Consider the following 72,089-nt stretch of genomic DNA (forward strand, 5'->3'; position numbering starts at 1 on the left):
TTATTTGGTGATTTTTTTCTTAATTTTCATAAATTATAGGTATAATTATTTTTATCAATTGAGAATGCATTTTTTTACATGTGTGACATTATGCAATTAAAACACTACGAGGCTATGTGGTGTAATGGCCACAAATTCCACATCAAAATGTTGTATTAAAAGATGAAAATTTCTAATATTAGGATTTTCAAAGTATTTCAGGTTAATAATGTTTCCTCTAGAAGTGATAGAAATCCAGAAGTCTCTAAAATTAGATACTACTATTTGCAAGATATATTTTAGTGTGAATTTAAATCATTCAAAACATATTTTTTTTTACTTCAAACGGTAAAATTTACAAATGAATGAATGCGATCTTGAAAAAATTTTTGTTAAACGTGATAATGGATTTACCATGCTTAATAAAATGAATATTAAGTTTCCATGTGATGTTGGAATCTCATATGGCTTCTTCACCCCAACCCTGCCTCACATCACTCTTAGTTTCCAATTACCTAATTTGTATACTATAAATTAGAAATTAGGTGTAATCCTTAGGAATACAGCACACAATTTTAGACAACAAGGGTACACTTCACATTACAACATAAATTAGGATACAATACAATGTCTTATATATTCTAACTTATTACAACATTTCTTTCTAGTGCACCCTAGCAAAAATGATGTATCTCCTTCCAAATCCTAGCTAGAGAATTTACCATGCACAATGTCTCGCCAACAATATTGTATGATGTCAAGGAATCTGTCTTAGCTATCCTAGGTGCATCAAACGATCCATTACAACCTAGAATCGTTGAAATGAATGCATGGTTGGAACATTTTTTCATAAAAGAAGTCCTAAAGGATATTTATCGAAACTTACATGACACAATCTCCATTAGCATTAAATATTGTGGTTGTTTTCTAAGGATTTATCTCCCAAACCTTAGGTCTTGCAACATGTCAATGGTAGTGCTGCAATACTTCTCTTAATTTTATCTCACACAAACCTGAATGCCTATAGTCTAAACAATTTTTAACCCTCGCATCACAAAATAAAAGGACTACAATATGATTATAAAAAGAAGGCATGGATTATCTATTGACTAAGTTTCAAGAATGAGGAAACTCTCCTCATTTTATAACATACGTGAGTTATGCCAAAAATAATATAAAATGTACCAAGTGCACAAAAAAGTAATATAATCTATTAGGGTTTATCTACATCAATGGTAATTTGTTAAATATGTATAAGAATCATGTGGCGGTTGGAAACCAACTCCAAAGTGGTGGGGACTCCAAGCTAGGGATCGCATTTCAATTACCCCTCATTAGATGGTTTTGTGCTCTCTAAAAAAAGTTGCAATCTTTAATGCTCCTTAACATGTTTTAATTTAAAACAAACTTCATTTATTACACTCTCCAAGAAAGAATCCCTTAATATAGCCACTCAACATCTTGGAATCTAACATGTGCTTGTGCAATCCTAGGGTAAGTGTCTTTATTACTAGTGCGTGTTAAGATCCCATCATCGACATAATGCACGTAGTGTAGATGATAATTCAACACATGATATATTCCCAAATATAGATTATTTTAGTGCCAAAAGACACCTCTACACATATACCAAGAAAAATCATCCATCTTTGGTAAGATATCTAAATTTTGAGCAACCAAAATTGTCTAGGCTATAACAAAGGGATTAAGGTTTCATGATTTGCTTGACATAACATGAATTTTACCACTAAAATTCTGAGAATGAGAGAGAGGGAGAGTCACAGACAAAGGGAGAGAGTAGAAGAGAGAGGGAGAGTGAGTGAGGAGGAGGGGACAAGAGAGTTTGTTTGAGAAAAAAGATACTCTTTGTAGATATACATGTTATTATATTTTTTTTGTATACTTAGGTTCAATGTCATTTGATTTAGTTTATGTAAATTTATATAGTTCAATAAGTCTAAGTATTTGGTAGAGGAATAACGTAACTTAGTTAATGAATATCTAGGCAATTGATATACCTATACACCATGAAATTCCTATAGTGTGTATCTTTTCTTAGAAATTTGTTTCTTTTAAATCAGGATTTTATTTCATTTACTTTCTAAAAATTTATCTGGTTCAACACTTGTGAGTCTATGGAGGAATATGTGGAGGAATTATTTTCTTGTTATTTATTTCACGCTTAGTGATATTTGAGCAAACATATTTAGGCCTTTTTTTGTAAATAATTATTGAAGATTTCATTTTGAATTATATTTATTTAAATATTTTAAAATGAATATATTACAAATATTGTTTAATGATATTGATTTGTTTTCAACGAGTACATTTTTCACATTTAACATTTGTTTTGGAAAATGTTTTTTTTGGACTTTATTTCCACCAAAAAGTTAGGGAACATACAAGGTAATTTATTGTGCACTTTAACCAACCTATATCTATCTTAATTCCATATCTAGCAAGTGGTGAGAGGGATCAAATATTTTGAGACCCAAACTGCTTTTGTGAGTGCAAAACTTGAGGAAAGGTTTACAACTTCGTAGATTTGATCCCTCTCTTCACTTGATAGATTTGGATTTATGATGTATCTATGGTAGTTTTTATAGAAGATGTATTATAAGTGAAGTATGAATGTTTATAAAAAATGAATTTGTGTCTCCTAACATTTAAAATTAACTTATATAACATTGAATATAATTGTAAATCACATATTATCATATAAATAATATCAATAATACTAATAAACTAGAACAAATATTCCTCCTATTTCTATTTCCTAGGGCATTAAATGGTGAGAAAAATGTGAAAGCTTTTAAGAAATTTTAGATAAAATTGTCTACTTTTAAATAACCATTATATTTATTGTTTCAAATTATATTTTCTACAATATTCAAGACTTTTGAATAGAAAGTAAATGATAAAAATTATAACTCAAATAACAACTTAATTAACCAAAAATATTTTCTTTACCTAACCTTAATCAAGGCATTGAAAATGTGAGAATTCAATTGTTTTAGAGAAGAGACATAAAATAAAATGTTATCCTTGGTATTATATTATTATGTACTAATATAAATACATTTGAACACAAAATTAATCCGCTAAGGAGATAGTACCAATTAAATTATGGCCATATTTTGATTAAACTAGATTTATGACCAGTTTGAAGGGAGTGAGGAATGTGTTTCATTACATAAAATATTCTCTACTTTGCATAATCTAGACAAATATGCATGGTTTCCTATTGTCATTAATCTAGAATTTTATGTAGGGCACATACATATATATGGTATACTTCAACCTTCTACAAGTTTTACTATTGGCAGATAGATATCTTATGTTGACACATAGTTCATTGACACTTAGTTCAAATATCCCGAGTTTTCAAAAGTTTTACACCCCTCATTTAATTGTTTTTTGTATTATTCTTTGTGCTATCAACCATGGTAGTATCCATCTAGGTACTAGTTAACTAGTTACTAGCTTTCCATACAATAATTAACAACTTTTCTATATCTTAACAAGGATATTCTACCTTTTTAGTCATAGTGTATATTATTTATGTCCATGGATATATTAATATGAAACTATACACATCAATGTTACAATTCATTGATTGAAACCATCACATATGTAGCTAAAGGCTACACAAAATATGTTTCACACAGGGACAAAAAAGGCCCTCTTGAGAGAATACTTATATCTAACATCTAATAGCTTATGATATCCCTTATACTGGGATGTAGATCACCACTCAATACAATATGTATAGTTTAATATCTAATTTTATTTATTGATATTACCTTTTGGCATGTTTTGTAAAGAACAATTGAAAGGTTGTTGATCTCCTCTGCTCTTATTGTTGCATTTATCCGTAGTTCAGCGATTAACGACCACATAAATGAAACTAAAAATTAGTCTATTCTTATTTATGATACATATTTATTAGTTTATATCTTGGTTTAATAAGAGTTTAAGCGTGATTTTTTCCTTGTGTCATATTGGCCTAACCTTCCAAAAAAATATGTTTACTCTCCAACATTTTTTAAATAATTTTTTATTAAAAACATATTTCATTTATGAATTTATTAAAACTTTGCTATAATATAATTATCGAAATTATGTTTAAATTATCATGTTTCCATTATAATTTATTTAACATTGAATCCAAATTTATAAATTACCTTTAAGAGAATTATATATGAAGCCAAAATTTGTTTGCAAATATAAATTATATATTGAGTATGAAACCTTTTCTAAAGTTCTTATACCAATCTAAGTCTTATTTATATTCAATCAATCAATCCATATATCTATATCTATATATATATATATATATATATATATATATATAATTTTAAATACTTGTAAAAAACTTATTATACTACTCAAAATTCCAAGTAAAATATAATATAAAACATGTCATCATTTATTTTCCTATCATTCTCTAATCTGATGAATTTTTGTAACAAATTTAGCACCCTTCTTTCTGTTTCTCTATTCAATTCTTTGGGTATTAAAATTTACCACATGTATAATTCTTTGCATAACAATTAAACTCTATTGCATGAATATATATGTTTTTTTTTATTTATCTAAGAATTTCAATTATATAAAAACATTAAATTGTTTTATACATTTTTAGAAAATCCTACCATCCTTTCTCATACCATATTTGTTGGCCAATAGGTAATTACCAAAAGAAACATTATAAAATAGGACCTTCAAGATCGATATGTAGTTAGTTATTATTACACATCATATGAATTTAATCTGATAGGGTAGTCTAGTCTAGAGCCTGGTGACAGAGGAGGCATAATTTCATAGTGAGTGCACTTCTCCATATAGGTCACCCTTCCTTAAAAGTGATACAATTTATGTTGTAGGAACCATTTTCCCCTCTGCATGCTTGCCAAAAAGGCAAGCATTGACCATAGGTTTCTTTCCAAATCATTCACAAAAATAATAATTTTGTCCATGTCATCATGTGGGTCTTTGTTAAGTTTCTCTACAAGTTGGGTAATATGTATCAATTAACTAATAATGTTCTATTTGGAGGAATTGACTCCTCGATGCCAACATATTTGGGTCCACGACCTCAGCATGACCTAAATCTCCCACAAATTATCTTTCCTTATGACTCCTCTCTCTAAATCCTCTTCTTTATCTACCTCATTGATGATACATTACACTCCAATCTACATGAAAATACTTCCTACAAACTAAACAACCACATCCTCAACAACAAAAATAAATACATTCAGGCAAATACCCATAGAACACAAAACTGCACCCTGTAGACATAAACAGGGGGTCAAGGTTAACATTCACAAGATGAGGGGTTAAACATGACCTCTATAACTCTAGAGACACATCCAAAACTCCATCAAACAATCAGAAATTTGAGGTCCTTCCTGAATGAGGACAATCCAATGTTAATAGACCAACAGTTGTATTCTAGTCCACCCACTAATATAGTTGGCTCCAACACTAGAAAACAAACCAAGGGATAAACCAAAACCCCATAAACCACTAGAATTTAGAGAAATAAAATTAAAGAACCATAGAGCATGTTTAATTAAGAAGAAAAATAATACTTATAAACTATGATAGTTCCTAGTCTCCAGGAGACTAACACAAATTTGATGACAACAATTCATATATAGTGAACTCCTAATAATGATGTATAAAGAAGTGACATACACCATTGTTTGAACCTCTTAAACCATAGACATAATATTTAACCACTAGTCCTCTAAACCAAACAAAAATTGAAAACATCATCAAGTATACATAAAGATCCATAGGCTCCCAAATACAGAAGTTGAATTTGGAGACAACATTAGATTCACAGTGACAACATGTACATAATCCAATTTTAAATAGCTCCATTTAGTGTGGAAGATGTTGTAGCACATCTAGTTGTTTCTCTAGTGTTCAACAAGCCACCAAGATTATTATTTGTTCTACCACCTGGCATTGTAAAACCACAAGGTAATTTCTTGTAAAAATGATAAATAAATGATTTTATTGGACAAGCTTGGAATTATCCTAGACTGGCCTTGTACCAAGATAATTTGGTTTCCATAAAACCTCCTTGAAGTTGTATGATAATTACTTATTTAAATATCCTAAAGGGGAGAACATATTGGGGAAGGGTAGAATGAGGAAGGTGACATTTAGTTTTTATCTACATCATACTTATTCAATTTTTAGTCTTTCTACATAATCCACTATTACAAAGATATACTCTGGTAACTAATTATATGTGAATATTTTTATTTTAATATAGAAGAGAGTGGTATACAATACATTTATACACTTAAAAAAACATTAATTCGATGAAGGTATGGATTGAACAATGGAAAAAATCTATTGATGGTAAATTATGATGGTATGATGTGGTTACATTGGTCAATGAAGTTGAACATGAGAGAGATACCAATATTACAAATAGGGAAATTGTTTTATAAATTGGTTTAAAAGATAAACATGTAAGCATATCCACCCATACTATCTAGTTTTTTTAAATATTATATTGATTTATATGGCATTTGTTTTACTAATTTGCATAATTTTTAGGTATGAATAATTTTATCCACTTAGAATCCATTTTTTACATCCATGACATAACAGAGTTGAAACCCTATGAGGCTTTGTGGTGTAATGTCCTAAAATTTCACTTAAAAAGTTTAGATCAACATATGAAACATTCTAATGGGGGGGTTATCATAGTATGTTAGGCTATCTTGTTTTCTCTAAATTTGAAAGTCGTCCAAAGTATCTAAAAATTGATACTATGGGTATTTGCATGATATACTTTAGTGTGACTTTAAATCATTCAAAATACTTTTTTTGGATGTCAAATGGTAAAATATACAAATGAATGAATGTCATCTTAATAAAATTGATGTTGACCATGCTAATGGATTTACCATGGTTGATACATGGAATATTTAGCTTCCATGTGAAGGTGGAAGTTCATATGGCAACTTGCCCCCCTCTAGCTCACATCACTCTCAATTACCCAATACCTAATTTGTATACTATTAATCAAAACATAGATTCAATTCTTAGAAATAAAACACACAATTTTGAAGAGCAAGGGTACACTTCATATAACAACATAAATGAAGATACAATACAATTCCTTATACATTCTAACTTATTACAAAATTTATTTCTAGTTCGCCCTAGCATGGAAAATATAGTTTCTTCCAAATCCTAATTAGAGAATTTACTATCTACAATTTATGGTTTAAATTGTTGTAGCCTATCGAGGCACCTCACTAACCTCTACTAGGTGAATCAAAATGCACCACCTCAAGCTAGCATCATACCAATTATTTAATAGTTTGAATAGTTTCTTTCATGAGGGAAGGCCTCAGGGTTATTGATCTAAACATTAGTGACACAAAATCCATTAGCATCAAGTTCTCTAGGTGTCTTCTAGGGATTCCTGTCATGGACCTTACTTATTGCAACACATTAATTTTAGTAGTGTAATACTTTTGTAAATTTTATCTCACATAAACCCTAATTCCCATAGTCCACCAAAGATTTAACACTTGCATCACAAAACATAAGGAATACAATATGATTACATCAATAAGATATGGATAATCTAGTGACTAAGTTGTGAGAATGAGGGTGTTCTCCTACCTTTATAGGATAGGTGACACAAGAGAGCAAAAGAAAATGCACGAAGTGCAAAACAACCTAATATGTATATCTATATCAAGGCTAGATTAATGAAAATGTACAAGTTTCATGTGGTGGTATGAATACACCTCCATAGTGGTGTGGTCTCTAAGATAGGGCTCCACATTTAAAGCACTGATGGCATGGTTTTGTGTGCTCTAAGAGAGGGTCCAATATTTAATTCTACTCACTAAGCCACAATTCAAAACAAACTCCAAGTTTTGTACTCTCCGAGTGACAACCCCTAAATACAACGAATTAGCCTCTTATGATGTGCCATGTGTTGGTGGTGGTCCTAAGTGGAAGTTCCTTTACTCCTAGTGCATGTTAATATCTCATCATAGAAATCATGCACGTAATGTTAGATGATAATGCAATATCTAATATCTTCCCAAATATACATGATTTTAAGGCTAATGAGACCAACTCTACAAATACCTCAAGGACGCTCTTCCACCTATAGTAATATTTATAAATAATGATAAACCAAAATAGTCTATGATAGGAAAATTTGATTAAGGTTTCATCATTTGCTCCACATAACATGAAGTGCAGCACTAACATGGTGCAAACACTTTCATAAAGACACAAAATCTAACACTTCTTCTCGATGAGGAAAATATTTTCATCAAAAAGAGTATTCTCCCTCTAAATATCCACTGCACTTGATTTTGAAACTTTTTAGCCACCATATTTTTGAATTAAATCCATAATTTCTAAAAGGAACCATATCCCAAACACCACTACGCATTAAGGCATCAAAATATACCAACTTTTAATAATTTTAACTCTCATTGATGGAATACTTCAATGCAATATTGTTATCATATATCGTAAGAGGAATATTTAGAATCATTGCTAATTTGGGTGGTATTACATGCTCATTCACATCTTCAATGTTTATATCTACCATAGTTTCTTCTTGTAGGATGAAAACAAAGGGTCGAGATGTAATCTTAACTCAAATTTGCTTCTATGTGCCAAGAACTCACCCATATTTTACATCTAGATACAATTTTTGGGCAAAAACCTTGTCACTCCCTTAAGTAACTAAATGACATTCTTGTGATTTTGTGGATTATGCATCATCATCAAAATTCACACATTGGTTTACTACAATCCTTTATTTTTCTTGAACATAGGTCTTGTAAGTTTTAGAATTCACACTATATGCATCAAAAATATTATTGATACTCAAGTATTTCTACTTATCCTCTTTTCTATTGCAAGATGAATATAAATTGGACATTGAAATACATAGAAATGTGATACATTTGGTTTCATACCAATGAATTTCTCCTTTAATGTATTTTATTTCCAGATTTTCCATGGACATCTATTAGAAATATAAACTATGATGTTATACACTTATGCCAAAGACACTTGGGAAAACCCATGTCATCGATCCTTGACTTAGTAGCCTCATAAATAGACTTGGTCTTCGTTTATACGACTCAATTTTGTAGTGTATTGAAAGCTATTATTAACTTTCTCTTCATCCTTAGATCCATAAAAAAGGAGGCAAAGTTCATGTGGTTTATTTTCCTCCTTTTTCTAAAATTACACAATATTCTACGCTATCTAATCTTCAACAATGGATATAAAACTATGTGACCTTATGTAATGATTCATCCATTATCTTCAGAAAGATAAATCTATGTTATTTTTTGTCAAATTATCAATGAGAGTACCATAATACATGTTACCGTTCAAATAAAGAAAGAGACATAAATCCATACATATTATAATAGATTAAATTACATATATCCCTTGATATTTCTTATTTTCTCATTGATTTCAAATGTAGTTTTGACATGCCTGATAAGTAGACTTGGATTGCATACATTTTGCATTCTGTGAAGGAGCTTCATTACTCCTAATTTTTTTTGAGATGGAATTTGACTAATATGAAATCTTTGATGATAATATGTTATTTAAAATATAAAAATAGAACAAGTTTGGAAATTCTTCCAACACTACCATGAACCATAAATATAATACGTCCAGGAAAATCCTCTGTAACACAAATCCCTAATGTAACAAATCAAATTAGTGTGTGATGGCCGTTAGATTTAGCTAAAATGGCATAGGTGTAAGGAAATGTGGATTGATGCAAGGTTATATTTTGTAGATAATTGAAATATGATTTATTTTTGTATTCTAATTATGGATTTAGAATATTTTTATTTTTTTATAATTTGTTAAATTTTATAAATACATACATAAAAAATTGGAAAAATTCAACACTTAGAGGAAAACTTTTTTCAATTGTTAATCTCTAGTTATAATACTTGTTGGATCCAACTTATTGCAAACTCAGAGACAATGGTTGAGAGGATATTTCAATAATATCAAACAAATCCCAGCCAACTCTAAAGTAAGCCTTAATTCTAAGACATGTGCCATTGCAATGGAGGATGTCCTTTTTGAAAAGGAATGAATAAATGTTAATGCTCACCAATGTAACTAAAATTTTTAAAGTAATGTTGTTGTTTCCATTGAATATCTAAGAAAATTTCCATTATTTATATACTAAAGGCATAGATACAAGTAGAATTGCTTTCTTACATGTGAATTTTTTGGAACACAACAAACCATTCACTTTACACAGATTAACTTACTGTGTTTGATAATAATCAAGATTAACAATAATCAATCACAAACAACCATATATAAAATTTTCTTAAATAATACACATGTGTGATATGGATCCTCTCATAATTGCACTTTCATTTTACATTTTTATAGCCATACTGGGTACATGTTGCTACCTATAATGGCAAGATTCCCATAAGTATTACTGGTCCAATTTCAAGTTTTCCTAACTTATCCATTAAGAATTAATATGAAAATTGTAAGGGAAATTAAATTAAAGATAAAAATAAATAAAATTATCATATTCTTAAAATAAATTCTTCTCAATTACGTTAGAATAAAAAAATACAGTAGGAAATTCAAAGCTATAAATACTTTAAGCTTCAATCAAATCTACTAAATAATCATGAAATGTTACGTGCATAAAAGATATCTATGAGTAAGGAAAAATAACAAAATAAAATATTCCATACAAAATCAGAAAAATAATTGTAAAATTATCAGGTTGATGGATTGTTTAGCTCCACTTTAGTGAGTACATAGAGGCCAACCATTATTTCAACTCTAAAAGTATCAATTATTTATTAAAATATAAAAAGAATGAAGTTTTTCCTATATACTTAAAAACAAAATTAATGTTTTTTTCAATTTAAAGTCAATCTTGGGGTAGCTCAATTGGCAATGACCGTGGAAATGAATTCTCCGTGAACTAGAAGTTTGGGTTCAAATATTGTGTTATCACCCCAATGAGGGTGAGAAGTTGGACATGATGAATATTTAGTCCTACCAAGCTTGAAAAAAAAATCAATTGCATACCCATGTCAAATTAAAAAAAAAAAGAGTAAAGAGGAATGAACATATCATATTAGTATAAATTGCTTATATTCATCTTTCCATGTGCTAGCTTGCACAAAAAATGGAGACAAATTATCACGCCATTTTGTTCCATAATTAATTTCCTTAGCTATCATTTGTAAATTGGTGTTTGAATCTCACATGTAAGAACCCTCCTTAATGGTAATTGTTTTATTATTATTATTTTTATTTATAATTATCCCTTATACTTTTTAGGTGTTAGTTTTTTATTTAAGAGAAATGGAAAAAAACATGTGTTGAATTATTGTTTTATTTAGTTAATGAGAAGTTATGTCAGAATAATTATTTCTCTCATAAATATGTTGGAGGCTAAAATGAGATATTAACCTCTAATTGTTACGGAAAATTAATTGAGTAGTTATGCCCAAGGAGACACAAAAGGAAAATACAATAAGAAAAGAACTCCATGTTGTATTTTTGGATAAGAATGAAATACCTAAAGTTATATATGAAAATGAAAGAGAAGATACACCTTGATAATATAGGGTGAGAGATAAATACCTTGTCGTGGAATATGAATAAGATAATTTGGGAGATAAATATAGTATTTGGTTAACCCTTTCTAGTGGGAGAGGAACACTAGTAAACCTAGGAAATGGTTTCTAGGATGCTGCATAGGGTGTGTAGCCTAGAACTCCAGATATATTCTTTTATTTACCTTACAATTAGAGGAACAACTCAAGAGTATTTCCTATACAAGACAATTCAAGACGAACATGGAAGCTTCTAGTCTATTTCTAAATATTAAATAAATATTCAACACATCATACTAGAAAAAAACATTATTATACTAGCATTATTGATGGAGGTTGTAAAGTAATAGGAAACAAGTATTTGAGGTTTTAACTTACAACTCCATTGGAAACACTTAAATATTCCTTCCCTTAGGAATGGTTGTAGTAACTATCGAAAAATATTGAATCATGCAAGCCTCCTCCCATAAAGAGAACTTGATAGTTATATCAATGCATAGAAAAGTGATTAGAAATGCAATCAAAGTACCCATTAAAAAAAATGAAGAAAGAAATTAAATAATAAAAAAAGTAATTACTAGAAACCAAATTTTAATACTATGAATACTCAATTAGGGAAAAAGGGTGTCAAAATCTTAATGAAAACCCAATTGAAAGAACTCCTCAATAATTTAATGGTAGAATGATGGACATCTTCTGAGTTGAAACAAGAATTACAAAGGAGTGGAGGTGATGGAGCGTAGCTCTAGGTCACCGTCAGAGCAAACTAAAAATGAGATAGACACGGTAGGGTTGGCTAGGGTAGTTACACTAATCTCCTCACCATAAAATATATACTATCCAATATGAAGAAATAATGTTGATATCCAAATCGTACAAGATCCTTAAAGGAGGTAGATTCACTATCTCAATAACCCTCCTCCAAATTGAAAGCCTCACATAGCTAGACTGAACATGATATTAGTCATTAATCAATAAAGCCAACAAGTGGGATGTAAGTATGAAGGCCTCAAAACTCGTGACATATATACTTATATGTCTTGAGCGATAGATAGACCACATGCAACAAGAAAAATTCTAGAACAACGTGTTATATAAATAAACTTTATACTATGTATTCTCTCATCGAGATGCTATGTCATATATTCACTCTAAATTTGATTAGGTTCTTGGCAAATTTCTCAAGTGTTTAAAGTTCAAAGGTTGCAATGTATTGACTTAGTTGTGTAATTGGATAAGACCAATATAGACAACACTTTTTGTAAGTGAGACATGTGAATACTTTCAAGTGGGGTATTGTTAAAGAAAAACAAGTAATAATATATAATTATATTCATGTGAATAAGGAACATCTTAGGACTAAATAGGGTAAATGATATGAAAACTAAGGGTGAGATGTACCTATGTTAGTATTTATAATGTTAATTAGTTGAAGTATGATTTAAATGAGTTAACTAAAATCTTGAATGATAACCATGATGTGAGAGGACATTTAAAAGAAAAGATTAAATAAAATTAAAAAATGACCAATGTGTAATATTTCAATCTCTTTATTTTTTATATTTATTCTATGAGGAAAGTTAAGATGTGGAAATTTTTATTGGGTGTTATTTATTTTTAAATAAAATAACAAAATCTATTTTACATTTTATTAATAAAGATATTCCTAAATATGTTTTATGTTAAATAAAATAAAAAATTAAGATATACAATATATCAATATTAATATTATTAATATAGTAATAATATAAATAAGCAATTAATTATTATTATTATATTACTAAAAAGTAATAAATTATTGTTTTATTACTAAAATATAATGTTTAATATGTTTTGATGTGTAGTTTTTTAAATTTTTATAATATACATTTTAGTATCTTAATTTTTATTTTATTCAATAAATTTAAATTTAAATTAATTTTATATTTTTGGAAAAAAATCACTGAAATATAAATCCAAAACACTAAATATACGAATGTCAATAAATAAATTTAATATTAATTAAATAAACATTTAAATAATTATATATTTAATTTTATTAAGAACTCAAAACTACATCCAAACTTTTTTTTATGAAGATAGAACAAAAATAAAAAATAAAAGCAACAAAAAAACAAAAAAATGAGAAACCGAAGAATTCCCAAAATTAAAAATAAAAGCACAAAATGAGAAAATGAAGAATTGCCAAAATCCAATGGACAAGCTGTTATAAAACCACTTTAAAAATTTCAGAAAAAAAAAAAAAGAAGAGAGGATTTTGAAAACCTTCTAAAAACCATAAATACAAATATTTTTCAAACATATATTTTGTTTATTTTCTTGATATTTAATAAATTGAAATTCAAATTAATTTTAAAATTTATGAGAAAAAACATAAAAGACAAAATAAAGAAATATTTAATTAATAAATACAATTTTTATTTCCCATATCTAATTTAAAACAAATATATATTTAATTAAAGAAAAATAAAAATAAAATAAAATACTTAAACAAAAAAAATCCCGAAAAACAAAAAATCGACTTGCCAATGAAAACAACAACACTACTAAAAAATAAACAAAGCCTGAAAGTTGATAATCTTACCGTTATAATAAAGCAAAAAAGGCTGAAAGCTGATAATCTTACCGTTATAATAAAGCAAAAAGCTCAGAAAAAACAAGGTGAAAGGATTCTAGAAACCAAAACGGTAAGCATAAAATCAAGAAAGCAGAAAAGATGATCAGCTTTATCTTATAACAAAGCTAAAAGGATTTTAGAAACCGAAACGATAAGCACAAAATCAGGAAAGCACAAAAGCTGAGGAGCTCGCCGTTATAACAAATAGGGAAAGGATTCCGAAAACCCGAAAAGCTCGAGAGCCATTACATTAGAACGTGCAGAGCTCATACAGCCAGATCGCGACTACAATGGGTTCAACAAATTTATGAAGGCCTTAAACCATATGCATCTGTTTGCTCAGGATGCTCTTTGTCCATTATGTGCGGCGGTGTTTATTTCGCAAATCAATCCAAGACTTAGAGTTAATTTCATTGATGTGTTTCGATGATATGTTTCGATCATAGGTTGCTCAAGAAATCCACCATTTCAAAAACACGGTTAAGCGAATTTCGATGGATTTCAACTCGTACTCTCGAAATAAACACCGCTGGAATTGCGAAATAAACACTGCTGGACAAAATGGACAAAGAGCATCCTCAACACACAGATGCATATGCTTTTTATGTCAAATAAACATCGCCGCACAAAATGGACAAAGAGCATCATGAACACACACATGCATATGCTTTTTATACACCGGTGTACAGAATGGACAAAGAGCATCCCGAACACACAGATGCATATGCTTTTTATGTCAAATAAACACCGCCGCACAGAATGGACAAAGAGCATCGTGAACACATAGATCATCATTAACACACAGATGCATATGATTTAACACTTTCGTAAATGTGTTGAACCCATTGTAGTCGCTTTATGAGATCTGTAATGGATGTATGAGATGGTTGTATGAGATCTGTAATGGCTGTATGAGCGAGCGTTTACGGGTTTCAAAATGATTGTGTGCTTTCTTTGTTTTAAGTGCAAGATCCTTAGCTTTTGTGCCTTTTTAATTTCGGTTTCTAAAATCTTTTTAGCTTTTGTGCTTTTTTTATTTTCCTGTTATCGTTTCAGTTTCAAGATTCCTTTTAGCTATGTTATAAGAGAAAGCCCATCACCTTTTGTGCTTTCTTGATTTGATTTCTTAATGTTGTAGTTATCGTTTAGGTTTATAGAATCTTTGCACCTTGTTTTTCCGAGCTTTTTTCTCTTTATTATAACGGTAAGATTATCATCTTTTGTGCTTTTTTGAATTTTTTTTTGATGTTTCGTTTTCGGTCGGTTTTATTTAAATTTTTATTATAACGCGCTCATCTGATCTCATTTCTTGAATTTTTTTTGTTTTTTATTTTTTAAAATTTGTAGTTGTTCTTGTTTAAAGTTTTTTTAATTTTTTACATGTCTATTTTTTAATTATATATATATTTATTTTAAATATAGATATAACAAATAAAACTTTTATTCATTAATTAAACATTTTTATGAATTTCCTTATAAATTTTTGAATTAATTTGAATTTGAATTTATTAATATCAAGAAAATAAACAAAATATATCTTTGAAATATTTATGTTTTATTTTTTACTATTATACTAATCATTATCATTATTTAATTCATGTTGATGATGATGATTGTTAACGTCCTCTCATACCAAACATTGGTCTATTGGACCTAAAGAAACAAATTATTTATTTTGATTTAAGATTTTATTCCTATGCACAAAAAGCTTGGAGAGTAGCCTCCGAGCTCACTATAATTTTGACATTGTAAAAGGCCAGGAAGGTCAATATTGTAACAAAGATTGTGAAACTAAGATCTAATGTGGTTGTACGCTAGGCACTCTAAGAGGAAGTGGTTTTCATCCTCGATGTTCCTATTCTCACATATATGGTAGATTTTAGGAACTACCCAACGACCTGTTTCACTATGGAGCTCATGAGAATTCGTTCTAATCCTTGCTATATTAATTTTATTCTTTGAGCTAGTTAAAATAAATAGATACTTTTGATCTTCTAGGGTGGGGTTGATGACCTTCTTATAATAACTTAATTTACTTTTAGCGGCTAAATCTTTCTCACACCACATTTTTTCTTTGAACTTAGAAGTAACAATATCTTTAATGTTATTTATGTTTTGTAATGCATCATTCTCGTTGATCTCCCAATATTTTAACTAGGCTCTTGTGTCTTTGTGCCACTCCCAATTGAGCCTTAGGTGGTTTTGGCTGGAATTTAAAGCTAGCTTAGTAAGTCTATGATCGTCCATGTTATTGAGTTTGTGCTTGTACAAAAAAAACCTAATCATAGCTAGGCTCTCAATATGCGAAAGACCTGCTTCTATAAGGAGAATAGGATAGGGTGTATTACTTTTAATTTTCATGTTACAGGTTATAAAACGCTTCTGGATTTTCTCAATCTTTCTCCATGATTCTCTGGAGATGCTGCAACCCCAAACCTCACAGCCATATAGGATAACAGGAGTGACTAAAGTTTCAAAGAGGAACTTCATTTTATCCCACATTACGAGGTTTGTTGTTTTATAATTATTTTCAAGACCAAAATAAGCTTTCAACGCCCCATTAATCCTTTTCTCAATGCTATGGTTCCAGTTGAGCTTGTGATGAACATCAATTCCTAGGTACTTGTAAGAATACACTTCCTCCAAGTTATTATTTTCATACATAAAATTAGCATAAGTGTCCTTCTTGGATTTGATAATCATAACTTTTGTCTTGTGAGTGTTAACAGTCATACCCATGGTAGAGCGGAAATCCTTAAGAAGCTTGAGTTGCTTATCAAGATCAGATGGGCACCTTGCCAAAACAACAATATCATCAACATAGAGAAGAAGGATGCCGCTAAGATCGTGCCATCATATCCTCCTTCCTCTAAATAGCCTTCAAGCTTATCGATGTTATTACTATATTAATAAAATTTTTTTGTATTGTAAATTTTTATTAATAATGAACTAGTTTCTAGGAATTGGTTGTAATGAATTAGATGTTGGGAATGAGTTGTTTAGAATAAGAATAATAGAAGATTTGTTATTTATTTTTGCTTTTAATTTTTTAATTTTTAATTTTTACTTTTTTTAATTTTTGTTGTTGCCAAGCTAAAGAGCAATGAAGGGTGGTCGAAATATATTAAGTGTAACATCGGAGTTAAACAAGGTTACCCCCTCTCCCCTACCCTATTTGGAATTTACATCGATAAGCTCGAAGGCTATTTAGAGGAAGCAAGATGTGATGGCACGATCTTAGCTGGGATAGTCGTCATCCTTCTTCTTTATGCTGACGATATTGTTCTTTTGGCAAGGTGCCTATCTGATCTAAATAAGCAACTCAGGCTTCTTAAGGATTTATTCTCTACGATGGGTATGACTGTTAACACTGACAAAACAAAAATTATGATTATCAAATCCAAGAAGGACACTTACGCTAATTTTATGTATGAAAATAATAACTTGGAGGAAGTGTATTCTTACAAGTACATTGGAATTGATATTCATCACAAGCTCAACTAGAACCATAGCATTGAGAAAAGGATTAATGGGGGGTGGAAAGCTTACTTTGGTCTTGAAAATAATTGTAAAATATCAAACCTTGTAACGTGGGATAAAAAGAAGTTCCTATTTGAAACTTTAGTCACTCCTGTTATCTTATATGGCTGTGAGGTTTGGGGTTGTAGCATCTCCAGAGAATCATGGAGAAAGATTGAGCAAATCCAGAAGCGTTTTATAACTTATAACCTGAACATTAAAAGTAATACACCCTATCCTATATTCCTTATAGAAGCAGGTATTTCCCCTATTGAGAGCCTAGCTATGCTTAGATTTCTGTTGTACAAGCACAAAATTAGTAACATAGACGATCATAGACTTCCTAAGCTAGCTTTAAATTCTAGCCAAAACCACCTAAGTCTCAATCGAGGGTGGAATAAAGACACAAGGGCCTGGTTAAAATATTGGGAGATCAACGAAAATGATGCATTGCAAAACATAAATAACATTAAATATATTGTTACTTCTAAGTTCAAAGAAAAAATGTGGTGTGAGAAAGACTTAGCGGCTAAAAGAAAATTAAGTTATTATAAGAAGGTCATCAACCCCACCCTAGAAGATCAAAATTATCTCTCTATTTTAACTAGCTCAAAGAAGACAAGTAATATAGCAAAGATTAGAATGAATTCTCATGAGCTCCATAGTGAAACAGGTCGTTAGGTAGTTCCTAAAATGCCATGGACGTAAAGGATCTACCATATATTTGAGAATAGGAACATCGAGGATGAAAACCACTTCCTCTTAGAGTGCCCCGCATATAACCACATTAGATCTCAGTTTCACAATATTTGTTACAATACTGACCTTCCTAACCTTTTACAATATCAAAATTATAGTGAGCTCGGGAGGCTTCTCTCCAAGCTTTTTGAGCATAGGAATAAAATCTTAAATCAAAATAGATAATTTGTTTCTTTAGGTCCAATAGACCATTATTTGGTCTCAGCGGACGTTAACCATCATCATCATCATCATCATCAATATAACTAAATTAATTAAAAGAGAATGAAGTAATATTTAATTATAAAAATAAGAAAAATTCGTGGGTTGATGAGAATTGGAATTCTAAAATTATGGAAAAATATTTAATTAATTATTATTATTAATAACATTATTTTTAAATTAAATTAATATGTAATAGAAGTAAAAGAAATCCAGAAATAATTGTAATATTATTATGAAATACTACATCCTCGGGAATAATTATTTAAAAAAACTAAAAAAAGAAAATACCTTAGTTAAATAAATAAATAAAAATAAAATAGATTAAATTTAGATAAAATGAAATAAAAATAGAAATAAAAGTAATAAAAGGTCATTAGAGGAGAGGGCACTAATCCACCTCTTGCTTAATTTCCAATTCCAACAATTGAGATTGATCACATGCTTCTCAATATCAATGGTTTCTCTTAGCTTCATATGAAGGAAGTTATAAACCCTGCTGATGACGTAAGAATCCAAACATGGTGCTTGAGATTGATCACATGCTTCTCAATCTCAATGGTCTCTCTTAGCTTAATATGATGGAACTGATCAACCCTGCAGACACGGTGCTTGAGATTGATCACATGCTTCTCAATATCGATGTTCTCTATTAACTTCATATGATGGAAATGAATTGAGATTGATCACATGCTTCTCAATATCGATGTTCTCTATTAACTTCATATGATGGAAATGATCAACTCTTGCGATGCATGGTGCTTAGATTTCACTAAAGTTGAGTAACGGGAATGATTATGCCGATTGTGCCTATTTTTTTTTTTAATTTAATATATCTCATTGATTCAAACTTACATAAATATATTTATGAGTATGATTAATAATAAAATTTAAAATAAATTAATTGGTAAGAAAATAAAATAAAGAAGTTAAAAACAAAAGAAAGCAATGAAAGCCAAATATTTTCTCATTCTCATTTAAAATTTCCAATAATTCATCGAAACAATGTGTAAATCCTATTTCTCCTTTCCCATTTTGTGAAAATTCCAAAAGAAATATGAAACTCTATCTAGTTAACAATAGTATATTGATGACAATACTACTCTAAATAATAAACAAAGTGAAGAAAAAGAAAAATATATTGCCAAAAAAAACTAAAAAACACATGGTAATTCTAAAAAAAATATTTTCAAATCTTCATTGTAGATTTAGAAATCCATCCATTGGTCTAATAAACACTGCTACAAAGAATGGAGAAGTTCTTCAGTCATAACGAAGTACTAAGGCCCAAGATAAATGCTTCATCTAAATTTAAATATGTAGACACATACATGTTATAGGCTTTAAAAATGTGTTCAGCCCACATAAGCTATTGTAATGATTGTATTTGGCTACTTAAAAAGTTTTCAAAATACTCTCTTTATCTTTTTCTAAACTTTTGAAGTGGTTTTGTAAAACTCACCCATTGGATTTTCAGAATTCTTCATTTTCTCAATCTTGTTACTTTTACTTTTAATTTTTCTTCTATTTTCAAAAAAAAAAAAAAAGAAGATCTAGTTTAGACTTTTTGTTTCTTAAAAGCAAATATATAATTATTTAAAAGTTCATTTAATTAATATTAATTTTAATTATTGGAATTTAAGTATTTATTGTTTTGATTTTTATATTTCATTGGGTTTTTCCAAAAATATAAATTTATTTTAAATTTAAATTTATGAGATAAAATAATAAATTAAGATACTAAAATATATATTGTAAACATCTAAAAAAACTACATATTAAAACATATTAAATATTATCTTTTAGTAATATAATAATAATTATTATTTGTTAATTTATATTATTACTATATTAATAATCTTAATATTGATATCGTCTATATATAAATTTTTTATTTTATTTATCAGAAGGCATACTTAGGAATATCTTTATTAAAAAGATGTAAAATATACTTTATTTTTTTACTTAAAAATAAACAACACCCAATAAAAATTGCCACATCTTAGATTTCCTAATAAAATAACTGTAAAAAAAAATAAAGAGATTGAAATATCACACACTGGTCATTTTTTATTTAATTTAATCTTTTCTTTTAAAAGTCCCCTCAAATCATGGTTATCATTCACCCTTTTAGTTAACTCATTTAAAACATACTTTAACTAATTTACATTATAAATATTCATTGTGGTATACCTCACCCTTAGTTTTATATCATTTACACCAGATGGTATTTATCTCTCACCCTATATTATCAATGTGTATCTTCTCTATCCTTTTCATATATAACTACAGGTATTTCTTTTTGATTCAAAAAGACAACACAAATTTCTTTTCTTCTTGTTACTTTTTGTGCCTCCTTAGGCATAATTACTCAATTAGTTTTCCATGACAATTAGAGGTTAATCTCTAATGTTACCCTCCAACATATTTATGAGAGACTTAACTTCTCATTAATTACCATTTTTCTTTATGTTGTAAACAAAACAATAATTCAACACATGTTTTTCTCCATTTCCCTTAAATAAAAAACTAATACCTAAAAAGTAGAAGGGATAATTATAAATAAAAAAAATATATAATAAAATTAATAATAAAAAATTACCATTAAGGAGGGTTCTTAGACGTGAGATTCAATCCCCAATTTACAAATGAGAGTTAAGGAAATTAATTATGGAACAAAATGGCGTGAAAATTTGTCTCTTTTTTGTGGAAACTAGCACATGGAAGGATGGACATGGAAGAATGAATGTAAGTAATTTATAATAATATTATATGTTAATTCCTCATTACCTTTTTTCTTCAATTTGACATAGATATGCAATTGACTTTTTTTTTGCAAGCTTGGTAGGACTATATCTTCATCATCGACAAAGATAATCCTCAACAAGCAGATGCATAGATTTTAAGGCCTTCATAAATGTGTGGAACCCATTGTAGTGGCTGTATGAGATGCGGTATGAACTTCAAAATCTAATGTAATGGCTCTGTGAGAATTTAAGGTTTTTACCTTTAATAAGCACAAGCTCATCAACTTTTGTGATTTCTCATCTTTTTCTTTGTTATAAGGGCAAGCACATCAGCTTTTGTGATTTGACTTTTCTACATTTTAATAACGACAAGATTATCAATTTTTTTTTCTTTTTTTCTTTTTTTTTTCTTTTATAATGACAAGATTATCAACTTTTTTGTTTTTTGCTTTCTTGATTTTCTGGTGTTTTTAGTCACACTCATCTCGTCACTTTGTTTTCAAGATGTTTTTTTTCTTTTAAGTATTTTTGTTAGTTTCCCCATTTTTTATATAATTTTTTTTTTTAATTTATATATATATATATATATATATATAACAAATATAAAATTATTTATTAATTAGATATTTCTATATTTTTTATTTCCATGTTTTTTTTTTTCAATTTAAATTTGATTTTAATTTCAAATTATTAAATATTACAAAAACAAATATATATGTTTGAAATATTTATGTTTTGTGTTTTATTATTATAATAATCACAGAAGTTTGAATACAAATTTTAATTTATGGATCACAAAAGACACATATTTTAATAATTATTATTATCTAATTCATATTATTACTATATTAACAATTTTAATTTTTTGTATTGTAAATTTTTATTAAAATAGAACAAAGTAATATTTAATTATAGAAAAAATAGAAAGTCATTGGTGTTGGTAAGGAATTAACCATAGGGAATTGGAATTATAGAAAACTATTTAATTAATTATATTTATTATTGCTATCAATTTTTTTTTAAGATTAGATAAAATTAATATTTAATATAAGAAAAAGAAATCTAAAAATAACTCTAATATTATTATTAAATATTACATCATAAGGCAATAATTATTTAAGAAATCTAAAAAGGATTAAAAGAATTTGTTTAAATAAATAAAAATAAAATAGAATAAAGTAAGATAAAATTAAATAGAAATAAAAACAAAAGTAATTAAAGGCCATGAAGAGGAAAGGGCAGGAATCTACCTCTTGCTTGATTTTGGCGTCTCTTGTGATGGCATGAGATTGTGCCTAATTTTTTATTTTATTTTATTTTATTTTATTTTATTTTTAATTTAATTTAATATACAGTATTGATTCAGTTTGACATAAAATATATTTTATGATTATGTTTAATAATAAAATGTAAAACACATTTTACTATGTTATGCAAGTACAAAAAATACCCAACCAAAATTTTGTTTATATTCTTATAAATAAAAATGGAGAATATTAAATAGAACCCCATACTCACCCATTCTATGAAAATATAGATGTATTTCCTATCATACTCATCCTTGTGATGAAAATAAAATCATAAATAATAAATGGTAATGAAAATAAAATAGACAAGTTAAAAACAAATGAATCAAATGAAATCTAAATATTTTTTCCTCCTCATTTAAAGTTTTCAATAATCTATTGAAACGAAGTATAACTCATATTTCTCCTTTTACATTTTGTGAAAATTACAAAAGAAAAATAGAAAAAAATTGAAAACATCCACATCCACAAACTGTAATATACCTATTGTGATTAACCCCACGTAAAGTAATTTTAAATTACCAATCAGTTAATCAAACCTGCGTAAAAGTAATCTTAAATTACATATCAGTTACAACTGATTTTTGGCATTGGTTAAATGGATCAGCGAGCACCCTAACAGGGGGAAGGCCAGGAGAGGATAGGTTGATGAGCAGACAGAGAGAAGAATTCCATGAGAGAGCAGAATGAGAAAAAAGAGGTTAAGTCTGGTAATGACCGGATAACCTAGCACAGTAGTGCATGAGTCTTATTGAGGGCTGCAGGCCTGCAAGACGGCTCGGGGGGAGAATCCAGCGTAAGTGGATCTCAAGGTTGGGAGGATAAGAGAAAAATGATTGCAGGTGACCTCTGGACGTAAGGACATCGGTAGCAGGACTATCCAGGTATGCATTTACTAATATAGTTATAGAATAAAGAACAGGTACTGAAGTGCTCAGACAGAACACGAAACCTGTGTTTCTTTCTTTTAGTTAACTGTGGTGTTATAAACAGATTAATGCATACAGTTTCAGAGATATCTGTAAGTGAATATGAGTGACTGTGGTCACCTTTTTATTGCATTAGTAACTCGGGGTTGTTTAGTTACATATATGCTCCAAACAGAATCAAACCCTAGGCTGATTGGGCAGTATGAGAGACCGCAGTAGTATATCAGTTGATAGGAATAAAGAAAACAAAAGTAAACAGAACCCTTGACGATGAAATGGAATCGAGCTAAGTGGTCGTAGAACGCTTGGTGAAACTAGATCTTAGATAAACACAGTCAAAGAACCAGCGCAGAACTAGCGCTTGTACATAAGTATTAATGCTCTATAAACCAAATTGATATGGCATGAATATTAAGCTGTGTATACCAATGCATAAACGTTAATGCTGTATAATCTAAGCAGTATTGCATAAACGACAATGCTGTGCAAACCAAGCAATATATCATAAATGTAAATGCTGTGTAAGCCACGGAATATCACATAAACCAATACTGTATGAACCCAGAAAATATTACGGAAAACAGTGCTGTAATGAGAGATATTGCAAAGTCATTAACGTGGTGTAAGCCAAACTACGTTAACAAACCCCGGACGAGGGTTTGAATTCCTACTTAACCAAACCTGAAGATTAGCTAACATATAGCGATACAAGGAAGCCATTCAGATGTTACCGTGTTAAGGCTAATGCTACAAAGATGCGAAACTAAATAATATACATGTAACAACCCTGGCATTTACCGGTCATTATAAACGACTGTATGCGGAAAGGCGGTCACTACACTCATATACCGAGTGCAGGACTTGCTCTCAATGCCGCTTTAAAACAAATATGAAACAAATAAAGTCTTTGCATGAATCGAATGCAAGTTAGACATTGAGATTTATACCGTAAATAATGCATGCCGGTCTAGTAAACCCATAGGGTAGTATCATACCGTTAAGCAAAAGGGAAATGATTATACAGTAAATACATTGGAATGTAAATCTTTACATACAAAACCGGCAGCATAAAGACCAAGATGGCCATTAAAGAAAAACATTGACAGAATCTGTGAACTGAAAGTAAGGTATTCATTAAATAAAATTGCGAGCTGTTAACATAGCCATGTAAGAAGTCCTGGCAAGGAAGAAATAGTTGTAGAACCAGCGAATTAACTCAACTATTCCGAAGCATTTTAGCTCCATTTAACTGTCAATAGCTCGAGGGCAGCTTTAAAAAAAATAAATATTCAGACATTGACTCATTCAAACCCTATCTGGAGACCCTAGCCAAAACAAATGTACAATATATATATAGATGGCATGTAAGCCATGAGCAGTACCTAACTAAACCCTAACAGGCTAGCGCAGTACAGGTCTGGCATGAAGAGGCCGTCTGCATAGCGTAACCAGGGTTTGGAATAAAAATGGTAGCCAGACCTGAGACATGTAAATAGAGGGTCATGAGCCACGTCTCGGCCAGAAGACAACGCATCCAGCTTCACAGCTAAACCATTCTTATCAAGGGGAAGAAATTATACACGAGATAAGCATACCTGTGGTTTCTGTAGCCGGCAAGATCTCTGCAGACGGTAGGAATCTGCGGATGGCAAACCCACCTGTACATAACTACACACAGTGAACATTCTGAAATAGTCGGGTATCCAGAGGGTTACAAGGAATACAAAACATATCTTCGAGGAACCTGATTGTAAAAATGAACTATAGACTTGATAATGCGAGAAGACTGTTACCTGAACAGCAAGGAGGAGCCGGAGAGGTTGCTGAGAGATCTGTCGAGTTGTGGAGGAGCTCGGCCGCAGCTATGGGATGCAAATGAACTAATCCGACAAAAACGGTGTCTTAAGTATTGACCACCAAACCCTAAGCAGATCTGGGCCATCCGATGGGGTTGAGGGATCTCAATCGTCCGTTTAGGCGAGAGGACCTGGCGCGAAACCCAGTGGGTCAACCTTCCCGGTAGCCACATGGTATCACGTGAAAACTGAGCCACTTGGGCACGGGATGGGTGAGCTGGGTTAATACCTCTCCACCATCTGGCACTTAATTAAATAATGTGAGCCGGGTAAAACGATTAAAGTTCAACCATAACACCAAGTTTATACAACACCCAAATGTATTGGCGCAGGTGGTAAGTCATGTTCGATGGGAGTTGTATTTAAGGTAAGTTTATATATGCATGCGTATGAGCCTGGGTGATGGCTATAGTTATAAGTCCTTAATTAGTTAGGGGGTGGATTCATAAGTTAACCACCATTACCATTAAAAAATTTTCTTATTATACATATTATGTTAATGAGGTCGTGACAAATTGGTATCAGAGCCAAAGGTTGCAATACTGGCGCCTTAGGGAATTGGTAAGCGGAAAGGTATTGAAGTACGCCATCAGTAGGCATTAACTCCGGTATGAGTTTAATCATTCGCATATTCATTTATGTCGTACACTACTTTTGGCATGACAGGTGTGATTCATGTTTATAACCTCTTGAGAAGTAGGTAATAAGTTGTTGGATTCCTGATGAGGATAAAGACAATGAAACTTTTGTCACACTTAAGAACAATATTGAACACTCATTGAGGAAGTGACGATCAACTACCAACTTTTGATTTGCACATATGGCAATAATAACAATGCATATATTGAACCAGATTGAAATTACAATGAACGAAACTTAATAGACCAATGCATGAATATAAATCAGGGGGAACATCCTTGAATAGGATGAAAAATTGTTTTAAAAAAAAAGACATTAGAAGAACCCCTTTAGATATTGAAAAAACATGCAATGGGTCAAGCAGCGAGACTTGAGTGTCATAACTAACTTTTGATTCAGTCTTGTCATGGGTACATGAAGACGATTGGTAGTTGGGATTGGTTAGTGTTGTATGACTAACCCATCAAACTTATATGCATTAATTGAATTGGACTAAGATGGTTACAATTCGTAAACTAGTGAAGGTTGATTGATGTCACATGCATGGAATGTGTGTGCTATAGTTCCAGTTGTTTATGAGAAGAGTTCTTAATTTTATTCACCATGAGCATGCATGATGAATAGTATATTCTTATGTCTTAATAGATCTAATGACGATTGCCTTCTAATTAACTGAAATCCATTAGCATGGTACGTGCTGATGTTAATTATTACTTGTTGGGAGATAAAAACCATTGGAGCCTCGATTAAATAATGGTTGAATTTATCTCTACTATGGGAATGATGGATTTCTTATGCATGTTGCATTCCAGTGTGAAGTTAAGGGTAGAGGCATGTTCAGTGGGTAACATTTCTAGGACCCATTCATGGTATAATTACATGTGATAATTATTCATAAATAGACTACCTGTGTTAATACAGTTGTCAGTAAACTCTAATTACCTTCCCCAACCATAGATGCTTCCAAAGGAAAAGGAAGCAAGGAGAAGGAAGAAGACCGTGCTGTAGAGACAGACGGAGATGGGAAAAAGAACTCGCTAAGTTTGGTAATGACCAGATAAAGCAAGCTTTGAGTGTTAGAATCTTGCGGAAGACTCTAAGTCTTGGGATGACTAGATAAGCGCTCGATGTGCATGTGAGTATTCCTTTGACCATGCTTAAGGAGTTGGAAATGATCACTATAGAGTGTTGACGTTAATGATTTTCATAATGTCTCCTTGAACTCATTATTCTGAAATGGTCACATAGTAGTGTTATGATAGTTGTTGCATATAGCACCAAATGGTAGCTCTAGTGCATGTGTGACACTTAGGAGATTATGCTTCTAATTGCATAAGTAGAGCAATTGCTTCCGGTAGGGGTGGTTTAACTTGTTAGTTATGCATGTTGATCCAAGGATAAGATAAGTGTCTTGTTCACTTACTTGAAGAACACGTATGAATGTTTTACATGATTTCTTAGTAGAGAGAGTATTTGAATGCATGCAATAAAAGAATGGTTCTTTTATAGATTTTCTTGGTAAAGAAAATGTGTTAAGGCATGCAGTTAAAGATTGATTATCTTGTATGTGGTCTTGGTAAATAAAATAGGTAGTTCCTATTAGAAAGATTCCACGTGAGTCTTGTGTGTGGAATGCTTGTCTCTGGTCTATTAAATCCTTGTTAAATATAGCCAAGTATCTTCTTGAGAAAGAGGATGAGGTATATGAATGTCCTGAGAACATAGGATGGAAGGTGGCCAAGTTTGCTTGAATTAAGATATGTATCTTTATTTGATAAAAGCTTCTTGAAAATATATACATATATATGCTAATTGCATTATGATTCTAGTTAGTCTCTAAGTTCTAGTGAAATGATTATGCATTACATGCATGATAAAAGATAACTAAGGATGTGCTTCTAGGCACATAGATATTTATCCCTAATTTCTTGAGGAAAGAGTATATTACATATATATATAAATATAGTCTCATCCTAAGAGTATGCACACTTCATGTATGAAAATAAAGGATTTTATGAGAGTTCTTGAAAATGGAAATAGAGGTTCTTTCCTTTAAAGACACATTAGAGTAGTGTTCATACAAGAACCAAAATCCTTACTTGTTTCATGAAAAGAACTATGTGCATTAAAGTAAAGTAATGGTGTTAGGGGAACACATGTTGCATATTGGTAGCTATTTTGACTTTGGAATTATGAGACTGTGCGTACTTAGAGAAAGTGGTCAGGATAGCTTCCTTGAAAATAATAATCTCTTGGAGAGATTGTCTTGTTGGAAGAGTTGTGTTGATTGTTTGATTTGATGCATAAAGGATAAGTAAACCTTGTTTTTGTATCTTGGTTTTTATGCCGAAAGATAGACCTCTTTAATAATTTCTTGAAAGGGAATCTTGAGAAATCCGAAGATAGAGAAATGAGGATTAAAATGACTTTCTTTAAGAAAGAGGTATGTGGTTTGTCGTATGAAATGATGGTGGTCTTCTAGTGAAGGGAATAAGTGTTGCATACATTAAAGAAGGGCTTATACGATAAGCAACAGTATGCACAAAGATTAGTCATTGTGACATAAGGGTTATGTTCTTGTATGTTAGAGGAATTATGTTTAATTACACCAACGATGCATGACTAAAGCTAGCCATAGTAAGCGTACGATAATACCCCATTAATGATGATTTGAATTGGAACAACAGACTATGGCAAAATTGGGAATGCTGAGAGTATTAACTCAACTGTTGTTGATATTTATACATTAATGAGTATTTGCATATGTTTTTATACATGACAATATTGTATGCATGAACATTCTGGGAAATGGAATATGTGTTAACTGATGCATATTTATAACTAACGTTGCTGATGGGATTAAGTAGTGGTAGCTTAATGGCCACAAGAAAACTCATCACTTAAATTGCTGCAATGTGAAATACAATTATAAATGAGAAAGAATGATGTTATATGATATGCATGAATTATGTTATTTGGAAAATTTGCATGCATACAATGTGTATGATGGATATGTTTTCCATCAAACTTGATGTTGTGGACCCATGTCGGGGGTTAAGTGTAAATACATGGTATACATGCATGTTTGCTATGCTAATGATAATGTTCATATGGTTCATTGTGTAAATTACTATGAGAAAGAGTAATAAAAGAGAAATTTAACATGACAGACAGTTGTGGATGCCTTGGGTTGATGACAGTTACCTGCCCGGAGTTGGGTTGATGGTACTTGTCTGCCCGAACTGTGAAAGGGTGGAATGCCTTGGGTTGATGACAGTTACCTGCCCAGAGGGGTTGATGGTACCTGTCTGCCCGGAGTTGGGTTGATGGCAGCTACCTGCCCGGAGGGGTTGATGGTACTTGTCTGCCCAAATTTCCTCTCCCTGGAATTCTTGAGCTGGTTGGCCAGTGGAATTCCATGTTAGACCTGGTAAGGTCTCTATCAAAGAAACTGTCTGGATGTGAAAATGACTCGATTTGGTTGTGAGAACCAGTTCCCATGGGTTGGGAATTCCTTAGTCCAGTGTGAACTCATGGCTAAAGGAATTAACTAATCAGCTATATGTTATGTTAAAAATGAATTTTACATATAGTTGTGTAAAATATGTTATGCACATTTAATAAGAGATGAGCTTAGTGCTCGATAAAGAATAAATGGAAATTTTAATTCCTTTATTGTGTTAATAATGTTGTGAACATCTTAGTGGGAGCTAAGACAATTCTTGCTTGATGAAATGATTGACTGTTTGATGATTAGAGAGCTAGGTGCTCTTTTGGTACTTCTTGAAGTAATTTACAGATGTCTTTAGTAAGAAATCGTTCAGTGTGCACGTGAGCAGTGATTTATCATTTGATGATTAGCATTAGTGCTCTTTAAGTACTTGTAAAAGTACTGTGATTTAGAAAGCATCTAACATTGCACAATTGATTGCTAGTCAAAGTGTCTCATTTGACTCAAAATATAGTGACTAATGTGGTTGAATTTGTTAGTCATATATTGCAGGAACTACTTACCATGGAAGGTTGAAGAATTGTCCAACCTCTATTAACAGGCTTACATGAAAGTATTCATGATTTTCAAGCATAAGATGGTAAGTTATGGTAAGTTGACACAGAGAATTGTTTATTATGAATAAACAAGGGCCAGGTGGTGGCGAGTAGAAGTTGCATATTTTTGCAATTACAAATGATTATGACTATTGATGCTTATAACTAATGATATTTCTTATGACTATATCATTACTATTTTGTTTGTCGTCTTTTCTTGGAATGAAATCGTTGATTTCAAAGAGAAAGGATCACATTTGTGTGGATTAGATAGTAATACCACAAGTAAAATATCAAGTTCCGACGAAAGATGAACACCGAGGACGGTGTTCCTGTTAAGGGGGGGAGTATGTAATATACCTATTGTGATTAACCCCACGTAAGGTAATTTTAAATTACCAATCAGTTAATCAAACCTGCGTAAAAGTAATCTTAAATTACATATCAGTTACAACTGATTCTTGGCATTGGTTAAATGGATCAGCGAGCACCCTAACAGGGGGAAGGCCAGGAGAGGATAGGTTGATGAGCAGACGGAGAGAAGAATTCCATGAGAGAGCAGAATGAGAAAAAAGAGGTTAAGTCTGGTAATGACCAGATAACCTAGCACAGTAGTGCATGAGTCTTATTGAGGGCTGCAGGCCTGCAAGACGGCTCGGGGGGAGAATCCAGCGTAAGTCGATCTCAAGGTTGGGAGGATAAGAGCAAAATGATTGCAAGTGACCTCTGGACGTAAGGACATCGGTAGCAGGACTATCCAGGTATGCATTTACTAATATAGTTATAGAATAAAGAACAGGTACTGAAGTGCTCAGACAGAACACGGAACCTGTGTTTCTTTCTTTTAGTTAACTGTGGTGTTATAAACAGATTAATGCATACAGTTTCAGAGATATCTGTAAGTGAATATGAGTGACTGTGGTCACCGTTTTATTGCATTAGTAACTCGGGGTTGTTTAGTTACATATATGCTCCAAATAGAATCAAACCCTAGGCTGATTGGGCGGTATGAGAGACCGCAGTAGTATATCAGTTGATAGGAATAAAGAAAACAAAAGTAAATAGAACCCTTGACGATGAAATGGAATCGAGCTAAGTGGTCATAGAACGCTTGGTGAAACCAGATCTTAGATAAACACAGTCAAAAACCAGCGCAAAACTAGCGCTTGTACATAAGTATTAATGCTCTATAAACCAAATTGATATGGCATGAATATTAAGCTGTGTATACCAATGCATAAACGTTAATGCTGTATAATCTAAGCAGTATTGCATAAACAACAATGCTGTGCAAACCAAGCAATATATCATAAATGTAAATGCTGTGTAAGCCACGGAATATTACATAAACCAATACTGTATGAACCCAGAAAATATTACGGAAAACAGTGCTGTAAGAGAGATATTGCAAAGTCATTAACGTGGTGTAAGCCAAACTACGTTAACAAACCCCGGACGAGGGTTTGAATTCCTAGTTAGCTAAACCTGAAGATTAGCTAACGTATAGCGATACAAGGAAGCCATTCAGATGTTACCGTGTTAAGACTAATGCTACGAAGATGCGAAACTAAATAATATACATGTAACAACCCTGGCATTCACCGGTCATTATAAACGACTGTACGCGGAGAGGCGGTCACTACATTCATATACCGAGTGCAGGACTTGCTCTCAATGCCGCTTTAAAACAACTATGAAACAGATATAGTCTTTGCATGAATCGAATGCATGTTAGACATTGAGATTTATACCATAAATAATGCATGTCGGTCTAGTTAACCCATAGGGTAGTATCATTCCATTAAGCAAAAGGGAAATGAACATACAGTAATTACATTGGAATGTAAATCTTTACATATGAAACTGGCAACATAAAGACCAAGATGGCCATTAAAAGAACATTGACAGAATCTGTGAACTGAAAGTAAGGTATTCATTAAATAAAGTTGCGAGCTGTTAACATAGCCATATAAGAAGTCCTGGCAAGAAAGAAATAGCTGTAGAACCAGCGAATTAACTCAACTATTCCGAAGCATTTTAGCTCCATTTAACTGTTAATAGCTCGAGGGCAGCTTTAAAAAAAATAAATATACAGACATTGACTCATTCAAACCCTATCAGGAGACCCTAGCCAAAACAAATGTACAATATATATATAGATGGCATGTAAGCCATGAGCAGTACCTAACTAAACCCTAACAGGCTAACGCAGTACAGGTCCGGCATGAAGAGGCCGTCTGCATAGCGTAACCAGGGTTTGGAAAAAAAATGGTAGCCAGACCTGAGACATGTAAATAGAGGGTCATGAGCCACGTCTCGGCCAGAAGACAACGCATCCAGCTTCACAGCTAAACCATTCTTATCAAGGGGAAGAAATTATACACGAGATAAGCATACCTGTGGTTTCTGTAGCCGGCAAGATCTCTGCAGACGGTAGGAATCTGCGGATGGAAAACCCACCTGTACATAACTACACACAGTGAACATTCTGAAATAGTCGGGTATCCAGAGGGTTACAAGGAATACAAAACATATCTTCGAGGAACCTGACTGTAAAAATGAACTATAGACTTGATAATGCGAGAAGACTGTTACCTGAACAGCAAGGAGGAGCCGGAGAGGTTGCTGAGAGATCTGTCGAGTTGTGGAGGAGCTCGGCCGCAGCTATGGAGTGCAAATGAACTAATCCGACGAAACCGGTGTCTTAAGTATTGACCACCAAACCCTAAGCAGATCTGGGCCATCCGATGGGGTTGAGGGATCTCCATCGTCCGTTTAGGCGGGAGGACCTGGCGCGAAACCCACAGTGGGTCAACCCTCCCGGTAGCCACATGGTATCACGTGAAACTGAGCCACTTGGCCACGGGATGGGTGAGCTGGGTTAATACCTCTCCACCATCTGGCACTTAATTAAATAATGTGAGCCGGGTAAAATGATTAAAGTTCAACCATAACACCAAGTTTATACAACACCCAAATGTATTGGCGCAGGTGGTAAGTCATGTTCGATGTGAGTTGTATTTAAGGTAAGTTTATATATGCATGCGTATGAGCCTGGGTGATGGCTATAGTTATAAGTCCTTAATTAGTTAGGGGGTGGATTCATAAGTTAACCACCATTACCATTAAAAAAATTTCTTATTATACATATTATGTTAATGAGGTCGTGACACAAACACAACGTAACCTTAATCATAGAGTAAGTTGGGCTCACCAAAAAATCATGTCTCTCTCTCTGCACTAGAGACGGGCCATAAAAATACATTAGCAAAGATGAGATATACTAGCTCAAATTCTTTGGCAAAGATGAGAGATACTAGATCAAAATACCATTCTATAATCTCGTAATCTATTTAAAAAAAATCAATTAGAAATACTATGTGGAAATTTTCTAGAATTAATATAATGAAAAAAGTGGAAAACACCTATGACAATATACTCTAAATAATAAAAGAATGGAAGAAATAGAAAAATATATTGCCAAAAAAAACTAAAAAGCATATGGAAATTGTAAGGAATTTTACTTTCAGATCTTCATTGTAGATTTATAAATCCATCTCTTGACAAAATAAGCATCTCTACAAGAGATAGAGAAGGACTTCTGTTGTAAGGCATTACTGACATCCAAGGAAAAAGGCTTCATATAAATGTTATAGACTTTAAAAAAGTGTTAAACCCACATAAGTTATTGTAATTTTTATATCTACGGCTACTTAAAAGGCTTTCAAAGTCCTCGCCTTTTCACTTTTGTGCATTCTTCATTTTCTCACTATTATCTTTTTATTTTTATTTTTTGTTTTGTTTTCATAACTTTTTTTTTAAGTTTTTATTTTCTAAAAGTAAATATATACTTACTTAAATGTCTGTTTAATTTATATTAATTTTATTGTTGGCATTTATGTATTTGGTGTTTTGGTTTCCAAAATTGAGTGTTTTTTTTCAAAAATTGTAAATTTATTTTTAAATTGAATTTATCAAATAAAATAAAAATTTAAGATGTTAAAATATATATTATAGAAATTTAAAAATTTACACATTGACACATATTTAATATTATTATTATACTAATAATCTTAATATTGATATATTGTATATCTTAATTTTTTATTTTATTAAACATAAAATATATTAGGAATATATTTCTATAATAAAATGTAAAATAGATTTTTTTTTTTACTTAAAAATAAAAAACACCCGATAAAAATTGAAACATCCCAACTTTCCTCAGAGAATAACTATAAAAAAATAAAGAGACTGAAATCTCACACACTACTCAAATTTCTTTTATTTTTTCTTTTAATTTAATCTTTTCTTTTAACAACTCTATCAAACCATGGTTATCATTCACCCTTTTAGTTAAATCACTTAAAACATAATTTAAGTAATTGCAATTATAAATACTAACACAAGTACACCTAACCCTTAGTTTTTATATCATTTACCCTATTTAGTCATAAGACTTTCCTACTTCACATGAATATACTTATATATATTATTTATTTGTTTTTTTTAGCAATACCCCATTTGAAAGTATTCATCCCTCACTTAGAAAAAGGCTTGTCTAATACATAATATAAAGTTGATTTATATAACACTTTGTTGTGGAATTTTTCTTGTTACATGCGGTGTATCTATCACTCAGCACATATAAAAGTACATGTCATGGGTATTGAAGCCCTTGTACATGAATCCCACTTGTTGGCTCTCTTGGTTAATGACAAATATCATGTTGAGTCTAGCTATGGGAGGCTTTTAATTTTGAGGAGGGTTATTGAAATAGTGGATCTACCTCCTTTGAGGATCTCGTATCATTTGCTGATCAACATTATTTCTTCATATTGGATAGTATAGATTTTATGGCGAGGAGGTTATGGTAACTACCCTACCCAACCCTACCATATTTGTCTCATTTTCCATTTGCTCTGTTGGCGACCATTAAATTCTTCTGGAGTTCTTGCAAGCAGGTTTGCATTAAGATTCTGACATCCATTTTCTGCAATTTTCTATTCTGAGTGTCGAAATTCAACTTCTGGTAGTTACTTGTCTGTGTTGTTTAATTTATTGCTTCATTTTTATTAGTGATTACTTTCGTTGAATTGCTAATCCTTTTTCTATGCATTGATATGAGTGTCAAGTTCTCTTTATGGAAGGAGGGTTGAATGATTCAATCGTTTTCCACAGTTACTAAAACCATTACTAAGGGAAGTAATATTTAAGTGTTTCCAAAGGAGCAGCAAGGTAAAACCTCAAACCCTTAGTTGTTATCACTGCAAATTAAGTGTTTTCATTTCTCTTTTCTCTATAATCTTATCTCTAATCATCTATGAGGTGGTCACATGGGTAGTGTGTCCTTCTTCTACATTCTTCTTAAAGGTATAACCAACATCCCTAATAAAATATATGTTTTTCTTCATTCCTTTATGCAATCACAAGAGAATGTGTTTACTAATTATCTTGTAATAATCTCTTGTAGGTATATAGGCATTTCAAAATTCCATCTTGGTTCAAGGGTTTCATGTTCATTGTCTTTAACATCCTTCTGACACTCTAATAAGCATTATTTAGGTTCTAAGTGACTTTATTTTGTTCTAGGTTAAATTTGTAAAGGTTTTAGTATGGCATCCTTACTACCATGACATAGAAAATATCATGCCCTGCATGTTTGGTTTAAAATAATTTTTACATCTTAAGGTTAGAGGGGTTTTTTCCATAGAATCATAAAGTATACAACCTCTATTCTTCAATTATATTTTGAAAAATTTATGAATATTCCATGAAGGTCATATCATGACTGCTTGCATGGATCTTATTAGAAAGAAATTCATATTGTACTTTATGGTTTCCCTAGAAATTTTTTGCACATAATCCTGAAGAATTTAAAGGTAGAATGATGAATTTTTTCTGAGTTGAAGTGATAATTGAAAAGGAGTGGAGGCAACAGAGGAGAGCTATATATAACCATCAAAGCAAACAAAAAATGAGACAAAGATGGTAGGGTTAGGTAGGGTAGTTTCCCTAATGTCCTTGCCATAAAATCTATACTATCCAATATGAAGAGATAATGTTGATCACCAAATCATTCGAGATCCTCAAAGCAAGTAGATCCATTATTTAAATAAACCCCATCTGAATTAAATGCATCACATAGGTAGAATCAACATAATATTAGTCATTAATCAACATCGCCAACAAGTGGGATGTATATATAAGTGCATCAAAACCATTGACATATATATTTATATGTGTTGAGTGATAGGTAGACCACATGTAACAAGAAAAATTCTACAACAAAGTGTTATATAAATCAAATTTATATTATGTATTCTACCGTGGAGATGGTATGTCATATATTCACTCAAAATGTCATTAGGTTCTCGGCAAATTTCATAAGTGTTTAAATTTCAAATCTTATAAAGTATCATCTTAGTTGTGTGGTTTGATAAGAACTATATAGAAAATATTTTTTGTAAGTGATACACATGAATACTTACAAGTGGGATATTGTTAAAAACACAAAGTAATAATATATATAAGTATATTCATGTGAAGAAGGAAAGTCGTAGGACTAAATAGGGTAAATGATATAAAATCTAAGGCTGAGGTGTACTTGTGTGAGTATTTAAAATGTCAATTAGTTAAAGTGTGTTTTAAATGAGTTAACTAAAAGGGTCAATGATAACCATGATTTGAGACGATTGTTAAAAGAAAATATTAAATGAATAAAAATAAAAATAAAATTCACTAGTATGACAATTTTTATTGGGTGTTTGTTTATTTTTAAGTAAAATAATAACATCTATTTGACATTTTATTGCTAAAGATATTAGTAAATATGCTTTATGTCAAATAAAATTAAAAATTAAGATATACAATATATCAATATTAAGATTATTAATATAATAATAATATAAATTAACTAATAATTATTATTATTATATTACTAAAAAATAATATTTAATAGGTTTTAATGTTTAGTTTTTAAATATTTATAACATATATTTTAATATCTTACTTTTTTATTTTATTTGATAAATGTTAAATTACAAAAACCAAAACACTAAATGCATAAATGCTATTAAATAAAATCAAGGTTAATTAAATAGACATTTAAATAATTATATATTTATTTAAAAATAAATAAAATCTCCAAAGAAAAAAAAATAGTAAAACAAAACTAAAACTAAAACTAAAAACAATAGTGAGAAAATGAAGAATGCATGAAAGCCAATGGACGAGTTGTTATAAAACCACTTAAAAACTTCAGAAAAGAAAAAAAAAAAAAAAGTAAACATTTTTGAAAAATTTATGAAAAGAAGACAAAAATAAAAACTAACAACAATAGTGAGCAAATGAAGAATGCCCAAAATTCAATGGGGAGTTGTTATGAAACCACTTAAAAACATCAAAAAAAGAAAAAAGAGAGGATTTTCAAAGCCTTCTAAGTGCTCATGGATACAACCATTACAATAGATTATGTGGGTTGAACACATTTTTAAAGTGGATACAACCATTACAATAGCTTATGTGGGTTGAACACTTTTTTAAAGCATATAACATCTATTCATTTGCCTATTTAGATTTAGATGAAACCTTTCTCTTGGGCCTTGGTAATGCCTTATGGCTAAAGCCTTTCTCCATTATTTGTAGTGGTGTTTATTTGGCCAAGGTATGGATTTATAAATCCTCAATAAATATTTAAAAGTAAAATTATTTGGAATTTGCATGTGCTTTTTAGTTTTTTTCGCTATATATTCTTTTATTTGTTCCATTTATTTATTATTTAAAGTAGTATTGTTATAAGTGTTTCCGATTTTTTCATTATATTAAGTCTAGAAAACTTCCACGTACTATTGTTAGTTGATGTTATAGAATGAGATTTTTGAGCTAGCGTATCTCATCTTTGCTAATGGATTTTTATGGCCTGACTCTCCTGTGCAGAGAGAGTCAATTTTTGGTCAGAACAATTTACTCTAACATTAATGTTTTCTTGCATTTGTGGAAGCTTTAAAATTTTTGTCATTTTTCCTTTTTAATTTCCACAAAATGGGAAAGGAGAAATAGGAGTTATACTTTGTTTTAATGGATTATTAAAAAATTTAAATAAGAAGGAAAAAATATTTGGGTTTCATTTGATTCATTTGTTTTTAACTTCTCTATTTTAGTTTCATTATGCATTATTATTTATGATTTTATTTTCATAGCATGGATGGGTATTCCGGGTATTGTTTGGAGTTTGGTTTAGGGAATAAGCACCCAGATTTGTTGTATAAACTAATTCTCTTGAGTTATGGTGACTGTTTAAACTTTATATTATTCTCAACTATATGATTCTAGTGTTAGAATAGAACTCTCCCTGAGCATATTTTAATGTGTGTCACTGTCGAATACCTAAGGAATACTAGTCGACATGTTGTGATATATTTCCTCGAACAACTCATATTCTGTTAAACCTTTTTTCCAGGTTAAATGAAATTGTTTTTATTTTCCCAATTTCCTTGATTATGAAAAAGGAAATGTATTTAGATAACTTTGTTCCAGTGTTTAATATTGATTATATTCAGTTGTGGGCATGGACCAACCTGTAATTTATTCCTTCTATCATTTAACTTGCGGTATCACCTTTTAGTGTCTTTTTAAAAAAATGGAATTATTATACTATTGTTTACTTCCTGGTTATGATACATATATTCATTATTTCAGATTAAACAAAATGGGATTCTTCTATTGTAGTTTAATTCATCATTATCATACATGTATTTTTTATTTCAGTTTAAGACACCTGTAGATTTCTCTCAAAGCCTATAATTTATACATCTATAAATTCTAGTAGAGGAAGAGGCTGTAAAAATAAAACAAAACTTCAAGTTCATGAATGACTTGGTTGTTATGGTCTGTCCAGAGTCATGTTCTACAATTTTTGTTCTTTTTAAGAATAAAAGGTAGAACAATTCTATCAATTTGATCTTTATCCCATATTCACAACCTACATAAAGAAATTGAATAAATTCTAAAAAAATACTTAGATACTTATATGTTTCCTTTCATTTTGTTAATTTTTTTGTTCCTTTTAAGATCTCTTCATCCAACCATGAGTCTGGCTATGATGTCTAAAGCCTCCCCTGAGCTCTTCTTCTCTAGACACTGGTATACACCGGGTGGATTGAGTAGCTTTGAAACCTTCTCGAGTTGTGTTCAAGGCTCCCACTGGCTTGTTTCACCTAGCTCAATGAGGTTCTCTATATTACTTGGCATCTCTTTCCTTCTCAATCCCCTTCCTTTTCTTTCCTAATTCCTTTAGCCCCCAAGGCCTTCTCGATTCTCTCCTCTTGTGAGAAAGGGTGTGTAACAACCAATAACTATCTTAGGAGGTTTATGTAATGAATTTTTTGTTTCTAGAAATATATTTTTTTATTTAACATATCATTTTAAAGTCGCTTGGAAAAGTAAGTCATGATTTCCTTAATGTTTCTGTTGGAACAAAATATGACAATGAAATATAGAAGTAAAACAATAATTAGTACAATAACATGTCCATGTCATTCAGGGTGTTACATATTCCCTTCTTATGAGGAACACCATCCCCAGTGTTCATTATAACTCATAAAAATAAAGCAGGATAAGCCTTATAGATAACATCCTCATCTTCCAAGGTAGCCTCCTCTTGGCCAAAGTGCTTCCATTGCACTTTAACCTGGGTGATGACTCATCTCCGTAATGTTGTTTCTCTCTGATTGAGAATACAAAGAGGATCTTCTAGGATATCTCCTTCCGGTTCAACCTGCCCACCATGATTAATTACTATCATTTTATTTTGAAACTTGATACATACATATATACATATACGTATGCACAAGAATTTAATTCACTACTTAAATTACTTGTACATTGTCCCAGTTAATTATATGCTTAGAATAGTAAACATACATTTTTAGTAGAGAGACATGAAAGACTTTGTGAATGTGGATATGGCTTGGTAGCAAAAGTTTGTATGCTACTAGCCCAATTCATTCCAATATTTGAAAGGCACCGCAGTACCAAGGTGCTAATTTAACACATCTGCTCCACTATAGAGTGCTTTTCCTTGTCTTGATTTGTAAATATACATGATCCCCTTCCTTAAACTCTTTGTAGGTTATTTTCTTATCTATATAAGCTTTTTACCTATACTAAGAAGCCTTCAAATTATGACCAACCTTTTCAACTGTTTGCTCCATTTCGGTTAGCATATCAGGACCTAATGCCAATTTGTTGATAGGGTTGCCCTAGTCCATGGGTATCCTACATTTCCTCCCATACAATACCTCAAGGTGGTTCATTCCTAAGGAGTCATGGTATCCATTGCTATAATAAAATTCAATCAGATGGAGGTAATCCTCCCATTTACTTGAATGTTGCATCACAAACATTCTTAACATATCTTCCAACACCTGGTTGGATCCCTCAGTCTACCCATCCGTTTGAGGGTGATAGGCTATGCTAAATTCAATTTGTGTACCCAAAATATAGAAAATATTCTTCCAGAATGAAGATGTAAACTTTACATCCCAATTAAAGATTACCACTTTGGGTATCCCATGTAGCTTGAATATTTATTTCATAAATATACAAGAAATTTGAATAGATTTATAGGTGGATTTCATTGGTATAAAATGAAAGGTCTTACTTAATTTGTAAACTACAAAGATAATAGGGTCATTTTTCTTTTTGGTTCTGGGCAGACCTATAATAAATCCCAACGTGATTGTTTCCCACTTCCATTCAGGAATAGGCAAGGGGTGGTAACCAAGTGGGATGTTGATGTCTTGTTTTCACTTGTTGACTAACTGCCATTCCAAATCATATGAACTTACAGTGGCAGGATACTCCAGTATAGTTCGTAGTGATGGAGGCAACCTAATCTCACAGTGAACATGCTTATTCATATAGGCAGTATCCTTTCCAAGTGACCCAATTTATGTTATAGGAGATATTGTCCTATTTCCATGCTAGCCAATCAATCAAACATATGTGAATGGTTTCTTTCCAAATCATCAATGAAACTAATAGTTGTATTCTTGTCTTCATGTTAGTCTTTGTTGAGTTTCTGCACAGGTTTGGTGCTATGTCTCAATTGACTAATAAGGTTGTATTGGGAGGAACTAAGTCCTCAATTCCAAGGGTGTGGGCTAGAATGGGGTCCAACATCTCACGATTCCCTGAATCTCCCACAAGTTGTATTTCTTATTTAATCCTTTGTGGAATTCCACTTATAGATCTACATCATTGATGAAACATTACACTCCAATCTATATAACAATACCTCCTACAAGCCAAAAAACTATTGCCATGAAAACAAACATCAATACACCTAGATAGAATACACCCATAACCCAAATATGTACATCGTAGAAATATATAGGGAGTCAGGGCTAAAATTTTCAATATGAGAGTATAAGCACATCTAACCCTCCATCAAAACACTAGAAATTTAGGTCCTTCTAAAACAAGGAAAACCTAATGTTGATGGATGAACTTGTGTATTTTAGTCCACCAACTAGTAGAATTGGCCCCATCATAAAAAAATAAACCCTGGAATAATCCAAAACCTTGTAAACAACCTTAATGTCGATCAAGAAAATGAAAGAGCCAATGTCCACAATTAATTAAGAATAAGGCCAAGACTAGTGAATTATGGTAGGTCCTAACCCACATAGAGACTAACACAATGTTGATGACATCAATACATAGTTAACTTCGTGATGTATAAACCATAGACATACCACTCTATGTAGAAGATTTCCCAGCACATTTCATTGTTTCTCTAGTGTGTACCATTTGACCAAGAGCACTATTTTTTCTACCACCTAGCATTGTAAAACCACAAGGAAATTTCTTTTAAAAGACTCTAAGTGGTGCTTTGACTCAACAAACTTGGAATGATCATAGACTCACGTTATACTAGGGAAACTTTCCCATCTTAGAACATCATAGAAGTCGGATTTCAGAGATCTGTGGTTTGTTCTTTTTGAATTTTTTACCGGAGAATCCACAGCAATGGAATTTTTACACCAACGTTTCGAATCCCAAATGGGATCCATCATAGAAGTCATTATAGAAGGTATTATTTCCCATATTAATGCTCATTTTATCAACGTAGCTACTACTACCCTCATCATCTTTTTCTATGTAATAAAAAATCCTTTCAACAATTAGCATAAATTCACATGTTCTTCCATGCTTAAGTGGTGTTAGGCCACCCACCCTTAATTATAATTAAGGTTGAATTAGTGGCAGGCACCTCTCTGAGCCTCACTTCATGATGTTTTTTCAACCCCAATGGGTGTTTATAGATCTGTGTAACTCCCATGTATATTTGTATCTTAATTACTGATTTAAATCTCTACCATCTTAAGGGGAGCCCATACCGAGGAAATATGGAATTAGGAATGTGACATGTAAGTAGATGGTGGAGATTTAAAACACATTTGACAATTTTTTCTATCTACATCTTACTTATTTAATTTTTATTCTTTCTACATAATCTATTATTATGAAGCTATACTCTCGTAACTGATTAGATTTTAATTTTATTATTTTCATATATTTGGATGAGAGAGGGATGCATTACATATATACAATGAAAACAACACTGATTGGATAACGGTATGGATGAATGATGGAAAAAATCAATTTATGGTAACTTACCATGGCATGGTGTGACTACATTAGTCAGTGAACATAAACATGGTAGTGTGTCCATGAATACTATTTAAGTTTTTTTAAATATTATATTGATTTATTTGGTGATTTTTTTCTTAATTTTCATAAATTATAGGTATAATTATTTTTATCAATTGAGAATGCATTTTTTTACATGTGTGACATTATGCAATTAAAATACTACGAGGCTATGTGATGTAATGGCAAAAAATTCCACATCAAAATGTTGTATTAAAAGATGAAAAATTCTAATATTAGGATTTTCAAAGTATTTCAGGTTAATCATGTTTCCTCTAGAAGCGATATACATCCAGGAGTCTCTAAAATTAGATACTACTATTTGCAAGATATATTTTAGTGTGAATTTAAATCATTCAAAACATTTTTTTTTACGTCAAATGGTAAAATTTACAAATGAATGAATGTGATCTTGAAAAAATTGTTGTTGAACGTGATAATGGATTTACCATGCTTAATAAAATGAATATTAAGTTTCCATGTGATGTTGGAAGCTCATATGGCTTCTTTGCCCCAACCCTGCCTCACATCACTCTTAATTTCCAAGTACCCAATTTGTCTACTATAAATTAGAAATTAGGTGTAATCCTTAGGAATACAACACACAATTTTAGACAACAAGGGTACACTTCACATTACAACATAAATTAAGATACAATACAATGTCTTATACATTCTAATTTATTACAACATTTATTTCTAGTGCACCCTAGCAAACACGATGTAGCTCCTTCCAAGTCCTAGCTAGAGCTTTTACCATGCACAATTTCTGGCCAACAATAGTGTACGATGTTAAGGAATCTATCTTAGCTATCCTAGATGCATCAAACGATCCATTACAACCTAGAATCATAGAAGTAAATGCATGGTTGGAACATTTTATTTCATAAAAGAAGTCCTAAAGGATATTTATCGAAACTTACATGACACAATCTCCATTAGCATCAAATGTTGTGGTTTTTTTCTAAGGATTTATCTCAAAAACCTTAGTTCTTGCAACATGTCAATGTTAGTGCTGCAATACTTCTCTTAATTTTATCTCACACAAACCCTAGTGCCTATAGTCTAGACAATTTTTAACCCTTGCATCACAAAATAAAAGGACTACAATATGATTACAAAAAGAAGACATGGATTATCTATTGACTAAGTTTCAAGAATGAGGACACTCTCCTCATTTTATAACATAGGTGAGTTATGCCAAAAATAATATAAAATGAACCAAGTTCACAAAAACGTAATATAATCTATTATGGTTTATCCACAACAATGGTAATTTGTTAAAGATGTACAAGCATCATGTGGTGGTTGCAAGCCAACTACAAAGTGGTGGGGTCTCCAAGCTAAGGCTCGCATTTCAATTACCCCTCATTAGATGGTTGTATGCTCTCTAAAAATGGCTACAATATTTAATGCTCCTTAGCATGTTTTAATTTAAAACAAACTTCATGTATTACAATCTCCAAGAAATAATCCCTCAATATATTCACTCAAAATCTTAGAATCTGACACGTGTTTGTGTGGTCCTATGGTAAGTGTCTTAATTACTAGTGCATGTTAACATCCAATCATCAACATAATGCACATAATGTAGATTGTAATTCAACATATGATATCTTCACGAATCTAGATTATTTTAGGGCCAAAAGATACCTCTACACATATACCAAGAAAAACCATCCATCTATGGTAAGATATCTAAATTTCGAGCAACCAAAATAGTCTAGGCTATAACGAAGGGATTAAGATTTCATGATTCACTCAACATAACATGAATTTTACCACTAAAATTCTAAGAATGAGAGAGAGGGAGAGTCACAGACAGAGGGAGAGAGTAGGAGAGAGAGGGAGAGTGATTGAGGAGGAGGGGGCAAGAGAGTTTTTTTGAGAAACATGATACTCTTGGTAGATATATATGGTTTTGTATTTTTTTTATATACTTTGGTTCAGTGTCATTTGATCTAGTTTATGTAAACTTATATAATTGAGTAAGTCTAATTATTTGGTAGAGGAATGGTGTGACTTACTTAATGAATCTCTAGGCCATTGATATACCTATACACCATGAAATGCCTATAGTGTGTATCTTTGATTAGAAATTTGTTTATTTTAAATTAGGATTTTATTTCATTTACTTTCTAAAAATTTATCTGGGTCAACACTTGTGAGTCTATGGAGGAATATGTGGAGGAATATTTTTCTTGTTATTTATTTCATGCCCAGTGATATTTGAGCAAACATATTTAGGCCTTTTCTTTGTAAATAATCATTGAATATTTGATTCTGAATTATATTACAAATATTGTTTAATGATATTGACTCATTTTCAACGAGTATATTTTTCACATTTAACATTTGTTTTGGAAAATGTTTTTTTGGACTTTATTTCCACAAAAAAATTAGGGAACATACAAGGTAATTTATTGTGCACTTTAACCAACCTATATCTATCTTAATTCCATATCTAGCAAGTGGTGAGAGGGATCAAATATTTTGAGGTCCAAATTATTTTTGTGAGTGCAAAACTTGAGGAAAGGTTTACAAATTTGTAAATTGATAGATTTGGATTTATGATGTATCTATGTTAGTTTTTAACGAATATGTATTATAAAGGAAGTATGAATGTTTATAAAAAATGAATTTGTGTCTCCTAACATTTAAAATTAACTTATATAACATTGAATATAATTGTAAATCACATATTATCATATAAATAATATCAATAATGTTAATAAATCAGAACAAATATTCCTCCTATTTCTATTTCCTAGGGCATTAAATGGTGAGAAAAATGCGAAAATTGTTATGAAACTTTAGATAAAATTGTCTATTTTTAAATAACCATTGTATTTGTTGTTTTCAAATTATATTTTCTACAATATTCTAGACATTCAGGTAGAAAGTAAATCATAAAAATTATAACTCAAATAACAAATTAGTTAGCCAAAAATATTTTCTTTACCTAACCTTAATCAAGGCATTGAAAATGTGAGAATTCAATTGTTCTAGAGAAGAGGAAAAAATAAATTTGTATCCTCGGTATTATATTATAATGTACTAATATAAATACATTTGAACACAAAATTAATCTTCTAAAGAGATGGTACCAATTAAATTATGGCCATATTTTGATTAAACTAGATTTATGACTAGTTTGAAGTAAGGGAGTGAGAAATATGTTTCATTACCTAAAATATTCTCTACTTTGCATAATCTAGACCAATATGCATGGTTTCCTATTGTCATTAATCTACAGTTTTATGTATGGCACATACATATATATGGTATACTTCTGCCTTCTACAACTTTTACTATTGGCAGATAGATATCTTATGTTAACACATAGTTCATTGACACTTGGTTCAAATATCCTGAGTTTTCCAAATGTTTTACACCCCTCATATAATTGTGTTTTGTATTATTCTTTGTGCAATCAACCATGGTAGTATCCATGAAAGTACTAGTTAACTAGTTACTAGCTTTCCATACAATAATTAACAACTTTTCTATATCTTAACAAGGATATTCTACCTTTTTAATCATAGTATATATTATCTATGTCCATGGATATATTAATATGAAACTATACACATCAATGTTACAATTCATTGAGTGAAACCATCACATATGTAGCTAAAGGCTACACAAAATATGTTTCCCAAAGGGACAAAAAAGGCCCCGTTGAGAGAATACTTACATCTAACATCTAATAACTTATCATATCCCTTATACTGGGATGTAGATTGCCACTCGGTACAATATGTATAGTTTAATATCTAATTATATTTATTGATATTATCTTTTGGCATGTTTTATAAAGAACAATTGAAAGATTGTTGATCTCCTCTGCTCTTATTGTTGCATTTATCCATAGTTCAGTAATTAACAACCACATAAATGAAACTAAAAATTAGTCTATTCTTATTTATGGTACATATTTATTAGTATATATCTTGGTTTCATAAGAATGCAAGGGTGATTTTTTCCTTGTGTCATATTTGTCTAACCTTCCAAAAAAATATGTTTACTCTCCAACATTTTTTAAATAATTTTTTATTAAAAACATATTTAATTTATGAATTTATTAAAACTTTGCTATAATATAATTGTTGAAATTATGTTTAAATTATCATGTTTCCATTATAATTTATTTAAAATTTTGAATCCAAATTTATAAATTACCTTTAAGAGAATTATATATGAAGCCAAAATTTGTTTGCAAATATAAATTATATATTGAGTATGCAACCTTTTCTAAAGTTCTTATACCAATCTAAGTATCATTTATATTCAATCAATCAATATATATATATATATATATATATATATATATATATATATATATATATATATATATATATATATATATATATATATATATATATATATATATATAATTTTAAATACTTGTAAAAAACTTATTATACTACTCAAAATTTCAAGTAAAATATAATAGAAAACTTGGCATCATTTATTTTCTTATCATTCTCTAATCTGTTGAATTTTTGTAACAAATTTAGCCCCCCTTTTTTTGTCTCTCTATTTAATTCTTTGGTCATTAAAATCTACCACATGTATCATTCTTTACATAACAATTAAACTCTCTTGCATGAATATATATGTTTTTTTTATGAATCTAAGAATTTCAATTATATAAAAAGATTACACTGGTTTATACATTTTCAAAAAATCTTACCATCCTTTCTCATACCATATTTGTTGGCCAATAGGTAGTTACCAAAAGAAACATTATAACATAGGACCTTCAAGATCAATATGCAGTTCGTTACTATTAAACATCATATGAATTTAATCTAATAGGGTAGTCTAGTCTAGAGCCTAGTGACGAAGGAGGCCTAATTTCATAAATAGTGCGCAATTTATGTTGTAGGCACCATTTTCCCCTCTGCATGCTCGCCAAAAATTCAAGCATTGACCATAGGTTTCTTTCCAAATCATTCACGAACATAATAATTTTGTCCATGTCATCATGTGGGTCTTTGTTAAGTTTCTCTACAAGTTGGGTAATATGTATCAATTGACTAATAATGTTCTATTTGGAGGAATTGACTCTTCGATGCCAACATATTTGGGTCCACGACCTCAACATGGCCTAAATCTCCCATAAATTATCTTTCCTTATGACTCCTCTCTGTAAATCCTCTTCTTTATCTGCCTCATTGATGATACATTACACTCCAATCTACATGAAAATACTTCCTACAAACTGAACAACCACATCCTCAACAACAAAAATAAATACACCCAGGAAAATATCCCTAGAACACAAAACTACACCCTCTAGACATAAACAGGGGGTCAAGGTTAACATTCACAAGATGAGGGGTTAAACATGACCTCTATAGCTCTAGAGACACATCCAACACTCCATCAAACAACTAGAAATTTTAGGTCCTTCCTTAATGAGGACAATCCAATGTTAATAGACCAACATGTGTATTCTAGTCCACCCACTAGAAAATAAACCAAGGGATAAACCAAAACCCCATAACCCACAAGAATTTAGATGAAGAAAATTATAGAACCATAGGGCATTTTTAATTAAGAAGAATAAGAAGACTTATCAACTATGATAGTTCCCAGTCCCCATAGAGACTAAGACAAATTTGATGACAACAATTCACAGATAGTGAACTCATAATAGTGATGTATAAAGAAGTGGCATACACCATTGTTTAAACCTCTTAAACCATAGACATAATATTTAACCACTAGTCCACTAAACCAAACAAAAATTGAAAACATCATCAAGTATACATAAAGAGCCATATGCTCCCAAATACACAAGTTGATATTGGAGACAACATTAGATTCATAGTGACAACATGTAGATAATCCAATTTTAAATAGCTCCATTTAGTGTAGAATATGATGTAGCACATCTATTTGTTTCTCTAGTGTTCAACAAGCCACCAAGAGTATTATTTTTTTTACCACTTGCCATTGTAAAACCATAAGGTAATTTCTTGTAAAAAGGATAAATCAATGATTTGATTGGACAAGCTTGGAATTATCCTAGAATGACCTTCTACCAAGATAATTTGGTTTCCATAAAACCTCCTTGAAGTTGTCATAACAAGTAATATTTCACAAATTAGTGCTTAGTTCATACCAAATTGGAACCCACAAAGCCACAAGTGCCATGCATCAGTCAATGTCGATGCTACCATTCACACAATCCTATTGCAAGTAATAATAATTAATATCGTGAATTAGCATACATTCACATGTTCCTAGATGGTTGGGGGGTCTCATGCCACCAAAACCTAATTCTCACTGAGGCCGATGTCATTGCAAGAACATCCTTGAGTATTTCTTCATGATGGTCTGTCAACTCGAATTGAAGGTTATAGATGCTTATTAATTGCATATCTATTTGTACAATATTTACTTATTTAAATATCCACCACCTAAAGGGGAGCACATATTGGGGAAGGGTAGAATGAGGAAGGTGACATTTACGAAGATGGTAGAGATTTATAACACATTTGATATTTAGTTTTTATCTACATCGTATTTATTCAATTTTTAGTCTTTCTACATAATCCACTATTACGAATATATACTCTGGTAACTAATTATATGTGAATTGTTTTATTTTAATATAGAAGAGAGTGGTATACAATACATTTATATAGTTAAAAAAACATTAATTCAATGAAGGTATGGAATGAACGATGGAAAAAATCTATTGAAGGTAACTTATCATGGTATGATGTGGTTACATTGGTCAATGAAGTTGAACACGGGAGAGATACCAATATTACAAAGAGGGAAATTGTTTTAGAAAATGGTTTAAAAGATAAACATGTAAGCATATCCACCCATACTATTTAGTTTTTTAAATATTATATTGATTTTTATGGCATATTTTTTACTGAATTGCATAATTTTCAGCTATGAATAATTTTATCAATTGAGAATACATTTTTTACATCCATGACATAATAGAGTTGAAACCCTATGAGGCTTTGTGGTGTAAGGTCCTCAAATTTCACATTAAAAATTTAGATCAAAATATGAAACATTTTAATGGGGGGCTTATCATAGTATGTCACGCTACCTATGTTTTCTCTAAAGTTGAAAGTCATCCAAAAGTCTCTAAAAATTTATACTATGGGTATTTGCAAGATATACTTTAGCGTGACTTTAAATCCTTCAAAATACTTCTTTTGGGTGTCAAATGGTAAAATATACAAATGAATGAATGCCATCTTGATAAAATTGTTGTTGACCATGCTAATGGATTTACCATGGTTGATATATGGAATATTTAGCTTCCATGTGAAGGTGGAAGTTCATATGGCAACTCCCCCCCCCCTCCCCCCCCCAGCTCAGGTCACTCTCAATTACCCAATACATAATTTGTATACTATAAATCAAAACATAGATGCAATTGTTAGAAATAGAACACACAATTTTGGAGAGCAAGGCTACACTTCATATAACAACATAAATTAAGATACAATAGAATTCCTTATACATTCTAAGTTAGTACAACATTTATTTCTAGTTTGCCCTAGCATGGAAAATATAGTTTCTTCTAAATCCTAAATAGAGCATTTACTATCTACAATTTATGGTGAAAATTGTTCTAGCCTATCAAGGCATCTTACTAATCTCTACTAGGTGCATCAAATGCACCACCTCAAGCTAGAATCATACCAATAATTTGATAGTTGGAATAGTTTCTTTCATCAGGGAAGACCTCGAGGTTATTGATCTAAACTTTAATGACACAAGATCCATTAGCATCAAGTTCTCTAGGTGTCTTCTAGGGATTCCTATCACAGACCTTAGTTATTGCAACACATTAATTCTAGTAGTATAATAATTTTGTAAATTTTATCTCACATAAACCCTAATTCCCATAGTCCACAGAAAATTTAACACTTGCATCACAAAACACAAGGAATACAATATGACTACAAGAATAAGATATGGATGATATAGTGACTAAGTTGTGAGAATGAGGATGTTCTCCTACCTTTATAGAATAGGTGACACAAGAGATTGAAAGAAAATGCACGAAGTTCAAAACAACCTAATATGTATATCTACATCAAGGCTAGTTTAAGAAAATGTACAATTGTCATGTCGTGGTATGAATACACCTCCAAAGTGGTGTGGTCTCTAAGATAGGTCTCCACATTTAAAGCACTGATCGCATGGTTTTGTGCGCTCTAAGAGAGGGTCCAAGATTTAATTCTCCTCACGAAGCCACAATTCAAAACAAACTCCAAGTTTTGTGCTATCCAAGTGACAATCCCTGAATACAACCACTTAGGCTCTTATGATATGCCATGTGCTTGTGGTGGTCCTAAGGGGAAGTTCCTTTACTCTTAGTGCATGTTAATATCTCATCATAGAAATCATGCATGTAATGTTAGATGATAATGCAATATCTAATATCTTCCCAAATATACATGATTTTAAGGCTAATGACACCTCATCTACAAATATATCAAGGACACTATTACACCTATAGTAAGATCTATAAATAATGATAAACCAAAATAGTCTATGATAGGATAATTTGATTAAGGTTTCATCATTCACTCCACATAACATGAAGTGCACCACTAACATGGTTTACTATAATCCTTTATTTTTCTTGAATGTAGGTCTTGTAAGTCTTAGAATTCACACTATATGCGTCAAAAATATCATTGATACTCAAGGAGTTCTACTTATCCTCTTTTCTATTGGAACATGAATATAAATTGGACATTGAAATACATAGAAATGTGATACATTTGGTTTCATACCAATGAATTTATCATTTAATGTACTTTATTTCCAGAATTTTCATGGACATCTATTCAAAATATAAATTATGATATTATACGCTTATGCCTAAGACACTTGGGAAAACCCATGTCATCAATCCTCGACTTAGTATTCTCATAAATAGACTTGGCCTTTGTTTATACAACTCAATTTTGTAATGGATTGAAAGCCATTATTAACTTTCTCTTCATCCTTGGATCCGTAAAAATGGAGTCAAAGTTCAAGGGGTTTATTTGCCTCCTTTTTTTAGAAGTACACAATATTCTATGGTATCTAATCTTCAACAACGGATATAAAACTATGTGACCTTATGTAATGCTTCATCCATTATCTTCATAAAGATAAATCTATGTTATTTTTTTTTTCAAATTATCAATGAAAGTACCAGAATACATGTTACCATTCAGAGAATGAAAGAGACATAAGTCCATACATATTATAATGGATTAACTTTTTTTCTTTTTCATAAGTAAGTCTAAACTATTATTCATAGTAAAAGAGTAAAATTAGAACACGCTGAGCATGGTGAACCAACTAGCCTGAGAGTAAAGCTATTTGAGCCAGACATTGTCCAAAACTGAGAAATTGGATGAGATTTCCCATGTAGGGGATCCAAAAGAACATAAACAACATGCAAACACAACAGAAACTAGAAATTGATCTCGACACAGTAACAGAGATAGAACTTGACACATTGAGCCAAAAAAACCTTTTCAACTGGGCCGAAAAATCGGTTAAGCAACTGCAAAGCTTGATTACTCATCAGGTGACTCCTCCATGATCCTGCACCAACCCACTTCATTCAGGTCCTGAGCTTGGGTCGCTGCATTATCTTGCATGTCTGGAGGAGTAGGAGCCATTGGATTAACATTGACAGCGCTGGCCGGTGGAACCATCCCGAGCTATAAATCGGCAATTGGCCTCGGAGTATTGGGATCACCCACATCCTGTTCATCCTCTTTGAGTGGAATTGGAGCAATGGGATCGCGCTCATCTTGGGCTTCCTCTAGAAAGAGGACAGAGACATGAGCCGTGATTCGAGGGCGATTAAGGGAGCAATTCAAAGTAAAGATAACAGAGCCAAAGGAGGGCGAATTCAAAGAGCCTGGAGAGCTTGGGTCGAGGAATTGACTGGGCCTCATAATTCCCTCATTTCCACTTCGAGGTTGAGGATCCTGACTCATGGCGGTAGACCCGGAGGACAGGTGTGAAGGGGTACCCCATCCTGAGCCTCTACAGCTGAGCATTCTCTGGCGGGGCCTCCGCATTGCAGCAACATTAAAGTAATCACCACGAACAACAGGGGGCATACCACGCGAAGCGAGTGCACTGGTTTGCGTTTGTGAGCCCACCACCTCAGGAGAGGGCTGCTGATAAAAACCAGATCTCGATCCCCACAAACCCCATGCACCTGCAGAACCCGCAACCATCCAAAACAGCATGAAACACAACAGCATATAGCCATGGCTGAAGCCGGCTAATAAACAGTTCCCACCACCTCGATACTCTCTCGCCATAACTATGGCATTCATGGGAGCCGAAGAATGATAGCCATCATTGCATGCAAATTTGGACGGCATATTAATGCTAGTCTCAGACATTCCTTTCCCCTTAATGACGCCCACCTGCAGGTGCTCCTCCTCCCACATGGCCTTTTGTCCGATGATCATGGCTGGCAGGTGGCTTCGTTGCTTCGACCACCCCAGTCCCATCATACTAAATCCAATTCGAATCACCCGCATTCGGGGTTATAATGGATTAACTTACATGTATGCTTGATATTTTTTATTTTCTCATTGGTTTCAAATGTAGTTTTGACATGCTTGATAAGTGGACTATCTATTTGCGCCTTCTTACTGCATTCATTAAATAGTTTCTCCATTATTAGTTTCAGTTTAGTTTTCTTTAACCCCGACATTTTTAATATGAAATATTTTAGCGAAACAAATCTAAAATTCTCTGATCGCTTCTTGTATATATATTAAAAATGTATTTCATCGTGATTATGATTAAATTTTAATTTGTTATAATCATATATTTTTGTTTATTTTATTTTCATTATAAGATTTTATTCAATTAGGTCTCAAATATATATTTTTGGTGTAAAGTAATATTAGTTAATTATTGTATTTATGTTAGTTATTATTTTCTCATGAATTTTTTTGTTTTTAAGTATGGAAATGTATATTTATTTAACATGTATTTAAATTAATATTATTTTATAAAAAATAATCATGTTACAATGTATATTTTTTTTAATTGCTAGAATGTATATCTTTATTTTTATTTCTTTTAAATTGCACTTTAAATATCATAATGGGGTGTAATTATTTTATTCATATTTTAAAATGGATTTCAAGTTTATAATGTGTATAAAATTGTATATTATGACAATATTTTCTTGTTAAGAAATTAGTTTCACTTAATGCTAAGTAATGTTAAGTCAAGTCAAGTTTATAAATTAGATTTAAAATTTAAGTTTTAGGCTTTTAGGATTATGGGAGGGATGGAGGAAGGGAAGGAGCGATGGTGACATACAGAGATAGAGGGAGAGGGAGAATTGGAGAGAGCGATTTGGAGAGAATGTGAGACACTGAGACAGATGTTAAGAGAGGGAGAGAGTCACGAGGGAGTGAAATGGGAAAGAGGATGAAAGATAAAAAGAAAGCGAAGGAGAGAGAGAGAATAATAAAGGGAAAGAGGGAAGGAGTGATAGAGACATAAAGAAAGGGGGAGAGAAAGCAGGAAACACAAAGAGAGGGAGAGGGGGAGGAAGGGAAAGGGGGGTATTGAGAGAGAGGGTGGGATATCGATAGAGAGGGAGAGTGAGAGAGGATGAGAGAGGGGGAGAATGAGAGACAAAGTGAGAGAGTAGGAAAGAAAGGGAGAGTGAGTGAGGAGGAGGAAGAAAGAGAGGGAGAGGAGAGAGAGGGATTGAAATAGTGAAAGTGGGAGAGGGGGGAAGACAGAGGCAGTGAGAGTGAGAAAAGGAGAGAGAGAGAAAGGGAGAGATAATGTGAGAGAGAGATAGTGGGGAGGAGAGAGAGAGAAAAAAACAGAATGAGGTAGACAAATAGAGGTAGGTCAAGAGAGATAAGGAGAGAGGGAGGGAGGGAATGATAGAGGGAGTGATAAAGACAGTGTGAAAAGGAGGAAGGGGGAGAGAGGGAAAGAGTGTTACAGAGAGAGAGTGAGGAGGATATAATGTCAGAGATTTTATCTGAAAGAGGAATTTTGAGAGTGAGAAAGAGAAATATTAGGAGATAGTGGGAGAGGGAGATACCAAGTGCAAGGGAGAGAAAGTGAGAGAAAGAGAGCAAGAGAGGGGGAGGGGAGCACTTGCAAGAGAGAGAATGAGACAAGGAGGAACTGAGGAGGAAGTAGAAAGGAGAGAGAGAGAAAGGGAGAGAGAATGAGAGTGGGAAAATGAGAGAGAGAGAAAGGGAGAGAGAATGTGAGAGAGGGAGTGGGAGAGAGAGACAAAAAAAAAGAGAATGAGGTAGAGAGATAGAGGGAGGGAAAGAGGGAATGAGAGAGGGAGTGACAAAGAGAGAGTGGGAAAAGGAGGAAGGGGGAGAGAGGGAAAGAGTGTTACAGAGAGAGAGTGAGGAGGATATAATGTCAGAGAGTGTATCTGAAAGAGGAATTTTGAGAGTGAGAAAGAGAAATATTGGGAGATAATGGGAGAGGGAGATACCAAGTGCGAGGGAGAGAAAGTGAGAGAAAGAGAGAGAGGGGGGCCACTTGCAAGAGAGAGAATGAGACAAGGGGGAACGACGGAGGAATTAGGAAGGGAGTGAGGCCGAGAGAGGAAGAGAGAGAGAGAGAGGGAGAAGGGGGAAGAGGGAGTAAGGGAGAGAATGAGAGGGTGATATATTGACAAAGAGAGAGATAGAGAAGGATACAATATTAGAGAGAGTGATTCATTTGATGCTAAGTCGAGTCTTTGTGGATTCTATTTTTTATTTTCATTTAGAATTACTTTCGATGATTTTATTTTCATAGCACGTATGAGTATGATAGGAATTTTTTCTATATATTATATTATTGTTTTACATTGTTGAAATATATTTTTAATAATTTTAAATTAGAAAGGGAAAAATTAGGGTTTTATTTAATTTATTTGTTTATAAATAATGTTGTTTTTAATTTCACCTGTATAAGGATCCTTTTCGTACATATATATATTTTAGTAAAATAAATTACTTCGTGTCAATGTCACTTGATCTATTTTATGTAAATTTATGTGGGTAAATATGTCTTTGGCAAAGGAATGGTCTAACTTGGTTAATGATGTTGTAGGACATATTTATTACAAATTTATTTATTTTAAATCAGGTTTTCATTTGGTTTATTTTCTATAAATTTATCTCATTGAAGTTGTCTGACTCTATGGACGAATAATTTTTTGGTTATTTATTTTACCCTGAATGATATTTGTGTAAACACATTTAGGCGATTTTGTAAAGAACACTAGAAGACTTGATGTTGAGTAATATTTATTTAAATATTTTAAAATGAATATATTACAAATATTTCATAATGATATGGATTCCCTTTCAATGAAGAGTTTTTACATTTGCTTTTTGAATTTGCCTTTTTTAACAACTTTTATTTTTCTCCTTTCCACCAACACTTTATAGGCAACACAAGGTAATTTATTGTGTAGGTGCACAAACCTAAATCTATCCTAAATCCAAGTCAAATATTTTTAGGTGCAACCCTCTTTTGTCGGTGAAAAAGTTGAGTAAATTTTTGCAACTCGAAAGGTGTAATCAATTTATTAGCTTAATAGATTCAGATTCCCAGAATTAATTCATGTCCCCTAACATCTAATATTAATTTATATAACTATGATAATGTTAAGGGTGATGAATATAATTTGTTTTATCACATAAAGTCATATAAATAATATGATTAAAATTGATACATAGAAATAAATATTCCTCATATTTTTCTCCACAACATTAGATGGTGACCAAAATTCAAAAACTATTACGAAATTTTAGGTAATATTTTCTAGTTTTAAATAACCTTGATAAATGTTTAAATTTATATTTTATTATTTTAAAATTATAACTTCTATAATACTCATGACTTTTGGATTGAAGTAAATGATCAAAATTATAATTCGAATAACAACATAAATAACTAAAACGATATTTAATTTACCTGATCTTCATAAAAAATGTTGAAAATGTATATGTTAATTGTTTTAGAGAAGATGCATAAATAAAAGGTTTTGTTGGGTATTATATTATTTTATACTAATACAAATATATTTAAACACAAAATTCATCCTTGAAAGAGGGTAGAAATTTAATTTTTTTGTCAACATTTCAGCTAAACTAGATTTATGATGAGTTTAAAAGAACAAAGCGACAATTAAATTTTATTACCTCAAACAATCCCTACATTGCACAATCTAGGCCAAGATTCATGTTTACCTCTCTATTCATCCCTCTATAGTTTTATCCATTATAGATAGATATATTATTGGTATACTCTCTCACTCTTTAACTTCTATTATTAGTGGGAAAATATCTCGTGACAACACATAATTAGTGGCCTTTGAGTTCAAATATCCAGAGTTTCCTAGAAGTTTGACACCGCTCATAAATTTGTCTTTTTTGTTATTCTTGATGGAATCAATCATAGTAGTATACATGAAGGCACTAGTTAATAAGTTGCTAGCTCGCCAAACAATTTTTAACAACTTCTCTATATCTTAACGAGGATATTATATATTTTCAATGATGGTATATCTTCTTTCTATCCATAGCTCTATGAATATGAAACTATACACATTAGTGTTATAGTTCATGGATTGAAATCATCACATATGTAGCTAAAGGTTTGAAAAAATATGTTTCAGGCAGAGATAAAGAATACCCTTGAGAGAATACTTAAATCTAGCATCAAGTACTTACACATCTCCCTTATACAGGGATGTAGAGCACCAGTCATGCAGGTAGTAGACTTTAATATTTAATTATATTTATTGATTCTATCTTTTGGGATGTTTTTATAAAAAAACAGTTGAAATATTGTTGATCTCATTTGTTCTTAATGTTGCATTTATCCATACTTCAATGATTAATAACAACATAAATGAAACTAGAAATTCTTCGGTTCCTATATATGAGAGATGCTTGTTAGCCTATATATTGGTTTAATAAGAGTGCAAGGGATTTTTTTTATTTTAGTGCCATATTTTTATAAGCTTCCAAAAAAACATATTTAGACTCCAACATCATTTCTATAAAAAATTCTTAACAACATAAATATAATTTATAAATTTTATGAGAATGTTAATGTGATTTTAGAATTTATTTTTAAATTATCCTTTTTTTCATTATAATTTATTTAAAATTTTAAATCCAATTGTATCCATTAACATTATAAAAGTGTATATATAAATACAAAAATTGTTTGGAAATATAAATTATATATTGAGAATAAATAATTATTTAATTATGTTATACCAATCAAACTCTTAGTCACATATAATTAGTCAATCCATATATGTATATATTTTTTTAAATACTTATGATCTTTTTTTATAAGTTTGCAAATTTCTAGTAAAATAAAATAGAAAACATTTCATCATTTATTTTCTTATCATTGTCTAATCCAATTAATGTTTTTAACCAAATTGAGCCCCCTATTTATTTCATTTCATTGAGTTGTTTGGTCATTAAAATTTTCCACATGTATCATTCTTTATAAACTAGTTGGTTATAGATGTTTTTTCCTAATTTGTTAATTGAAGAACATTCATTATATGAGAAGATTACATTGGTTTATACAATTTTCTAAGATCCTTCTTTACTCACCCATACCATATTTGTTGGCTAGTAGGTAATTATCAAGAAATATAGCCAATTACCGATATTTTTTTGACTAAAACCAAAAAAACATGCTATATTAGAAGACCTTCAAGATCAAGATGCAACAAACTACCATTACAAATCATATGAATTTATGGGGGCATGATGCTCCAGTCTATATCCTAGTGATGGAGGAGGCCTAATGTCATAGTGGACTTTCTTCTCCATATAGGCAGTATCCCTTCAAAGTGATATAATTTATGTTATAAAAGCCATTGTCTCCTTTGCATGCTAGCCAAACAGTCAAGTATATGTGAATGGGTTCTTTCCAAATCATCGATGAAACTAATCGTTGTATTATTGTCTTCATGTTGGTATTTGTTGAGTTTCTCCATAGGTTGGGTGATATGTCTCAATTGGCTAATAAGATTGTATTGGGAGGAACTAGGTCCTCAATTCCAAGGGAGTGGACTAGAATGGGGTACAGGGTCTCACCATGCCCCAAATCTCCCATAAGGTGTCTTTCTTGTAAAACCCTCTATGGAGTTCCACTTCTAGCTCTATCTTATTGATGAAGAATTGTGCTCCAAGTTATATAACAATAGTTCCTACAAACTAAAAATATATTGCCACAAAGACAAACATGAATACACCTAAATAAAATTCCCCCATAGCCCAACTATGTACATCATAGAGATATACAGGGTGTCAAGGCTAACATTCACAACTTGAGAGGATAAGCACACCCAACACTCCATCAAAACACCAGAAACTTGAGGTGCTTTTAAAACAAGGACAACCCAGTGCTACTAGATGAACCTGTGTATTCTAGTTCACCCACTAACAAAATTGGTCACATCACCAAAAAATAAACCCTAGACTAATCCAAAACCCAGTAAACAACCATGACATCGATCAAGAAAATGAAAGAGCGAATTTCCATGGGTAATTAATAATAAGGCCAAGACTAGTGAATTATGGTAGTTCCTAGCACCCATAGAAACTAACACAGAGTTGATGACATCAATACATAGATAATAAGCTTAGCTTAGTGATGTATAACCCATTGACATACCGCTCTCTACAAAATACCTCCTAGCACATCTCGTTGTTTCTCTAGTGTGTAGCATTTCACTAAGAGCATTATTTTTTTTACTAACTAGCACTATAAAACCACAAGGAAATTTCTTTTAAAAGAGTTAAAGGGGTTCTTTGATTGGACAAGATTGGAATGATCCTAGACTAACCCTATACCAGGGAAACTTGATCATCGTAAAAACTCATAGAAGTCATTATAGAAGGTAATATTTCCCATATTAATTCTTAGTTGATCCTCAGTTCGAGCATGAAAAGCCAGAGGTGCCATGCTTGAACCAACATAGCTACTGCCACCTCCATCATCCTATTGCAGGTAATAAAAATTCCTCTCATCAATTAGCATAAATTCACATGTTCTTGCATGGTTGGGGGGTGTCAGGCCACCCATCCTTAATTATAGTTAAGGTCAAATTAATGCCATGGACCTCCCTGAGCCTCACTTCATGATGTTTTTTCAACCCCAATGGGAGGCTATAGATGTGTATTACTTGCATTTCTATTTTTATATTAATTATTGATTTAAGCATACACTATATTAAAGGGAGACCCTATTGGGAAAAGGTGGAACTAGGAATGTGAAATATAAGAATATGGTCAAAATTTAAAACATATTTGACATTTCTTTAATCCACATCATACTTATTTAATTTTTAGTCTTTCTACATAATCGATTATTATGAAGGTATACTCCCATAAATAATTATATGTTATTTTTTTGTTTTAATATATTTGGATGAGAGAGGGGTGCATTACATTTATATATTGAAAAGAACATTGATTGTAGGATGATATGGATTGAATGATGGAAAAAAATAATTTATGGTAACTTTTCATGGCATGGTGTGGCTACATTGGTCAATGAAGTTGAACGTGATAGAGATACCAATAAGATTTATAAAATGGATTAAAACATAAATATGGTAGCATATCCACCCATACTATTTAGTTTTGTTAATATTACATTGATTTATTTGGTGCATTTTTTCTTAATTTTCATAAATTTTAGGTATAAATATTTTTATCAATTGAGAATGCATTTTTTACATCTGTGACATTACACATTTAAAACACTATAAGTCTATGTGGTGTAGTGCCCAGAAATTCCACATGAAAATGTTGGATGAAAAGATGAAAACTTCTAATATTGGGATTTTCAAGGTATTTCAGATTACTAATCTTTCCTTTAGAAGTGATATACATCCAGAAGTCTTGCAAAATAGATACTATTATTTGCAAGATACACTTGAGTGTGATTTAAATCCTTCAAAACATTTGTGTTCGATGCAAATGGTAAAAGCTTCAAATGAATGAATGTCATCTTGACAAAATTGTTGCTGAACATGCTAGTGGATTTACCATGGTTAATACAATCAATATTAAAATTCCATGTGATGTTGTAAACTCATATGGTGGCTTCACCCCACCCCTCACTCACATCACTCTCTATTTCCAAATACCCAGTTTCTCTACTATAAATAAAAAAATAGGTGCAATCCTTAGAAATACAACACAAAATTTTAGACAACAAGAGTACGATTTAAATTACAACATAAATTAAGATACAATACAATGTCTTAGACATTCTAAGTTATTACAACATTTATTTCTAGTGCACCGTAGCAAAGATGATATATCTCATTCCAAATCCTAGCTTGAGCATTTACCATGTACAATTTATGGGAAACAATAGTGTAGGCTATCAAGGAAGCTCGCTAACTATCCTAGGTGCATCAAATGCTGCACTACAAGCTAGAATCACACAAAAATTTCAAAGTTGGAACATTTTATTTCATATAATTAGTCCTAAAGGATGTTTATCTAAAATTTCATCAAACAATCTCCATTAGCCTCAAATGTTGCAGTTATTTTCTAAGGATTTGTCTCACAAACCTTAGTTCTTGCAACATGTTAATTCTAGTACTCCAATAATTCTCTTAATTTTATCTCACACAAACCCTAGTGCCCATAGTTAAATTTAATGTTTAAATTAAAAATAAATTTATTAATTTTCTTTTTATATATATGGGGGGAACAAAACAATCCATCAACAGGATACTTATCTTGCCTTTTATAGTATTCTAGGGAATATTTTTATCTTACTCAGATATATTTTATGCACATAACGTTTCATGATTCTTCAGTAGATTTGATTGTAACTTATGGGACATATACTTTTTTATTTTGTATTATGACTCGTTCTTCTAATGTAAGGAAAATTTAATTTCAGACTATGAATTAATTAATAATTTGGATTTGACCAGTAATACTTATGGGAATACAACCATTATAGGTAACAACACCTGACCCAATATGGCTCTAATCATGTTAAGGCTAGTGCCATTATGAGAGGATCCTTCTTAGACATGTGTCTTACCTAAGGGAAATTTATCTATGGTTCTTTATGATTCATTATTGTTAATCATGATTGTTATGAAAAATGGTAAGTTAATCTTTACAAGTAAATAGTTTGTTGTGTGGAAAATGGCACATGGGTTATAATTAATGCTTACTTTGGAGTTGGTTGGGATTTGTTTGTGTTGGGTCCCTATAATACTAGTGATTACCTCATTACTATTATAGTTATACCCCTTATTAATATTGTTGTACCCCTATTGCCCCCATATTGTTATTACTGTGCCCCATAGAATCCCTCTATTGTTATTTTTGTGGGTTTATATTATTATTATTAGGTCGGCTAGATTATATTGTGACTCCTTAGACTCCTATATATAGAAAGGAGGTTTTGTCATTTGTATCAACCAAGAATTGTTCATTTATGTAATGTAAAGGAGGTTTCCCCCTCGAAGAGGCTAAATTCTAAGGCGTTGATCTATCTTTTTTATCTTTTCTTGAGCTGGTATCATAACATTTGGTACGAGAGATTTGGATTCTAGGGTTTTTTTGCTCCAAACAGGTCATCGTGGAATTTTCGATATAACTTATTTTCTGTGACATTTCAGAAGTTGAAAAAAAAACCATTTCAGAAGAAAACGCGCTGAACCTCGGGTCCAAATTTCAGAGCTTTTCGTGCGATATTTGCGGAGATATGATCTGAGGAAGTTGGTCTTTTTGCAGACTCATGAATTACATTCCAAATAGGTGACGTGGGAAAAATTGTCATAACTTTCTCTCTAGGGATTGGATTGAAATTTCATAAGAAGTTACAAAGAGGACAGACTTTAGTTTCATGTATACATTTTTCAGATCCAAAGGTCGAAACAGTGACTCGTTGCATGTCGTACAAGTTCGCTCTACTGAACTAGTCTATAATCAAGTCACTGTGGGAGATTTCACATAACTCTTCCTTGGAGAATCCAATTTGGGTCAGACTTGTGGCATTGGAAAGAGGACACAAAGGGCTACTGTAGGTCACAAATTTAGAACTAGATGACTGGAAAGTACAGAGATACATCAGAGGCAATATCGAGCTCCTATAAAGTGAAAAAAGGTGTGTAGATTTTCTTAAATTTTTTCTTAAGCTTGGTTTGAAAATTTATTTTGAAGGAATTCAAAGGGCATAATAGAGAATTATTATCAGTAACTGATACCCCGAGGAAAGAAAATGCAAACACCTAGTAAGGAACCTAAAAGCTCTAGCATGACTCATGAAGAAGAAGAAGAAATGCTATATGATATATCAAAATTACAAGAACAAGTGCAACAAGTGTAACTTGCACAAAAAGCAACAAAATCTAAGATGGATGGTTTAAGGAAAGATGTAGAAGCTAATATTGATGGTTTAAAGAAAGGTGTAGAAGCTAAATCGGACTGTTTAAAGAAAGGCGTAGAAGCTAAAATTGATGTCATGGATGATAAGATGGAAGAATTGAAGATAAATATGAATAAGTTGCTATATGAAATGGTCACTAAGGGTGAAAGGGTACTAAAGGAAACTCATGATGAGAACAAAAGAAACGTTAATCATGATTCCATAGACTCTAATGTTTGATTGAAGACTCACCATATTCCAAAAATTGATATGAGGAAGTTTGATGGCAAGGATCCCGCCACATGGATATTACAGATGGAGCAATTCTTCGATCTCAATAATGTGCAAAACACACAAAAGGTACATATGGAAACTTTATATTTGGAACCAAATCAGTTTGTATGGTATCAATGGCTTTGCTCTCGTAAACAATTTATCACTTGGGCAATTTTTAAAGAAGAATTGATAGCACATTATGAGGATACAAAAAGCAACACTCTTTCTAGCTAATTGATAAGTCTCAAATAAAAGGGTTCAATAATGGAGCACATTGAGGAGTTCCAGAAATTGAACATAAGGGTAAAAGATATTCCAGAGGAGAATAGGATTGATGTGTTCATAGCGTCTTTAAAGGATAATATCCAACATGATGTTCGCCTTTGGGAACCTGATTCATTGGACAAGGTATTCAGGTTAGCAAGAAAAATGGAAAGAAAAATTATGGCAACCGGGAAGCATACCACTCACAACTATAAAGACGGAAGTGTTGTTTCCCCTAGTCTTACACAACCTATAAGGTTGACACCACAACAATTGGAAGAAAAAAGAGCAAAAGGGACTTGTTATAGTTGTGATAGCAAATACACTAAAGGTCATAAGTGTGCTGAGAAGAAATTATTCTACATAGATTGTGAAGAGGAAGAAGAAAAGGAGCAAGAAAGGTCAAAAGAAGAGGATATACTCCAGGAACAAAGCCTAGATGAAGAAAAAATAAATCCGACCATATCTTGTAATGCATTTGCAGGAATTACCACTCTTCAAACCATCAAGATAGAAGGACAAATCAAGAAGAAAAAGGTAATAGTGTTTATTGATTCAGGAAGCACCCACAATTTTATTCATTGTAAGGTAGCAAAAGAATTGAATTGCTACCTATATCCAGCACCAGAGTGTCAAGTGATGATTGCAAATGGAGGAACAATAAATTGCATTGGAAAGTGCCATAATATCAAGCTATCCATGGGAGAATATGTATTGACTAGTCCAATGCTTTCCATTCCAATGGGAGGTGCTGATATTGTACTAGGAGTCCAATGGATACAATCCTTGGGTACAATAGCTTTTAATTTTCAAGAACTTTTCTTCAAATTTTCTACAGAAGGAAAGGAAGTTGAATTAAGGGGTATTGCAGGGAAACCAGGAAAGATAATCATCTCTAATGGTATGACAAAGCTTCTAAAAAAGGAGCAAAGAGGTGTAATTGCACAATTATGTTCGCTAGATGTTTCCACATCGGAATCATCTATTTCTCTAGATCTCCAAAAAGTCCTGGACAATCATTCCAAGGTATTTTAGACTCCCAAAGGTCTCCCACCTATGCGTGATCATGATCATGCTATTCATCTGATTCCAGGAAGTGTTCCTCCAAACATTAGGCCGTACAGATATCCCTATGTCCAAAAGAGTGAAATTGAACGTATGGTTGCAGAAATGCTAGAGGCTGGTATAATTCAACCGAGTCAAAGTTATTTCTCTACTCCAGTAGTATTGGTGCACAAGAAGGATGGGTCATGGTGCATGTGTCCGGATTATAGGGAGCTCAATAAGCTCACTATTAAAGATAAGTTCCCCATTCCTGTCATTGATGAATTACTGGATGAATTGCATGGATCAATTTATTTCACCAAGTTGGATCTTCGTTCAGGATATCATCAAATCAGAATGAAGACTGAAGGCATTCCAAAAACAGTATTTAGAACTCATGAGGGTCATTATGAATTTTTAGTTATGCCTTTTGGCCTTACCAATGCACCTTCAACATTTCAAGGTTTGAAGAATTCAATTTTCAAACCATTCCTTAGAAAATTTGTGTTAGTATCTTTTGATTATATACTAATCTACAGCAAGTCTTGGAAGGATCATGTTGAACATGTTGACATGGTGCTACAACTATTGGAGGAGAAATAATTATATGCAAAAAGATCCAAATGTTTCTTTGGAGTCAAGGAGGTGGAATATCTGGGTCATATTGTATCTCATGAAGGAGTTAAGGTAGACCCTAGAAAAATTAAAGCCATTAAGGAATGGAAAATCCCCACATCCATAAAGAATCTACGAGGATTTCTCGGGTTGACAGGGTATTATCACAATTTTGTTAACAATTATGGGAGAATAGTATCACCTCTAACAACATTATTGAATAAGGATGCATTTTCATGGACTCCGGAAGCAAAAAAGGCCTTTGAACATCTTAAAGAGGCAATGTGCCAAGCACCAGTCTTAGCTACACCAGAATTCACAAAAACATTTATTGTGGAATGTGATGCTTCAGGAGATGGAATTGGTGTTGTTCTAATGCAAGATGAAAGACCCATTTCTTTTGAAAGTCATCCAATCAAGGGAAAGCTTTTAAGGAAAGCTATTTATGAGAAGGAAATGTTGGCAATACTCCATGCACTTAAGAAATGGCGACCCTACCTAATGGGAAGACACTTCAAGGTAAAAACGGATTATGATAGCCTTAAATACTTTTTAGAACAAAGATTATCCTCTGCAGAGAAACAAAAGTGGGTCGCAAAGATGTTGGGTTATGACTTTGAAATCATCTACAAAAAAGGGAAGAAAAATGTGGTGGCAGATGCACTCTCAAGAAAGGATGAGGATGTGGAAGCATTGTTGTGCGCCATTTATATTATCCAACCAGATTGGATAAACAAAGCAAGGGAGGAATGGAAGAATTACAAAGAAGTGTGGGCACTTATTCGAAAGTTACAACAAGATTCTAGTACGTCTGATACATTTAGCTGGCAAAATGATTCGTTATGGTACAAAGATCGCTTATACCTCTGTAGGAATTCCCAGCTAAAACAAAATATTATTATGGAATTGCACACTTCTCCCTTAGGACGGCACTCAGCATTTTTAAAAACTTTCCACGGGGTTAAGAAGGAATTTTTTTGGGATGGCCTTAAATCAGATATTAAAAAGTTTGTGGCGGAATGTTTGGTTTGCCAACAAAATAAAGTTGAAACAATTAAGACACCGGGTCTATTACAATCTTTATCCATTCCAAGCCAACATTGGGAGGAGGTTTCAATGGATTTTATCACAGGTTTACCCATGTCTAAGGGAAAGAGTGTCATCATGGTGGTAGTTGACAGACTTACCAAGTATGCACACTTTTGTGCATTATCACTTCCATTTAAAGCCAGTACAGTTTCTACTGCATTTATGGAAACAATTCAAAAGCTACATGGAAACCCAAAGATTATTGTAAGTAACAGAGATCCCGTTTTCACTAGAAATTTTTGGACAAAATTATTTTCTTGTCTGGGTACTCAGTTAGCTCATAGCTCATCTTATCTTCCTCAATCTGATGGGCAAACTGAGATAGTAAACAAATGTTTGGAAGGATATCTTCGTTGCTTTGTATCTGATAAACAGACACAATGGGCCAAATGGTTGCCTCTGGCTGAATGGTAGTATAACACTTCCTTCCATACAGCAATAGAGATGACCCCATTTATAACACTGTATGGGTATCAACCACCATCCATCACATCATATTTAAGAGAAAATTCTAAGGTTCAGGAAGTGGAACATCACATCGAACATCAACAACAAGTACTCCAACTCTTAAAGGATAACCTCGTGTTGGCACATAATAGAATGAAACAACAGGAAGATCAACATCGATGTGAAAGAAGTTTTGATGGAGGTGATTGGGTATTCCTATGGCTACAACCATATAAGCAAATGTCCCTCAAGCAAGTTAAGAAGGATAATAAATTATCACCAAAGTATTATGGTCCGTACAAGGTGTTGCAAAAGATTGGTACTATGGCATACAAATTGGAGCTTCCTGCAGCTTCTCAACTGCACCCAGTTTTCCATGTTTCATGTTTAAAGAAGGTTATAGGCAACAAGCTCCCAGTTCAAACAATATTGCCAGAACTTGACGAGGAAGGAAAAATTATATTGGAATCGGAAGCAGTCACAGAAGCAAGAACTCGACAGCTACGAAATCGATCAATTTCAGAGTATCTTATCAAGTGGAAGAAATTATCCACTGAAGATTCCACAAGGGAGGATAAGAATTTTATGCAGAAGTATCCAGAACTACTCAAGCGTTGAGGACAACACTTTTTTGAAGGAGAGGGGCATGTTGGGTCCCTATAATACTAGTGATTACCCCATTAATATTGTAGTTATACACCCTATTAATATTGTTGTGCCCCTATTGCCCACATATTGTTATTACTGTGCCCCATAGAATCCCTCTATTGTTATTTTTGTGGCTTGATATTATTATTGTTAGGTCGGCTGGATTATATTTTGACTCCTTAGACTCCTATATATAGAAAGGAGGTTTTGTCATTTGTATCATCCAAGAATTTTTCATTTATGTAATGTAAAGGAGGTTGCCCCCTCGAAGATGCTGAATTCTAAGGCGTTGGTCTATCTTTTCTATCTTTTATTGAGCTGGTTTCATAACAGTTCGATATTATAAAAATATCCTCTCTACCATTATTTCTAAGTTTCAAATAATTTATATCCAACAAGTATTATAAATAGGAAGTAACAATTGAAAAAATATTTCTTGCTAAGTGTTAAATTTTTCCAATTTGTTATGTCTCTATGTATAAAATTTTTAGTCTCTATGGGTACTAGGAATTACCATAGTTTTTCATTTTCTTGATCAATATTCTAGTGGATTATGGGGGTTTTGTATGCTCCTGGGTTTATTTCTAGTGTTGGGGCCAATTTTATTAGTGGGTGGACTAGAATACACATGTTGGTCTAGCGGCATTAGGCTGTCCTCATTCTAGAAGGTTGATAATTAATCCACACTATCACTAGTGAGTGTTCAAGATTGTTGATAAATGCAACATAGGTTTGATTGGATTGTATCCACATAATGATTCAAATGTCATGAGCATAGTTTTAGAGTAAACATTATCACTTTCTATTTTTCAATGTGGTTATTAAGGTCATCATACATCTATTGCCAATTATCCATTGCATATATCATTATGTAGTTCATTAGAATTATACGAGATATTATCACCATTTCCACAACCTTCAACTCTAATACCACTTGTCACATCCCTTGGTAACCTTAAATAAAAACATGTAGGATTATAAAAATTTTACACAATTTACTGACATTTAACTTTCAAAATTATTATTCCATATTACTTCATTAACCATTAGATATAATCTTAAACATTACATAAAGTAACTTTAGTAAAGGAATAGTGGGTTACATAACAAGTAACAGCAACTTGTGTAGCATATTAAAATAAATTTCCCCTTGTAACCTTGCATCTATTCCATACCCACATGTAAATTTCAAAATTTCTATTCCATATACATTCATTAACCATTAGATAGAATCTTCAACATTACATATAGGAACTTTAGTAAAGGAATAGTAAGTTACATAAAAATTGACAACCACTTGTGTAGCATATTAAAATAAATTTCCCCTTGTAATCTTGCATCTATTCCATGATTCTTTTAAGTCAATTATTTCAACACATACTTGATAATATAAATGTCACATCATGCAAGGAGTTAACATAATTATAATGGAAAAATAAGAAAACACATCATTGAACATCGATATACCCTGGAAACCCCAGAGGATGAAAACCAAAAAAAGTTTAATTTTATTAAACTCTCACGAGGGTGTTCACCCCATACTCAATCGCTTGTAAGGGAGTCCATCCCTTGATTATTTTTATAAAATATTACAAAGAAATATAATCTTAAATACAATGTATCTATCTAGAGTCTATTGCAAGCATAATGATATCATTTACCCACAAATCCTTTGTCTAAGTCTTTGTGATTTGGTTGTTCCCATCAGTGGATTTTCCTACAAGTGACATCTCTCAATCAACATAGATCATTATTTTTTACCTTCCAAAATGTTAAACATAATTTATCCTTTAAATAAGTCACAATCCTTCCCTACCATCATTGTCGTCAATAAAATTCGATATCAAGGTTAGATAAAGTATTAATCAACAAATAACCAACATTTATTACCATTGCTTGAAAATCTATTTGTGTGCATAAATAAAATATAAACCAAATGTCATGACATTCCTTCTTTTCCTATCATTAGATATATACCACACTAACTATATTCCCATCACATAAGTCAACTTTTTTTCTATAGAAAAACACGATAATAGTCCTTATTCTTTTAAAGGTAACTATCACAATAGATATTGTTTTCCCATGCAAATACACAGACTTTTCACAATTGTATGGATATGCATAATATTTTCTTAAAGGAAGATAATGTAATATTTATTCCAAATGCATAATCTTTTTAGAAGAAAAGCTAACATAATCTTGTTTGAAAATGCATAATATTTCCAGAAGAAATCTATTCAAAATAGATATTGTACATGTATATACATGCTCTTTTCGAAAATAAAGCTAACATGATAGTTGTTTTTTCTTGAATGCAACTACTTGTTCTTTCTGAAACAAATTAACCTAAAGGAAGCTAATGTAATATTTATTCCAAATGCATAATCTTTCCAAAAGAGACCTAACCAAATCTTTTATGAAAATGCATAATCTTTATAGAAGAAAAGCTAACATAATCTTGTTTGAAAATGCACAATATTTCCCAAACAAATCTATTCACAATAGATATTGTACATGTATATACATGGTCTTTTCGAAAATAAAGCTAACATGATAGTTTTTTTCTTGAATGCAACTACTTGTTCTTTCCAAAAAAATTAACCTAATAGCTATTCTTCTTGCACGTGAAACACATTCTCATTTTCAAAGGAAGTTAAATAAACATTGCATGCAAGCAAACATTCTTTTGAAGGGATACAATGCACAGCAGGCACATATTTCATGCATGCAAATACACCTTCCTCTTTTCAACATGGTGGCAAAATAAACAAGTATTCTCTCTAAAAGAAATTTATTCATGATGGCTATGGCTTTGTTTATCTCACATACATTCCTTTCTTAGAAATATAACTATTATTTACCTACATATAAGCACATATTCTTCATTCAAGAAACCTATATAATAACTATTCTTTCATGCAAAATTATTTTCAAGAAATCTTACTTGATAACTATCATTTCCATGTATGTCATACATACTTTATTTTCAAGAAAATTTATCCCATTTTGTTTTTTCTTTCCATGCATGTAAAATTAATTTATTTCCAATAAGTCTAACTTAATAACCATTTTTATTTTTTTATCTTCTTATTTTTGCATGAAAGACTTATTTCCTTTTCAAAAAACTATCACAATCGTCTATTCTCTTTCTATAAACAAATGTGTACTTCTTTTACCGAAAGGAATTAATAGAATACATACTATTTCTAGGCATAAAATTATTATTCCTTTTTACAATAGCTATAGTTTTTTTAGTATTAAGAGAATTATAATAATTAGATATTCTTTTACGCACGTAGTGACACATCTCTTTCCAAGAAATCATACAAAATACTTCTACTTTTCGTGCATGTGAAGAACATATTTTTGCATGCAATAAGTATTCCCTTTTCCAAAGTCCAATGCATAGGAACCATGCACATATTGGAAAGGCTACTACTATAAATAGTCAAACTACGACACACAAATAACATGGGATTAGATGCTAGGTTTCCTCCATAATTTATACTTTGAATAGTTTTCCATGAAATAAATAAAAAAAGATAGAGAAGGAATCGATTGGTATGAAACCAAATGTATCACATTTCTGTGTATGTCAATGTCTATTATATATTCATGGTCCCTTAATGTGGAGTGGTGTTTGGGATATGGTTCTTATCAGGCCATTATGTATTTAATTTATTTCAAAATTATTCTGGCTAAAAAAATTCAAAAGAAATTGCAATGGATATTTAGATGGAGAATACTCTTTTTCATAAAAATATTTTCCTCATTTAGAAGAAGTATTAGATTTTGTGTTTCTATCAAAGTGTTTAAACTATGTTAATGGTAAAATTAATGTTATTTGGAGTTAATCATGAAACCTTAATACCTTTGTTATATGCTAGACTATTTTGGTTGCTCAACATTTAGATATCTTACTGTAGATGCATATTTTCCTTATACTTGTAGAGGTGGATTTTGGCCCTAAACCCATCTAGATTTGGGAAGATATCATATGTTTCACTGTCATCTACATTATATTAACAAGCACTAGGAGTAAAGGAACTTCCCCCTACGAAAACCACAAGCACATGTGATAGTCTAAGATGTTGAGTGGCTGTATTGAGGTATTATTGCATGTAGAGTGTAATACATGGAGTTTGTTTCAAATTAGGACATGCTGAGTAGCGTTAAATGTTGGAGCCTTTTTTAGAGAGCACAAAACCATGTAATGAGGAGGGATTGAAATGTGGAGCTTTATCTTCGAGACCCCACCACTTTGGAGGTGGCTTCCAATCACTGCATGATGCA

At 31.7% G+C, this 72,089-nt stretch overlaps 2 protein-coding genes across 4 annotated transcripts; both read right to left on the bottom strand.

Annotated features, from left to right (window-relative positions):
* Positions 1 to 24,815: 24,815 nt before the first annotated feature.
* Positions 24,816 to 26,079, bottom strand: LOC149140474 (uncharacterized). 2 transcript variants are annotated; one of them, XM_089449684.1, is made up of 3 exons: positions 25,497 to 26,079; positions 25,299 to 25,371; positions 24,816 to 25,182 (listed from the first exon to the last, which is right to left on the bottom strand). In XM_089449684.1, exons 1-3 carry the CDS (start codon positions 25,730 to 25,732, stop codon positions 25,105 to 25,107), a joined length of 387 nt encoding a protein of 128 aa, XP_089305810.1. In that variant the 5' UTR covers positions 25,733 to 26,079; the 3' UTR covers positions 24,816 to 25,104. The 2 variants fall into 2 exon arrangements, with proteins under 2 accessions (XP_089305810.1, XP_089305809.1); XM_089449683.1 differs by having other exon boundaries at positions 25,299 to 25,361; positions 25,497 to 26,028.
* A 6,080-nt stretch (positions 26,080 to 32,159) lies between these two features.
* On the bottom strand, positions 32,160 to 33,033 carry LOC149140475 (uncharacterized). Of its 2 annotated transcripts, none has more exons than XM_089450169.1 (3): positions 32,841 to 33,033; positions 32,643 to 32,705; positions 32,160 to 32,526 (listed from the first exon to the last, which is right to left on the bottom strand). In XM_089450169.1, the coding sequence occupies exons 1-3, from the start codon at positions 33,011 to 33,013 to the stop codon at positions 32,430 to 32,432; spliced, it is 333 nt and encodes a 110-aa protein (XP_089306295.1). In that variant the 5' UTR covers positions 33,014 to 33,033; the 3' UTR covers positions 32,160 to 32,429. The 2 variants fall into 2 exon arrangements, with proteins under 2 accessions (XP_089306295.1, XP_089306296.1); XM_089450170.1 differs by having other exon boundaries at positions 32,643 to 32,715.
* Positions 33,034 to 72,089: the final 39,056 nt, after the last annotated feature.

The sequence above is a fragment of the Pinus tabuliformis genome, chromosome X, assembly GCF_031772625.1.
Source record: "Pinus tabuliformis cultivar Carrire ecotype Pingquan chromosome X, CPIR1, whole genome shotgun sequence".
NCBI lineage: Eukaryota > Viridiplantae > Streptophyta > Pinopsida > Pinales > Pinaceae > Pinus > Pinus tabuliformis.

Excerpts from the sequence above, each read along its gene's own strand:
- LOC149140474 (XM_089449683.1), bottom strand. The coding sequence starts at position 25,732 with ATGTGGCTACCGGGAAGGTTGACCCACTGGGTTTCGCGCCAGGTCCTC. Across the intron at positions 25,362-25,496 it reads GGCTCCTCCTTGCTGTTCAG|GTGGGTTTGCCATCCGCAGA; the intron begins GTAACAGTCTTC and ends AGTTATGTACAG. Across the intron at positions 25,183-25,298 it reads GCCGGCTACAGAAACCACAG|GTCTGGCTACCATTTTTATT; the intron begins GTATGCTTATCT and ends TACATGTCTCAG.
- LOC149140475 (XM_089450169.1), bottom strand. The coding sequence starts at position 33,013 with ATGGAGATCCCTCAACCCCATCGGATGGCCCAGATCTGCTTAGGGTTT. Across the intron at positions 32,706-32,840 it reads GGCTCCTCCTTGCTGTTCAG|GTGGGTTTTCCATCCGCAGA; the intron begins GTAACAGTCTTC and ends AGTTATGTACAG. Across the intron at positions 32,527-32,642 it reads GCCGGCTACAGAAACCACAG|GTCTGGCTACCATTTTTTTT; the intron begins GTATGCTTATCT and ends TACATGTCTCAG.